General features: G+C 39.0%; 4 protein-coding genes across 5 annotated transcripts in view; 1 reads left to right on the forward strand and 3 right to left on the reverse strand.

Moving 5' to 3' along the window:
* Positions 1–5,487, reverse strand: part of LOC112407413 (amine sulfotransferase-like) — a 15,966-nt gene extending 10,479 nt beyond the window's left edge. Inside the window, exons 1-3 of one of the 2 annotated variants that reach the window (XM_024756693.1) lie at positions 5,425–5,487; positions 3,243–3,360; positions 278–429 (exon numbers count right to left, since the gene is read on the reverse strand). In XM_024756693.1, the coding sequence (XP_024612461.1) occupies positions 278–419 (142 nt within the window). In that variant the 5' untranslated portion in view covers positions 420–429; positions 3,243–3,360; positions 5,425–5,487. Of the gene's footprint in view, positions 1–277; positions 430–2,469; positions 2,498–3,242; positions 3,361–5,424 lie in introns of those variants that run through there. The other variant, XM_024756694.1, reaches the window with a different exon arrangement.
* A 12,437-nt stretch (positions 5,488–17,924) lies between these two features.
* On the reverse strand, positions 17,925–42,221 carry RWDD1 (RWD domain containing 1). Its single transcript, XM_024756700.1, has 7 exons — positions 41,785–42,221; positions 34,177–34,242; positions 32,241–32,371; positions 30,333–30,476; positions 29,491–29,623; positions 28,912–28,974; positions 17,925–19,724 (listed from the first exon to the last, which is right to left on the reverse strand). Exons 1-7 carry the CDS (start codon positions 42,143–42,145, stop codon positions 19,603–19,605), a joined length of 1,020 nt encoding a protein of 339 aa, XP_024612468.1. The 5' UTR covers positions 42,146–42,221; the 3' UTR covers positions 17,925–19,602.
* Positions 42,222–64,740: 22,519 nt separating this feature from the next.
* CALHM5 (calcium homeostasis modulator family member 5) lies at positions 64,741–69,518 on the reverse strand. The gene is made up of 2 exons (XM_024756684.1): positions 68,979–69,518; positions 64,741–65,714 (listed from the first exon to the last, which is right to left on the reverse strand). Exons 1-2 carry the CDS (start codon positions 69,516–69,518, stop codon positions 65,307–65,309), a joined length of 948 nt encoding a protein of 315 aa, XP_024612452.1. The 3' UTR covers positions 64,741–65,306.
* A 2,216-nt stretch (positions 69,519–71,734) lies between these two features.
* TRAPPC3L (trafficking protein particle complex subunit 3L) overlaps positions 71,735–72,089 on the forward strand; it is a 3,528-nt gene continuing 3,173 nt past the window's right edge. Inside the window, exon 1 of the mRNA XM_024756664.1 lies at positions 71,735–71,914. Within this exon, the coding sequence (XP_024612432.1) occupies positions 71,741–71,914 (174 nt within the window). The 5' untranslated portion in view covers positions 71,735–71,740. The remainder of the gene's footprint in view (positions 71,915–72,089) is intronic.

Below are 72,089 nucleotides of genomic sequence, written 5' to 3' on the forward strand. Positions count from 1 at the left end.
TATATTTTCTTCCATTCTCAGACCAAGCCAACAGGTCAGTATTTACCAAGTACCTCCTCTTGGTTCAATATTTGGTTTCTTCATATATTCCATCAGAAATGACAATATATGCATTACAAATGCATAGAGATTTGAGATTTATTTAACTTTTTGTGATCCTAAACAGTTCTGTAAATGTAGATGGGTTACTGTCAATGTCTGGAAAAGGGCACATTTGTCCACATGAATTACCAAACCACGGTGAAGGCTAAAACAGGTGGCCACTCCTCAAACTTACCAGATTTTGGATATGTAATTATAAACACATCATCATCTCTAATTTCAAAATCAGCTAAATGTTCTATAAGGTCAACATCAAGTAAAGAACGTTGAAAATAACAGCCTTTAAAGTTCAATAAATATGTGTCTGTGTTGTCCATAATTATTCACCTACAAGTAAAAACAGATACAATTATTTCAAAGTTCTGAGTATTTTATAATAACGACTAACACTTCCTGAGTGTTCAGTATGTGCAAAATGTCCCATGTGTATCAACTCATTTAGCATACAAACCACCTTCTCTATATTAAATCATTTACTCTTCACAGCAACCCAAAGTTGCTAAAGGTATTGTTACTACAACTACTTCAAGGATTAAGAAACTAAGATACTAAGAGGTTAAACATCTTTTCCTAAAACCCCATGAATGAGTTATAATCATGATTCCAAACATACAGATGAGAAAATTAAGGCACAAGTGGTTCGGCAAACTATTCAAGGTGGTCCAGCTGCAAGAGTGATGCCAATTTAGCCAGAGTCCATGCTTTTAATCACTTTATCATATTTTCTTAATACTTTAATTCTTTTTTTTGTTGTTGTTGTTTGTGGTACACAGGCCTCTCACTGTCGTGGCCTCTCCCATTGCGGAGCACAGGCTCTGGATGCGCAGGCCCAGCGGCCATGGCTCACGGGCCCAGCCGCTCCGTGGCATGTGGGATCTTCCCAGACCGGGGCACGAACCCGTGTCCCCTGCATCGGCAGGTGGACTCTCAACCACTGCGCCACCAGGGAAGCCCTATATTTTTATTCTTACATTTTTTTCATTGTTCCAGAAATAGAAAATTCTTTAATTAATACAATTTTTATTTCTTTTTTTTTTTCTGGAACATAAATAATCTGCTATCTGTGAAAGAAGCTTCTGAGGCTTTGAGATCTGATACACTGTTTGAAATGAATTGTGGGAAATGTTTTGCATGAGAAATACTAATTGCATTTCCTTTGGAAATGTTCCCTCATATAGTTGCAAGATGTTTTATGGTAATCGTCATGTTTTCCAAAAGGAGTTTTTTATCAGAATTCTGAAATAAATCTAAAAATGAAAGCCAAAAATCAGAAGCAAACTGTCTAAAGATACACCTGTTCAAAAATTGGACCAGGGACTTCCCTGGTGGCTCAGTGGTTAAGAATCCACCTGCCAATGCTGGGGACACGGGTTCAATCCCTGGTTGGGGAAGATCCTGCATGTTGCAGAGTAGCTAAGCCTGTGCGCCACAACTACTGAGCCCACATGCCACAACTACTGAAGCCCACACACCTAGAACCCATGCTCCACAATAAGAGAAGCCACCGTAATGAGAAGCCCGTGCACCACAACGAAGAGTAGCCCCCACTCACCACAACTAGAGAAAGCCTCCATGCAATAATGAAGACCCAACACAGCCTAAATAAATAAGTAAATAAATAAATAATTTTTAAAAAGTTTAAAATTGGACCAGGCAAGCATTTCTTTATTAGCCATGCCTGAGAAATGTTGAATGTGAAATAGGTGAGGGATCCCAGAAGTTCCAATAACGTTAGATTTATAATAAGCATATATTTTCATTATGCACTTTTAAAAATTTCTGTGAACACCAAGAAAATGAATTTGTTAAAAAGCTGCACATATGGTTTTGTCTAAATTGCATGTCAAGAAACAATTAATCCCTTTACAAACAGTCAAACTTGAAGTGAAAGCCAAGGATGACAGTGTGAGTCACTGTCACATACCTCCTGATGCCCCACAAAGCCACCCCAAACATGCCCTAAAAAACACCAATTTCAGAAACTCAGAATGCTGAGAAGAGAGGAAAGAGTGCCAGGCATTCCACAGAAACATTCTGAGCAACACTCTTTTTTGCTATTTGTAAGCTTAGTCTCTCTTGCACTGTCTCAGAAGAGAGAAAATTAGAGAGCTTTTTGTTACAGAAACAAGAGAAAAAGAGTGTAGATTCATATAGGATCTCAGTATTGGCAAATCATATATGGTTTGTATCTCCTTGATGAATATAGAAGAAAGTGCTTGGATAAAGAGATAGGACATCTAATGTCTCCCTCTTATTCATTCACTGAAGTCTGAAAGAAGAGAAGGAAAAACAGAAAATTGAGGAGAAAAAAATAAATACATTTGTATGCTGAAGAGAGGGTGAGACTTGAAAAGGCTCTAAATCTACCTTTTTCTACTCACTGTTACAGATAAACTGAGGAAGCAAAATTCACTTCTGATATAACTTTAAGGATGATAGTGATCCACTTGTGGTTGAGAAAGAAATATTCCCTGCAGAGTTTGTCTTGGCCAATGAGTAGTGTTCCAGGGTGTAAACAGCTAGCTCAATTTGGAAAAATAAATTGGGTAAGATTTAGTTGGCATTAAGATTATCTGTTTACTCCAGAAAAAGCAAAGGAGTCAAATACTAGAGAACTTCAGGTACACAGTAGTCCTGCTTACTTAATTTTGGCATCCGTACAAAACACAAATCAATCTGTGTGATACACCACATCAACAGATTGAAGGATAAAAACCATATGATCATCTCAATAGATGCAGAAAAAGTTTCTGACAAAATTCAAAAACACCCATTTATGATAAAAAAAAAAAAATCTCCAGAAACTAGTTTACCTAGTTCTCCACATTAGGGGGGAATCAGATATCATGAACTGGCTCAGAGGTATGCTAATGGGGAAATGCTGTGTGGGCTATACATTTTATCACTTGTACTTAATTGCCACACAAGCATTGTACATGTGCTTTTAACAATACACTTAAAACAAGCAGTGATACATGTCATGGATAGTTATACTCTGTGACAACTTCACTAGAGGATTTTCTTTTCATCCTGAACATTGGGGTCAAAAGTATGGTTAGAAGTAAAACAATAAATTTCCATTTTGATAGGAAGACAAACACTTGGTAACAGTACAATTGAATTAGTTGGATGGTTCTTACAGGTCTGGTCCAGATTTTTATGTCAGCTGTCTTCCACTGCTATTGTCTTCTCATCCTGGTGTGAGTGTCATTTGGGGTCAGCAGTCTTTTCCATAGACAGTCCAATGCAGAGGCCCTTCTTAAATGGAAATACAAACTCAAGAGTCAATTCCCTTCAGTTCTGTTGTACATGTGCTAGTTAAGAGTACCTGATAAGAGTCCTTTTATTTAGTTTGGAGACAGTCCTTTAAATGATGTCTTTTCCAGTATGCATATCCTCTTAGATAGATGTAGGTCACAGGGCATCTGATCTTCAACCAAAGATAGATTACTGTGATCTGCTTTAGAAACAAGCTTAGAATATTCTTTTACTAATTCAATTAAACTTTATAATAATGTGACATAGCAACAAGGAGACATCTTGGACTTAGATAATAAATGCAAAGCCTCAGTAAATACAAAACTTCAATATCCACAAACGTATATTACTGAAACATAATTTTTCTCTCTGGATTATCCTCATTTTTACTAAATCCAGCTAAATTAAGGCTGATCTGTTCAAAATGAGTCTGGTTTCAATAAACATGGCCTCATTATTCATATAAATGTAATTGCTCATATAGGCTCTTTTAAATTGGCTGCACTGGAACTTTTCATTAGGAATCTCAGACTGAACTTTTAAAAGGCCTTTCAAGGCCAGGAAAGCCATGCCAATGGCCTGCCTTCAGATTCTGCCTGTGATATATATACATCGGTCAAATTTGTTTCTTTTCCAGGTCACCAGAATATCTAGATTTCTGCACATGCCAAGAGACAGTTTTTTCCATTCACCTGATAAGGTTGCTCTGAACCCAAGAGTCTCCAATTTCTGGAGGAACCAGGCAGCAAGAAAAGAAAAATATTTTAATTTTAACCACAAGTGTAAATTACCAAATTGTTGTAAATCATGAGTAGCTTGAGGAAAAGTGCTTTTTTATATCTGAAAACAAAGATTAGAAGCCAGTAGTGTGTCAGACAAGTCATAAAAATTAGTCATATTTAGTAGTTCATTTAATCCCATATAATTAATCTTTGTTCTGTTTGAGCCCAGTTTTTCCATTAGTTTCATTGACCTTGGCTGATGATGGAGGATGATAGTGACAGTGATAATTTCAAGAAGTTCATGAAGTTTTTGTTAAGGCTTGTATGATTTGTCCAGTGAAGTGGATGTCTTGATCACTGGAGATTGTAGAAAGTACGCTCCAAGTGGGAAACACATTTTCTAACCTTTTCCTTTTCATTGTGAGGGTATCAGCCCTGCAGCCAGGGAAAACTTTAACCCACCGAATAGAAAATGAGGTTTGTCAGGGAGCCAGGAAAAGTCAAGTGGCCATCTTGGACTTCCCATAGCCCTGATTTTAAAAAATATACAGCTATTGTTCTTCATTTTAAATTTCCTGATTTAGGAGTAGACCGTTTCCATGCTATAAGGTCACCAGAATGGCAGAAGTCTGACAATGAGGAGCTCAGTCTTAATGATGTACAAAATTCTTTTCTCAAAGTGCCTTTTTCACAACCCTTTTATCACTTTCTGGATTCATATTAATTTGTCCCTTATTTTTTCCATCCAGAAACAGCCAACTGTAGGACAAAATTATTGGCATCATTATTTTCCTCAACAAAAATATTTCCAGTCTTTATATCTTCTCTCGCTGGCAATGTATCTCCTACTTGCATTACACATTGAAATGTTTCCTATATCATTTTAGTAGTTTTAATTACATATTATAATTTTTAACCCTTAAAAAAAAAAAAAACCTTGTTCTCTAGTGAGAACTAAGAAGAAAGCAATTGTGAATTGTTTGTCATATTGGCATTCTCTGATTTGCAAATTTAAGAACATATTCTATAATCTCTAAAAACATGCATTTTCCCAGAGCACAATTTCTTTTCTCAAAGTGGCACAAGACATGTGTCTAATAAACACAAACATCTTTAGTTTCCCTCTTGCAAGAAGATAAAAGTAGGTAAATTTAGATTTGTTTCATTTGTAAGCACTTACCTTTCTTTAAGCCAATTAAATAAAGCTCATTTTCAAATTAACCTCAGCAATATTATCCAAAGACAAAGACACATACTGAGACATACATACATCCAAACAAACAGAGATATCTTTGTTTCATCTTTTTATAGTTCATGAATCAGCCATTGCAATTAAACTTACCAGTTTACAAATAACAGTCAGAATAGTCAAATTTACACATTTGATTTTAAAAGGCTTCTTTTTCTTCCCTTTTTTCCTCCCTTGGCTTGAAGTTCTACTAATTAACCCAAGGCTGAAGTCCCAGGCAAAGTGGGCTGTGTTTTTACTTCAAGGACATGATAAGAGTTAACTTCAAGTTTTCTCCTAAGAATATTTTTGTTCTCTCAGGGTTAGTGTTCTGAAAAAAGTATTTTATCAAGCCAACTTTCTATAACTGCACATGGGAAAAGGGCCAGTTTTGGAATTTCCAAAGAGTTTCATCTCAACAAATTTTCTCCAGAGTCTAAAGAATATTGTGACCACAGTGTTAAATGATTTTTTCCTTACTTATAGGTTTATAATTATAGGTTGACCAGTCTGCCAAAATATTCCCTAGAGGGTTGTCAGTTGGAAATGAAGAAGCACTTCCCATGTTGAGTCAAATTAAACACTGCCATACTCCCTCTGAAGACTGTAGGTGAGAATCCTTCCTTGTAGTTTCTAGATTATGGTGTTTGCTGAAAATCTTTGCCATTCCTTGGCTTACATCACTCAAAGTCAGCCTCTGTCATCACATGGCCATTTCACTCCGTATCTTTCTTCTTCTTATAAGGACACCAGTTTTATTAGATTAAGGACACACACCACTCCAGTGTCTGAATATAATTAATTATATGTACAATGACCCTATTTCCAAAAAAATGTTACATTTTGAAGTAATGGGGGTTAAGACATTAACATGCCCTTTAGGGATAATTCAAGCTATAGCAAGTTTAATAAATTTTTTTTTCATGTCTATCTCCTCCTTTCAAGGATGCTACAAGGTTCTATGTGCCGTGCTTATACTCCATGACCATTTTCCCTTGACTGTAAGTTGACTGCTCACAGAAGCTAGATGACCTAACCTATACCGTTCAGTTTCTCTCCCTGGAGTTTTCATGTGAATTCAACAACACCAGCCTATCTCTCTTTGTTATTTGAACTAATTTCATTTGGACTTTGTGTCTGACTACAATCATGCTGAAGCACAGCTAGTCTTCAGAGACACAAAAAAGAATGTCTTCTTCACATAAAGAACACAGAAATGAGAGACCACGAAAATCCAAGACAAGAGAGAGAGAGAGAAAAATTGAAAAAATATATGAATCCCTAATGGCTTCATACCCTTTGGTTCTAGTTCTTCAGGAAGGTAAGACAATTTCTTCTGATTTCTTGAATCGTATCAATCATAATCATATTATGCATAAACTGGTCAGAAGTAGATTATTCTTATTTGCAACAACGTGCTTGACCAAATGCCAGGGAAATCATTTTTAAAATGAGAGAAAATCTCAGATTCATATTCCCACAGATATGTAAATAGATGTTTTAACTGTGTAAAAAAATAATCCAATTATATGGACATGGGAAAAAAATGTTTAAAAAAACTGGAGTGAATGTAAAATTTAAATTACAGAAAACTGAGTTAATTGAAAGGAGTTGAGAAGCTTCCTAGAAATGAAATTACAGGATAATAGGACGTAACGATTTTTAAGACTATTGATCCTGTATCAATATTGCTATAAAGAAGATTGGAAATGATTTCCATTTCCACAAAAATATATGAGAATGTTTTTTTCATCCTAGTCTTTCTAACATTGAGCATTCTGCATTTTTAAACTTTTGCTAATTATGACTAAATGTTTTGCATTTTCTATAAATGGCAAGATTTTGGTTGTCTGGTCTCACAAAATGTTTGCATGTTCAGGAATTATTTCACAATTTTTATTAATTATGACATAAATACAGAAAAATTCACAAATTCTACATGCACGTCCCAATGAAAAATTTCAGTAACAACACCTAGGGAACCAGCACTAAGACTCAAGAAAAGAATATTACCAACACCCCAGGAATTCCTTCATTTACCTGTCCAGAGATAACAACTCTGCTTCTAACCCATAGAGTAACTTTGCTGTTTTTTAAATCTTACATAGCAAATCATTCAACAAGTGCCCGGTTTTTCTCACTGAATATTACGTTTCTGAGGTTCATGTATATTTTCCATGTAGTCATAATGCATGCATCCTAATTGTGTTTCCTTATTTGAAATGCCATAATTGTTTTTTTAACTATACGTGGACATTGAGCTGTTTCCATTTGTTGACTATTAAGGACAGTGGCACTTGAACTGTTTATGATTGTAAATTTCCTAAATTTTTTCTTTTAAGTTTCTTCCACTGCTTTTATGCTTCACGAGTTTTTCTCTATTTGGGAATTATAAACAGATTCACCTATATTTTTCTAGTTACCAAAATAACTTATCTTAAATATTCAAATATGAAATGTGAAAATTAAATTCCACGTGGTGGAATTAGTTTAGTGAGTAATATGCTTTGGGTACAGTTATAGGTACAGCTGAAATGGAGCAGTACCCTAAGGTCCTTGCTCGTGTCCTCCATCTGCCTTTTGTCTGTGGAAAAACTTTAAGTTTCTTACTTCTCTGATAAGTTTAATCGGAGAAGTGAGAAAATGCAGAAACAAAGGAAAACAGTCAAATGAGACCACATAATAATGTAGTCATTAAGCAAAGTCAAGGCCCCTTAGTTCCCCCTCAAGGGCTGTAGATAACATTCTGAGCCATGTCCTCTGAGCTGTCTTATAGATACTGAAACCCCTACCAGGTGGAAGAAGTTAACTACATGATGACCAGGCTGTAGCCATGACACAGGCTGCCACAGTGCCGAGAACTGGCCTCAAAGAAATGGAAACAAACCGACCTTGGAACTGAAGATTAACTGTACTTAAAACAATCAAGATGACGCTGGTCAGACCACGGATGACCGATTTCAAGATGACGTCAGAGCTGACTGTGCTGTTTCTGCGTGTAGCCACCTCGCGCCGTCTATAAAAGAAAGGTCTTGCCCCCTGATTGTCAGTGGGGGGCAGTTGGCCTGGCACAGACATTCCCCCCACCCCGGTTGCAGGCCTCGGAAATTTCCTTTCCACCAACCTTGCCTCTTTATTGGCTTTTGAGCGGCGAGCAGCCAGACCCCACTTTCGGTTACACAACTACTATTTTCAAACAAATAGTTAAATAATTGAACCATTAAATAATTACTCCATTTTTGAACCTTTGATTGCCCTTCAGACTTTGTGATCTGGTAAATTATTGATAGATGCATTGTGTTTACATGAGATTTCTCTATTTTGACATTCACAATGATTTTAAACCAAAGACTTAAGGTTTAAATAAAAGAATAAAAGGATTTTTAATGTTTGATTGATCCTAAATTTAATTGCATATAAAGAAAATATACACGCTACAGAAAACTCTCTCCATACATTTACAATTCATGTTGCATGCTTTTTGTCTATCCCTTTATCATATAGGTTACAAATGCAAACTATTCTCAAATCATTTTAATTTTCAAAATATCAATGTGTTCATCAAACTCATGACAACTAATCTAAGCACAGTTTAGTCACTTTGTTTTTTTTGTTTGTTTTTTTTTTTAGTCACTTTGTTTTGTAATAAAATTGTATAATTAACATTTGTATGAACAGCACAAATTAATATGTGTATTAAAATATGCTCCCTGGTTAGCCGATTTTTTTATATGATTCTTTCACATTGATTCTACTCCTCGTTTATATCCTAGATGAACTTCAAGGGAAAATCTTTCATCTTCCTTTGGAAAATTCTGTCAAATCTTTCATTTTGCTCCATGGTCAAGTGATGTTTCCAGTGTCCAATGATACCTCGGTGGGACAAGCACATGGACAGCACCTGGGTGAGGAGGTAGCACTAACAGGACAAAACTTCCTACAACCCACTTTAATCTCTTCTCCAACCCAAGCCAAATATTCATTAGTTCTCTGTGGGGTTTGGCACCTCACTTTTTCTTACAGGGTGATGAGCTAAGAAACAAACATAGGACGCAGTAACACAGACAATAGGGTTATAGACCAGTTTCTTATCTGTTAGACTCCACCAACCACTACACACTATCTGGTTTGGAACATAACTCAAGCTCTTCCTAACACACTTCCTTCCCCTCACTCCTGTCCCGTAGCCACTGCACCAGGCAAGGCCACATTGTATTTCTCACTTAGAACAACTCTTAGTAGCTTTGGAGTTCATAGTTTCATCTTTCCTATTGTCACCTTTCATTAAATAAAAACTTAATCCAAGGAAGGCTTCAATCCCTTTTTACCGAAGAAATCATTACTGCTAAGAAAATAAGAGTTTAATGTGACAGACACTTGACCTTATAATTATTCAGACTGCCTTTTTCCACGATTTCTAAATGTTAAAAAATAAGCCATTTCTAGAAGACAAAGTATGTTAATAGAAGAGAATAATTATGAGATTCCAACTAAAGTGAATAAATTAAGGCAAGTAAACTGAATCTTATGGTTGGTGAACTTTCTAATTCATTTCCAGTCTTATAAGGGTGAAAAGGTGGAAAACTTACTAGCTTAAATTATTTAAGCACAGATCCTGACCTATTATTGACTGACCACTAAGCTATGCTGCTATGCAGGCCCATATGTAAATATAAAACTGCAACTTTTAATTTCTTTTAATGAGTGGAGACATCGAAGTTTGCATCCTGCTGGGGAAACAGCTTCCATAGAGTTAATTTTATTCTTGAGTTCATTAAATTGCCTTTCTGAGTTATCTTGTACCTCGTTGAATTTTTTCAAAACAGCCATCTGAATTCTTTATCAGTTAGATTGCAGCATTCTGTGTCTTTCGATTGCTTTGCTGAAGAATTGTTTTCTTCTTGTGATGCCGTATTACTGGGCAATTTCATAGTGTGTGATAATGTTAAAATGCACCTTTACCATCTCATTTGAAATGGCAAACACCTTTCTTATTTAGGGAAGGCTTTGTTTACCTTGATTCAACAGTTCAACAGATTGACAATTAGAAATCTTTCTTTTGTTTTCCAGAAGCTGGCTCTTAGCACAAATTTTTGGTTTCTTTTAGTGGAGCTGACTTGCAACTAAAGTTGGGAGTGACCCTAAAAAATATGGCACGAAAAGAAGGTGGTGGCAGCGTGGGAGAGATATATGCATAGCACTGGGGCTTTGGCTGTGTCTAGAGCCCATAGGGAGTCCCAGGGGACTGTGGGTTGTCCTCTTGCTGAAATCATGGGGTGGACAGCAGGAAATGTGACCCGTTATTCTCTTTGTCTGCCTTCTGCCCTTTCCTTTCCCTCCTCCGGGTCACTGAGGTCTCTTCACAGATACAGGTGCTGCTGGAGAGCAACAGGTCAGGGCTCCCAGGGGAGCCAGACAGATTTTCACTAAACACCTTTCCACCTCCTTGGCTAGAGAGGCCACCACTGCCACCTTTGCCTCTATAGCAGCCGTGACACCCTCGGCTCCACAGTCTCCTTCGAGGTCCAACCCACCCACTTTCAGATGCACAAAATGGATGTTTCGCAGGTGTCCTGGTGTGCTGTGCAGAGTCACTTTTGTTTGGTTATGGATGTCCAATTAGTTATAAATCAAAGGAGAAGAGTAAAGGAATATCTTATGCCACCAAGGTGCTGATGTCATTCTCTATTTCTCTTATGTCAATGGGGGTGATTGAGACTTGGAAAAAAGAAATCTCTTCTCTCTGAATTTTTTCTAAGTGGGCGTTGATTTAAGGTTTAAATGCAGTTCAATTGTTTCCTGGGAAAAACAGGGATGCAGGAAATTTTAGGCAGGGAACCTAAGACAGGCCACATTCTAAGGAACAACTACAGGTGCCTATTTTTCTGTATAAAAATCTTACTCATACTAGAAGAGAGAGAATCTTATCTGGGAGTCAGAATTTTCTCTGAGAGCAATCCAATCTAGAGGATAAAGCCCAACATGGTCACCCAAAGCTCCATAAGATTCTAGAATCAAAACCCTATCACTCGGGGCTTCCCTGGTGGCGCAGTGGTTGGGAGTCCGCCTGCCGATGCAGGGGACACGGGCTCGTGTCCCGGTCCGGGAAGATCCCACATGCCGTGGAGTGGCTGGGCCCGTGAGCCATGGCCACTGAGCCTGCGCGTCCGGAGCCTGTGTTCCGCAACGGGAGAGGCCACAACAGTGAGAGGCCCGCGTACCGCAAAACAAAACAAAACAAAAAACCCTATCACTCAAGTTCTTGTTCCGGGATGGTGGCATAACTCCTTTCAGCCCATCTTTCAAATATCTGTAAACTCTCTGGACAAGTGACTTAAAAACCCACGACTAGGGCTATCCCTGGTGGCGCAGTGGTTGAGAGTCCACCTGCCGATGCAGGGGACGCGGGTTCGTGCCCCCGTCCGGGAAGATCCCACATGCCGTGGAGCGGCTGGGCCCGTGAGCCATGGCCGCTGAGCCTGCGCGTCCGGAGCCTGTGCTCCACAACAGTGAGAGGCCCGCGTACCGAAAAAAAAAAAAACCCACGACTAGTTGAAGATACCGAAAAGTAAACGAAGGCAGACATTGCGTGGAGGGGATGCAAAACTTGAATAATTGGTCATGACGGGGATGGTCTCCTATTTTTTGTTTGATAAGTTTTGGTTTTTGCCCTCTTTGTCCCTGGAGCCAGCCACCGTTGTCCAAAAATACTGGTGGTTAAAAACGCAATAGATTCCTTAACCACTAGATGACACTTGCGAACCCAGCATTTTCAAGATAATTTACTCATTTTGGTTGATAGATGGCGATACAGTCCTCTTCAAGATCAAAAGAGGTATTTAACATCATTTACAGAGTGAACAGGCAGTCTCAGGAATACACTCTGTGCTTAACAAAAAGGACTCTATTATGAACAAAGAGTTTTTTCTGAAATGGTAATAATGTATTGTATCAGGTGGTAATACAGAATAAAACTGACTTCCCCATTCACAACCATGCTTGGGCATGTGCTTATCTTTGCTTATTTTTTCATCATAAAAATTATGAATAATTAAAGAAACTCATCTCACTTGCTACAATACAAGCAGTACTGTCTTTCTGATATAGCTAGAACCTAACATTCTTGAAGCATAACTGCAAAACCTGCATGATTTTCATACCCACAGGGATTTTCAATAGATTATACTCTGTGCTTATTTATTAACTAAGCTATTTGCTACCTTGAAGCTGCCTCCTGGCACTGAGTCAAATTCAAGACAAGGCTCTAATTATATTGTCTCAATTTAATTCTCCTATAACAAAATTAATGATTTATACTCCATGACTAAGCCCTGTGTGAAAAAGTATACATTTTCTATTTTCTATACCAATTCATCTTATTCACAAATCCTCCTTCCCATTAACAAAATAAATAAATAATAAAACGATAGATTAAGATTATATGTCTCCTCCAGCGTTGAACATGGACTTGAGGTAAATTTAATTAAGACACTTTAAACTCCCTGTCAAGCTGTTTCACTCCTCCTAACTTATCTTTCCTCCTACTTCTCCTTCTCAAAAGGGTCTGCATACTGGTGGGGGGAGTCTCGTCTAGACTGGCCTATGTTCTGTCTTCTCAAGCTTTGCAGACCTCCAGGGAAACGTCTTTCCTTCCACCGCGGCCTCTGGCACAGGTGTGTGTTGCATGAAACTGGCAGCTACTGCTGGTGACCGTGGACCTGCTTTGCCTGAGGTCTCAAGTTCCTCCTACTCAGGAGCCTCTTATCCCCCCTCCCAGGTTTCTTCTTGTCCGATTCTATTATTACTTCTTCATCCTTTATAGAGCTTGGTGGAACTTAACGTCCTAGAAAAATAGTTCTCAGCCCTATCACATCCTCACATTTTTGGGGGTTTTCCCTCTTTCTTTCATAACACTTTTGTTTAAATTGAGGTGTGATTTACATCCTATAAAATTCATGAATGTTAAGTGCGTAGTTGATGAATTTTGTAAAATATATACATTTCCCTCAACCCAGGAAGTTCTCATGTGATCTTTTCCAGTTAATCTCCCATAACTCAGAGGAAACCATTGTTTTGATTTTCTTAATCAACATTGATTAGATTTCCCTGTCCTAAAGCTTTACATAAAGCGCATCAATTATCTTTTGCTAAACAGGAAATTGATAGTCATCCATGTTTGAATGTGTACCAGTAGTTTGTTCCTTTTTATTGCTGAGTAGAATTATATTGCATAAATATAACACAATTTGTTCATTTACCTATCAAGAGATATTTAGCTTGTTTCCATTTTAGGACAATTATGAATAAAGCTGCTACGTATATTCCTGTACAACACTTTTTGGACATACCTTTTACATCTCTTGCAGAAATACCTAACGATAAAATTACTGGGTTGTAGAATAGATGTACTGCTTACTTTGTAAGAAACATCCAGTTTTCTAAAGCGCTCGTGCCATTTTTCACCCCAGCATCAGTGTGAACAAATTGCAGCTGCTGCACATCTGCACCAACATTCAGATTGTTCGGGTTTTTTTGTGGTTTTTTTTGTTGTTGCTGTTTTTTGCGGTACGTGGGCCTCTCACTGTTGTGGCCTCTCCCGTTGCGGAGCACAGGCTCCGGACGCGCAGGCTCAGCGGCCATGGCTCACGGGCCCAGCCGCTCCGCGGCATGTGGGATCTTCCCGGACCGGGGCACGAACCCGTGTCCCCTGAATTGGCAGGCGGACTCTCAACCACTGCGCCACCAGGGAAGCCCCAGACTGTTCGTTTTTTTTTTAATTTTAGACATTCTAGTGAGTATAAAGTATATTATTGTGATTTTTTCATTGTAATTCCTTTACTTTCCTAACATAAAATCCATAAATAACATGACCTAACTACATATGAAATTTGAAAAATAAATCAATATAATACCGATTATAAAGAAATACAAAGAAAGTTACAAATAAAAAATAACGTGTATTTACATATGAGATACTCAAGTATTCCTGCAGTATAAGATGTCATAGAGTAGGCCAGTCATTTCAGGTACAAGCAGAATCACCATAGAGGCAACAGCTCTAATGAATGCAATATATACATCGCCTTGGTAATTCAATTCATGTTGAATATGAGCAGTTGTTACCTGCAATGTTATTTTTTTGATGTTGAAATTTTTTTTTATAAATTTCTGGAAACAAAATACAATCTTTTCTTAATTTGCATGGTAACAATATTCTGAAGTTCTTAAAATTATGCAAAATAAACTTTGAGTTCACACACAACTGGAATTAGTTCAACTCTAAGGTAGACAGGTTTTTCACAGCCATGAATGTCCAGAGGAAGGTGAGAAATTTGTGCAAGATTCAGAATAGTTTTTCTTGTTGTGAGAACGTCCTCTCACCAGAAAATGTCTAGTATCTCTGGCTTCTAGCCACCCTGATATATTGTGACAGCCAAAAACGCTCCCACACTTTAACCCTGACCCAGAATCACTCCCGAGCACCACTTAGGGTCTGTGGGCAGCCAAGGGCACTGACTCAAGGTCCATCCCACCAAACTCTGCCCTCATATGTTCTGATCTATCATTGCTCTGCCATTGGGTCACCGTGCTGCTTTAATTTAAATTATTACTGTAAGACATTTATTGTAAAAATTATTGTAAGACATTTTAGGTTGGGTTCCCCCAGGAAACAGAGACGTGCCTGCAGACTGGGAAGAGCTCTCAGGAACACCACCTGTGAGGGAGTGAAGGAAGCAAGACTGGGCACAGGGAGAAGTTGAACTGCAATGCGGTTTAACAGTATCCACAGCGGGTCACAAACACGGGGCTAAGGAGCTGGGACACCCGTCAGAGCTGTTCTCTCTTGAGGCACTTTTGCTGCTACAGATGAAAATGCAGGGCAACAACTGGAGCTAAAGGAGGTGCTATCTCCGCTGCAAATATATCTTTTGTTCTTTTCCAGAATTCGATTTTTTGATGAAATACTGGCAGAAGGAAGATGGAGGAGTATTTGTCTGAGTCTACTCAGACTGCTCTAACAAAATACTGTAGACTGGGTGGCTTATAAACAATAGAAATTTATTTCTCACAGTTCTGGAGGCTGGGAAGTCCAAGGTTATGACAGCAGCATATTCTTGTCTGGTGAGAATTGGCTCCCTTGGCTGTCTTCTCACTGTAACTTCACATGGCAGAAGGGGCAGGGAGCTTTCAAGGGCCTCTTTTTACAAGAGCAATTATCCCATTCGTCAACTCCCAAAGGCACTACCTCCTAACATCATCACCATGGGGGTTATAATTTCAACATCTGAATTTCAGGGAACTCAAATCTTCAGTCCATAGCAGTAGACATCTTCATTATAATTTGATTGTGTAGGGCAGGTGGAATGGGAAAGGTGGGAGAGATTTGTAGACAAAGGCCTGTGAAGAAGTTCCCTGTTAACAGCCCAGTTTGGATGTTTAAGTTTCCTTTTTTTAACACCTTTTTCATGTTAAGGAACTATTATAATCCCCCACCTTACAGATGAGAAAGTTGAGGATCAGAGGTTATGTGAATCTTCTTCAAGCTCCCACAGTTAGTAGACAAGCCCATTATTCCAATTCACACCTCTTTCCAGCAGAACCATCTCAGATATTTTCATATTAAGCAGCACATTAAATTTCAGTGGTGAACTGAAATATCAAGTATTAAATCCTTACTTTTTTCCTTTTGTGCTCAAGCTCCCAGGGGCTGGCTCAAAGTGTGCTTGGTTTATTATCAATTGAGCACCAATGTCGGTGAGAAATCTCAGCCTCACTATGTAAAAACAAACCGTATGCACAGAGACACTTCCTATTTCTATTCTATTCTCAAATAGAATCCCATAATATCAGCTGATAATAGTATGGAAAACATTAAATGCATACCTTTATTAGCATCAATATTTACCTTTTAAAACAAATACCTTTAGTAACAGATCCTAATGTCTTAAGGGCCTTTAGATCAATAGAGATGGATCACTCCGATACTTTAAAAGCAAAATTTACATCAGAAGATACATCCAAATTAAAATCAATTAAGTTTTTTTAACTTTGTCTCAAATGTACAGGTGGAGAGTGCTCTAGATCCATATTTTCAAAATAGAGTTCCACAACAATAAATCTATTAATGATACCACCAAATTTGGAGTATAATTCATTTTCATTTAATGATTATATCACATTTAAATAAGCTTGGACTGGTATGAGTAAAGCCAGTGACCTATTTTTTAATGTCTTGGGCATGTGGCAGCAGCCCACACTCCAGTAATTTCATGTCCTTAATTACTTTACCTTAACTATTTGGCCGGTAGTAATATGGCTTCATTTTGTTTGTCCACTGAGCACTTTCATTTAAGCAGAGAAGCCCACTTTACCTGAAAAAGTAGTCTCTTTTCCTGGTCTTTCTACCTAATGTTCTTTAGAATGGAGGCCATAGGACCCTGAGAACCTCTTTGAAACAGCAAGGACGATGGTCAGGTGAGTGAGGCACTTACCTTGGGTGCAAAATTTAAGGAGATGCATAAAATTCAACAAAGATAAATAATATTTTAATGCTGCATTTAAAAAATAAAAATCAATGTAAAAATCCATGATAAATGAATTATCCAAATTTTAAATAATTATTGGTTTTTCCTTTTAGCGCAGGTGCCGTTATGGCTTTGCACAGCACTGTGAAATTTTTGATTTGATAACCCTTTACAATATTCTTGAAACTTCCCCAGCATTTTCCCATCTTTTATTAATGGAGGGGATTTAGTACATTCGGAATCCAACTCACCCCCCTTCTTTCAAGTCCTTTGATGAGTTTGCCCAAGAAAGGTGACATGAAAAAGAAACCTATAAACTTCACAGTACATCTTTTGGCAACCTTCTGTCATCTCTGTTACTCAGACACAGGTCCTAAGGCAGCAAACAAACTAGTGTCATTCACATTTACCTATCTACATAAATTCACACTCCATGTGTCATTTGTGGAAAACTTTCCCTGTCACTTTAGACCTCAATAGTCTCTCTAAAATTACTCCCTACAGTTCTTGAACTGTGTGACTCATTTTGACCCATAATCATACAATCCCTACGATTGCTGCCTGTCATGTATGTTCTCTGAAAGACAAACACTAGGAGCTACTTGCAGTCTTTTACTTACTGTTTGCACCTTCATAACACCTAACAACCAGCTAGCACATAAATATTGAAAACCCACAACTTCCTTTCTTCTGGAATCCAAGAATGCATCTCTTTACTTCTTGGCACATATATCTTGGGAGTTTGGGACAGTACAATAATCAATGATCTCATCCTTTTCACTGATAAGAGATGTTACTGATATCTCTCTTGGTTTTACCTCAACTAGGAAATGTTCCTGTAACCTTTTAGATGTGTTATCTTAGGTTAGTATTTATCCACTTTTTTTTTTCCCTAAGGCATGCTTGCTGCCAGGAGAATGTGATGTAAAGCAGAACCTAGAAGCATTACTCAAAGTTGCAGACGGCAAATAGAACATTTCTTTGAACTCTTATATTTTATCTTTAAAATGCATAAGCATCTTGCATACTATTCCAACAATTAGGCGCCATTGTTCCAGGGATACAGCAATGAATACAAATATCTGTGTATGTTTTTAACTTAATAATACTGTATACAAGTTAACACGAGTAGAAAAACCAAAACAAAAATTTTCCCAAATCCAAGAGCAAAACTGATAATTCAAGACGGGCCAATTATTGCTTCAAATACTACCAGTCATGCTGTTACACATCCAGGAATTAAGTGTGCTCCAGTTTGAGAAGCAGAGTCTTTGGTTAATTCCCAGAATACAAAGCCAACAGTAAAGTTAATTTTTACTCCGGGTGAAAATATTTGGGATTATCATTAGAACTAACCAGGTTGTCTTTATTTCCATTTCATTAGGGTCTGCCTACATTCTGAAATGACAAAGGTGGTTATTCAATATCTGTAGAAAATGTGTAAAACTTAGACTTTAAAAAATTATGTGAGGGGCAAGTGTAATCATTCTTGATACTTCAAGGTCAAGTCTTCATTGACCTCATACTACACTGCTCATGACTGTTTTTCTTAACTGAACCACTCCTTCAGGTTCTTATGCAACTGCTGATCAGCTGCAGAAAGGATCTCTCCTTAGGAAAAGCAAAATCTCACGTAACAAACTTTTGGACTTCTCTCTGCATAGAAATACTGAACATTACTGCTATTCCTCTTTATTGGTCAGGATCAAGGTGGGTGAAAAGCATTAAATTCCGCAATGATAGTTCTGTCTTAACTTTATTTTAATCATAAGGTCTGACTTCAAAAATAAACATGGATTGATATTGCTGTGTTTGTGGGTTTATAGTATTTCTGAGTGAGGAAGCCATTTGCAATAGCACAAGTGATTTCCTATTGCGGTTAAGATTCAATCCTCCAGAACTGCAATGACTGGATAACTTGCACGAAGCCTGGCTCTCCTACCTGGAGCCCCCAAGTCGATCATTCCAAATTATCACAAAGGTCTAATGTGTGCATGAATGTGGATGTGTGGTACTCTTGCAGACAGTGTACAATCCCAAGAATTCAAACCACTTCAGACTGGTTAATTAGAAAAGTGGGGAAAATCACAATTTCAGTTCTTCATCAGGAGTGTGCATCACATCACCTGTGTCACAGGTATGAGATTTCACTGTTTTAAAGCTCAGAATGGGGCTCAGTGTCTATTAACCTCCACTGAGAAAGGACCAGGAGTGCACACTTTTTAACAGCTCCAAAGTGATTCTGATGCAGATACTACTATATGAGTAAAGTCCATTTTACTCCTGACTATTATATGGGCTTCTGGTTTTGTTAAGACTTAAATTTACTATGCCCGAAGGCTAGAATTCAGAAGGTTTAATGCTCTGTTCGCCTCAGTCTTCTAATATTTTATATGAATGACAAACCTTAGAATTCAAAAGCCACCAGTCTCTAGCACAGAAATTCCAAGTTATTCCAATTCCTTGCATGTAAACCCACACCTGGGTACAGCAACAGCTGACCTTCCAGTCTTGGTGTTTTAGGCAGAATTTCTCTCCAACGCTAAATGATTTTAAACATGTGGCCTTCTTCCCACCAATAAGAGGAATTGAACATTTTATATCTGAAATTTTAAGATCAGTTTATTAAGTTCAATGATGAAAGCCATCAGAAGAATACTCTCCTGAAAATTATTTTTTCTTAGAAAAAAGCAAGGAAAATCAACACCCTCTTAGCACAGCCACAGATGCTATGGCAGTCAAGCCTCTCTGAAGACGGGCTAGTCTATTAGTCGGTCAAGTCACTCTCCCGGTCAGCAGGATTGTAGTCTGGATCATCCTCATCATCCTCCAGCTCCAAGTCATCCATTTCCTGGAACAAAGACTCATCTACCTCCACGTTGTTTCCAGCTGCAAAAGACAGAAGATTTCCCCTGCAGTCTTACACTCAGAAATAAAAGATACAACCGAATGGCAGTACCAAACAGAGACTTCGTAAATGTGCATCCGAGGTGCAAGTGACAAAATCCTGAACTACTACTCATACCAGCAGTGATCTGCACTGGTCAGCAGAGACTCACACATTTTAAGAGCAACTTCATGCGTCCAGTTCATAGTCTAAAAAATCCAGCTACAAAAAAAGCCAGTCTAGAATGAATTATTTATGATCTGGCATGTTATAAGTTGAAGACAATGATGATACAAAGTTGATTATCACTGACCATGAGACCTGTACCAAGAGTTTATCTCTTCCAATACTGGAGATATATACATCATTAAAGCTCAACTATACTTATAATTGACAAATTTGGTCTTCACTCTCACCCACTTCCCCTGTAACCAGTGGTATGCCTTTCTAAGATTCCAAATGTCTAAGCCCTATAGGAAGTAACACCCAGGCTTTGTATGAAACATCTTCACTCTTCAGTCTATCTGTAGTAAATAAAGTAGGATATTACAGTACTCTTAAATCACCAAACATTGTTTACCTTCTTTCCCTCTCAGACTCTAGTCCACTGACATTCAACTTAATGAGAAGGAGTCTTGCTTCATGCCTAAGAGCAGTTCAGTGATAAAATACAATTTGTCAAGTCCAAGCCGAAGAATAACTGACTCAGCCTGGGAGGAGCAGTGAAGCCCTCACAGAGCAGACGACATCTGAAATATCTTCATGATAAATTTGAACCCAACCAGAAGAAAAGGGGCCAGGATGAAGCAATTCTCCGTAGGTTAAGCAAAGGCAGAGAGAAGAGCTAAGACCTTGAATACTTCTAAGTGGAACACAAGATTCTTGAGGAAAAACATCTGGAGATAACACAGATGAAGGCCAAACTGAACGACTGTGCAGGTCAACCTCTCCCTCTAAGCAGCAGAGGACCGTACGGAGAGAAATGGCATCATTACACATGGCTTTTAGAAATACCACCTCAGAGGTGGTGACTACAAGGTAGGAAAGGGCACCAGGAGGAAGAGACTGAGGCAGGGAAATAATTTATGAAGCTATTACTAAAGTCCAGTTGAAAAATAACAAAACTTTCAAATTAGGAGGAAAGAGCTGAAAAGACATTTCAGAGGCAGAATCAACAGAGAGCTTTGGGTAAGTTACTGGATATAAGGAGGCACTTGATCCATTAGACAAGGAAAAGAGTCAAAAATGAGTAAAGACAGTAAAACTCTTAAAGTTCAAGAGAAAATGAGACTAAACTTTCTGGATCTAAAACTTCTCAACAAAATAGAAAGGAAAATAAGCTCCTAAAATGAGAGGGAGGATAGATGAAGATATCCTTGTTTTCTGTTTCACGGTTTTTGGTTTTGGAATTTTTTTTTTTGAGACTAAAAATCTCAGAACAAGAATGTAACAAGATATTAAAATTTAAAAAAATTGCTCAGTGTCAGTAGGAGCCCAGCTCAGGTTAAGAAGCATGATTTAGCAGTGGGCCACCTCAACAGATAGTTGATTCTTAACCTTCTTAACCTTTTCCAGAAGGTAGTCCAGGAGCAAGGTCGAAAGGCCAGATGCTAGAGGATCCCCAGCTGGCATAATGGGCATGACAGAAGGACGATGAAGTACAGAACCCAGGGAGCTACTGGAGGGGTGACTGAGTAAGAAGCTCAGTTTAAGAGATACACATAGGGCTCAAGCTCCTTGAGGGCAGGGAAATCTGTCTAAATTTCTCTGCTGTATCCTCGGCGGGCAGGACAATGCCTGCCTTACAGGGATGCAATAAATATTTGTGGATGGATGGACAATGGATGGGCAAAGGCAGCAAGAGCATAAGGGTCAGGATAAAAAAGAAAAGGAAAGCACAAGGGACTAGAGGTGCCAAAGACAGTGAGAGTGATATAAAATCTAAGACTTTTGGTTAGTTCTATGTTTGAGGTTTTTATAAAGCTCCATGACAGACCATAGATTTGTGATACTAGAAATTTGAAGAAAACAGGTCACTTGAGTCATAGTGACCTGGTTTACTAGTTGTTAGAGGCAAATGTGACCATATTGTTTATCTATTGCTATCTTTGATATTGCTTAAGTTATCATAAAACTTTAAAAAAATACATTGCTGGGGGGAGACCTTCAAGATGGCGGAAGAGTAAGACACAGAGATCACCCTCCAAAGTGGAAAGATTCCCACACAGAAGTTCGGTGCCGACCAGCACTCACCAGCCCAAGAGGCTTGTCTGCTCACCCGCCGGGGCGGGCGAGGGCTGGGAGCTGAGGCTCGGGCTTCGGAGGAAGGATCCCAAGGAGAGGACTGGGGTTGGCTGCATGAACACAGCCTGAAGGGGGCTAGTGTGCCACAGCTAGCCTGGAGGGAGTCCGGGGGAAAGGTCTGGAACTGCCTAAGAGGCAAGAGACCATTATTTCGGGGTGCAAGGAGAGGGGATTAAGAGCCCTGCCTAAACGAGCTCCAGAGACTGGCGTGAGCCGCGGCTACCAGCGCGGACCCCAGAGACGGGCATGAGATGCTAAGGCTGCTGCTGCCGCCACCAAGAAGCCTGTGTGGGAGCACAGGTCACGTCCACACCTCTGCTCCCGGGAGCCTGTGCAGCCCGCCAGCCACTGCCAGGGTCCGGGATCCACGGACAACTTCCCCGGGAGAACACACGGCGCGCCTCAGGCTGGTGCAATGTCATGCTGGCCTCTGCCGCCGCAGGCTCGCCCAGCGTTCCATACCCCTCCCTCCCCGTGGCTTGACTGAGCCAGAGCCCCCTAATCAGCGGATACTTTAACCTCGTCCTGTCTGAGCAAAGAACAGACTCCCTCAGGTGACCTACACGCAGAGGAGGGTCCAAATCCAGAGCTGAACCCCAGGAGCTGTGCGAACAAAGAGAAAGGGAAATCTCTCCAGCAGCCTCAGGAGCAGCGGATTAAATCTCCACAATCAACTTGATGTACCCTGCATCTGTGGAATACCTGAATAGACAACGAATCATCCCAAATAGAGGCGGTGGACTTTCGGAGCAATGATACATATATTTTTTTCCTTTTTCTCTTTTTGTGAGTGTATGCTTCTGTGTGTGATTTTGTCTGTATAGCTTTGCTTTTACCATTTGTCCTAGGGTTCTGTCTGTTATTTTTTTGCTTTATTTTGTTTTTAGTATAATTTTTAGCACTTGTTATCATTGCTGGATTTGTTTTTTTGGTTTGGTTGCTCTTTCTTTCTTTCTCTCTCTCCTTCTCTCTCTCTCTCTCTTTCTTTCTGGCTGACAGGATCTCAGTGCTCTGGCCGGCTGTCAGGCCTGTGACTCTGAGGTGGGAGAGCGGAGTTCAGGACATTGGTCTACCAGAGACCTCCCAGCTCCATGTAATATCAAACGGTGAAAGCTATCCCAGAGATCACCATCTCAACGCGAAGACCCACCTCCACTCAATGACCAGCAAGCTACAGTGCTGGACACGCTATGCCAAACAACTAGCAAGACAGGAACACAACCCCATCCATTAGCAGAGAGGCTGCCTAAAATCATAATAAGGTCACAGACACCCCAAAACACACCACCAGAGGAGGTCCTGCCTACCAGAAAGACAAGATCCAGCCTCATCCACCAGAACACAACCTCTAGTCCCCTCCCCCAGGAGGCCTACACAACCTTAGCCACTGGGGGCAGACACCAAAAACAAAAGGAACTACGAACCTGAAGCGTACAAAAAGGAGATCACAAACACAGTAAGTTAAGCAAACTGAGAAGACAGAGAAGCACACAGCAGATGAAGGAGCAAGGTAAAAACCCACCAGACCAAACAAAGGAAGAGGAAATAGGCAGTCTACCTGAAAAAGAATTCAGAGAAATGATAGTAAAGATGATCCAAAATCTTGAAAATTGAATCGAGAAAATACAAGAAACATTCAACAAGGATGCAGAAGAACTGAAGAGTAAATAAACAATGATGAACAACACAATAAATGAAATTAAAAATTCTCTAGAAGGAATCAACAGCAGAATAACTGAGGCAGAAGAATGGATAAGTGACCTGGAAAATAAAATAGTGGAAATAACTACCACAGAGCAGAATAAAGAAAAAAGAATGAAAAGAACTGATGACACTCTTAGAGACCTCTGGGACAACATTAAACACACCAACATTCAAATTATAAGGGTCCGAGAAGAAGAAGAGAAAAAGAAAGGGACGGAGAAAATATTTGAAGAGATTATAGTTGAAAACTTCCCTAATATGGGAAAGGAAATAGTTAATCAAGTCCAGGAAACACAGAGAGTCCCATACAGAATAAAACCAAGAAGAAACACACCAAGACACATATTAATCAAACTATCAAAAATTACATACAAAGAAAAAATATTAAAAGCAGCAAGGGAAAAGCAAGAAATAACATACAAGGGAATCCCCATAAGGTTAACAGCTGATATTTCAGCAGAAACTCTACAAGCCAGAAGGGAGTGGCAGGACATATTTAAAGTGATGAAGGGAAAAGCCTACAACCAAGACTAATCTACCCAGTAAGGAACTCATTCAGATTCAACGGAGAAATTAAAACCTTTACAGACAAGCAAAAGCTAATAAGAAAATTCGGCACCACCAAACCAGCTTTACAACAAATGCTAAAGGAACTTCTGTAGGCAGGAAACACAAGAGAAGGAAAAGACCTACAATAACAAACCCAAAACAACTAAGAAAATGGTAATAGGAACATGCATATCAAAAATTACCCTAAATGTAAAGGGATTAAATGCTCCAGCCAAAAGACATAGACTGGCTGAATGGATACAAAAACAAGACCCGTATATATGCTGTCTACGACAGACCCACTTCAGACCTAGGGACACGTAAAGACTGAAAGTGAGGGGACGGAAAAAGATATTCCATGCAAATAGAAATCAAAAGAAAGCTGGAGTAGCAATTCTCATATCAGACATAATAGACCTTAAAATAAAGACTATTAGAAGAGAAAAAGAAGGACACTACATAATGCTCAAGGGATCAAGCCAAGAAGAAGATATAACAATTGTAAATATTTATGCACCCAACATAGGAGCACCTCAATACATAAGGCAAATGCTAACAGCTATAATAAAAGGGGATATTGACAGTAATATGATAATAGTAGGGGACTTTAACACCCCACTATCACCAATGGACAGATCATCCAAAATGAAAATAAATAAGGAAACACAAGCTTTAAATGATACATTAAACAAGATGGACTTAATTGATATTTATAGGACATTCCATCCAAAAACAACAGAATACACTTTCTTCTCAAGTGCTCATAGAACATTCTCCAGGATAGATCATTTATTAAGTCACAAATCAAGCCTTGGTAAATTTAAGAAAATTGAAATCATATCAAGTATCTTTTCCAACCACAACGCTATGAGACTAGATATCTTACAGAAAAAATCTGTAAGAAATACAAACACATGGAGGCTAAACAACACACTACTTAATAACCAAGAGATCACTGAAGAAATCAAAGAGGAAATCAAAAAATACCTAGAAACTAATGACAATGAAAACATGATGACGCAAAAGCAGTTCTAAGAAGGAATTTCATAGCAATACAATCCTACCTCAAGAAACAAGAAAAATCTCAAATAAGCAACCTAACCTTACACCTAAAGCAATTAGAAAAAGAACAAAAAAATCCCAAAGTTAGCAGAAGGAAAGAAATCATAAAGATCAGATCAGAAATAAAGAAAGAAATGATGGAAATGATAACAAAGATCAATAAAACTAAAAGCTGGTTCTTTGAGAAGATAAACAAAATTGATAAACCATTAGCCAGACGTATCGAGAAAAAAAGGGAGAAGACTCAAATCAATAGAATTAGAAATGAAAAAGGAGAATAACTGACACTGCAGAAATACAAAGGATCATGAGAGATTATTACAAGCAACTATATGCCAATAAAATGGACCACCTGGGGCTTCCCTGGTGGTGCAGTGGTTGGGAGTCCGCCTGCTGATCCAGGGGACATGGGTTCATGCCCCGGTCCAGGAAGATCCCACGTGCCACGGAGCGGCTGGGCCCGTGAGCCATGGCCACTGAGCCTGCACGTCTGGAGCCTGTGCTCCACAACAGTGAGAGGTCCACGTACCAAAAAAAAAAAAAGGACCACCTGGAAGAAACAGACAAATTCTTAGAAAAGCACAACCTTCCAAGACCGAACCAGGAAGAAATAGAAAATATAAACAGACCAATCACAAGCACTGAAATTGAAACTGTGTTTAAAAATCTTCCAACAAACAAAAGCCCAGGACCAGATGGCTTCACAGGTGAATTCTATCAAACATTTAGAGAAAAGCTAACACCTATCCTTCTCAAACTCTACCAAAATACAGCAGAGAGAGGAACGCTCCAAACGTCATTCTACGAGGCCACCATCACCTTGATACCAAAACCAGACAAGGATGTCACAAAGAAAGAAAACTATAGGTCAGTATCACTGATGAACATAGATGCAAAAATCCTCAGCAAAATACCAGCAAACAGAATCCAACAGCACAATAAAAGGATCATACACCATGATCAAGTGGGGTGTATCCCAGGAATGCAAGGATTCTTCAATATACGCAAATCAATCATGTGATACACCATATTAACAAATTGAAGAATAAAAACCATATGATCATTTCAATAGATGCAGAAAAAGCTTTTGACAAAATTCAACACCCATTTATGATAAAGACCGTCCAGAAAGCAGGAAAAGACGGAACTTACCTCAACATAATAAAGGCCATATATGACAAACCCACAGCCAACATCGTTCCCAGTGATGAAAAACTGAAACCATTTCCCCTAAGATCAGGAACAAGAGAGGGTTGCCTATTCTCACCTCTATTAACCTAGTTTTCGAATTTTTAGCCACAGCAATCAGAGAAGCAATAAAAGGAATCCAAATCGGAAAAGAAGAAATAAAACTGTTACTGTTTGCAGAAGACATGATACTATACGTAGTGAATCCTAAAGATGCTACCAGAAAACTAGTAGAGCTAATCAATGAATTTGGTAAAGTAGCAGGATACAAAATTAATGCACAGAAAACTCTTGCATTCCTATACACTAATGATGAAAAGTCTGAAAGAGAAATTAAGGAAACACTCCCATTTACCATTGCAACAAAAAGAATAAAATACCTAGGGATACACCTACCTAAGAAGACAAAAGAACTGTATGTGGAAAACTATAAGACACTGATATAAGAAATTAAAGATGACACAAACAGATGGAGAGATATACCATGTTCTTGAATTGGAAAAATCAACACTGTGAAAATAACTATACTACCCAAAGAAATCTACAGATTCAATGCAATCCCTATCAAACTACCAATGGCATTTTTCACAGAACTAGAACAAAAAATTTCACAATTTGCATGGAAACACAAAAGACCCCGAATAGCCAAAGCAATTTTGAGAAAGAAAATCGGAGCTGGAGGAATCAGGCTCCCAGACTTCAGACTATACTACAAAGCTACAGTAATCTAGACAGTATGGTACTGGCACAAAAACAGAAGTATAGCTCAATGGAACAGGACAGAAAGCCCAGAGATAAACCCACACACATATGGTCACCTTACCTTTGACAAAGGAGGCAAGAACATAAAATGGAGAAAAGACAGCCTCTTCAATAAGTGGTATTGGGAAAACTGGACAGCTACATGTAAAAGAATGAAGTTAGAACACTCCCTAACACCATAAACAAAAATAAACTCAAAATGAATTAAAGACCTAAATGTAAGGCCAGACACTATCAAACTCTTAGAGGAAAACATAGGCAGAACACTCTATGACATAAATCACAGCAAGATCCTTTTTGACCCACCTCCTAGAGAAATGGAAATAAAAACAAAAATAAACAAATGGGACCTAATGAAACTTCAAAGCTTTTGCACAGCAAAGGAAACCATAAATGAGACCAAAAGACAACCCTCAGAATAGGAGAAATATTTGCAAATGAAGCAACTGACAAAGGATTAATCTCCAAAGTTTACAAGCAGCACATGCAGCTCAATATCAAAAAAACAAACAACCCAATCCAAAACTGGACAGAAGACCTAAATAGACATTTTTCCAAAGAAGATATACAGATTGCCAACAAACACATGAAAGTATGCTCAACACTGCTAATCATTAGAGAAATGCACAATCAAAACTACAATGAGGTATCATCTCACACCAGTCAGAATGGCCATCATCAAAAAATCTACAAACAATAAATGCTGGAGAGGGTGTGGAGAAAAGGGAACCCTCTTGCATTGTTGGTGGGAATGTAAATTGATACAGCCACTATGGGGAAGAGTATGGAGGTTCCTTAAAAAACTACAAATAGAACTACCATATGACCCAGCAATCCCACTACTGGGCATATACCCTGAGAAAACCATAATTCAAAAAGAGCCATATAGCACAATGTTCATTGCAGCTGTATTTACAATAGCCAGGATATGGAAGCAACCTAAGTGTCCATCGACAGATGAATGGATAAAGAAGATGTGGCACATATATACTCAGCCATAAAAAGAATATATGTGGAATATAACTCAGCCATAAAAAGAAATGAAACGGAGTTATTTGTAGTGAGGTGGATGGACCTAGAGTCTGTCATACAGAATGAAGTAAGTCAGAAAGAGAGAAACAAATACCATATGCTAACACATATATAATGGACTTGAGGACACGGGGAGGGGGAAGGGTAAGCTGGGATGAAGTCAGAGAGTGTCATGGAGTTATATATACTACCAAATGTAAAATAGATAGCTAATGGGAAGCAGCTGCATAGCACTGGGAGATCAGCTCAGGGCTTTGTGACCACCTAGAGGGGTGGGATAGGGAGGGTGGGAGGGAGACCTAAGAGGGAGGAGATATGGGGATATATGTATATGTATAGCTAATTCACTTTGTTATAAAGCAGAAATTTACACACCATTGTAAAGCAATTATATTCCAATAAAGATGTTACAAAAAAATACTTTGCTGTAGTTTAATGTATAAATTGATCAAACATTCGAATTTATTCTTCAAAATGTGTTTCTTTATAGCCTTGGGAGGAAAAATTTACATTAAGTTCCCACTATGATTTTCATGGTTTAATAAAAACAGCACATTATGTACATGTGGAATTCTAACATTATCTTACCATCTTCCAAGAACTGAATATCAGATGTGTCGAGATTATGATCTGTTTCAAATAGCTGTCTCCCTAAAAGAAATAAACATATTTAACTCGAATGGCATACTTTTCCTCCATCTCCCCTACAATGCTTTAAACAGTAGAATAATATAAACAAGTTATAAAAAAACAAGTCTTAAAACCTGTTTTTTCTGTGAATTTCAATCAATTTATGAACTCAGTGAGTAGCTAAGAGGCATATAAAATGTATTTGCATTAAAATGGAAGAAGTGAAAACCTAATCTGCCTCAGAGTCCTAGAAAAACAAACGGGTTTGAATCTATCAGTCCTAAGGCTTGTGATCCTAAAAGTCATGGTAGTTATATCTCAACATCTATCCACTCCAATATTTAGATGAAAGATAAGCCATAAAAATTAATTATAATTATGTGTGAAGAAACATCACCATATGGAGAGAATGCTTTCTCTTTTTGTCCTAGATGCCTAAGTATATTATTTTCTTATAGAAATCTGTCCAAGTGATCCCCTTGCTATGTAAGAAATAATATAGGAGGGCTTAAAGGAACAGGATATGAGGGGTCATACCACTTAATTTATTTTTTCCTGCTTGTTCTTCTTCTTTCATTCGTTTCTTTTTAATTTCCAAGAGTTCTGCATCAAACTTGGCCTTCCAACTTAAGAAATTCTCAATTGTAACAGGAGTGCCATGGAATAATTGCTTAGAAAAGAAAAAAGACACACCACGAGATAAATGATACAACAGTTAGAAAATAAAGCCTAATGATCTTCTGGACAAATGAATACAGCCACTCACAGGAAAAACAGAGAAAAATGGTTTCAAGTTTAAAATATTTAGTCTGATTTCTGCCTGCATTGGCTACTCTCATTGGTTTTGGCAATTTACTCTGGAAAAGTCCTTTTTTAATTTTTATTACAAAAAAGCAAAGATAATATGTAATGTGTCCCCACTGCTATTCACTGTTAAGAAGAAAGTTGCTACTGTCAATATTAATATGTTTAAATACACATCAATTCATAACACTAACATCATTGCTTATCTTTTTTACTTCATTTTAGAATCTAAGGTTTTCTTTACATTTAGTAAATATTTAAATCACTCTAGTGGAGGCTTTATAATTCTAAACTCTATACCGTAAGTGAAATAGTTTATATTTCTTGATTTTACCTGCATAAGCTTTATTAACCTTTAACTAACTGATTATTAATCATTATTGTGCCATGTACATCAACTAAATGAGGGACCTTCTAAAATTTTACTTAGTAAAGCTTTATTAAAATTTACCTGTGCTTCTTTTTGTGTTTCCCCCCAAATTACTGAAATTTCCAAAAGCAAAAACAAACCGCCCCCCCCCCCCGCAAAAACAGATTTAAAGAATAATGAAAGAAAACCTGACTTTTAAATATACCTTTTCAGCTTCTTCTGCTTCTTTTTCTTTTTGTTTTTTTTCTTCTTCTTGTCTAGTTTTTATTTGATCTACTATTTCATTTAATTTTTCTTGCACGGCTGTCACTAAAGTAAAGATCATCACCATACCAAGGTTTTCTTCTGTCTATGTAACCAAAAAAGAAAAAACGGTTGTAGTGAGAAACACAATTCTCAGAAAAATAAAAACAACTAACTAAGCAGTGGGGGGAAAAAAGGTGTTTCAGCATAATCACTACACTTCATACATTTATAACATGATTACTAATTCAGTTACACCATAAGTTTGGACTCTTGGATCACTTAAGAATTAAGCATATATATAAAAATAACATTTTAAAAGTCTTGTAATTTGCCATATTCAACCTAAAACAGAGAAAAAAAGAAATTTCAATAAATTCTATGTAATAATCATAAATGTACGTAGAATTCAGAAAACGTTTTTCTGCAGTAGCTAGCAACATCAGTTTTCCAGCATGTTTTCATGATTTTAGCTTTAAACCATTACAAATAGAAAGAAAAAAGGATACATAAAGATAAATCATAAAAGTACCTACATTCTTTATTGTTGTATTATATTAGAAAATCACTTTGCCCTCAAACTTCAGTCCATTGTCAGAGCTCTTAAAATACCCTCAAAGAACTAAAATAATGATAACATACTGGAGAACTGATAGTGCTAGCTACTGTAGGAAAAAGTTTTCTGAATTCGTACCAAAATGTTATTAGGCATTTATACCTGACTGGTGAGATTAAGGGTAATCTTTATTTTCTTCTTTATTATTTTCTGAGTTTTCTATAATATAAATTTATTATTTTGATAACTAAAAATTAATATAACTACTTTTAGGGGAAAAAATACAAATATGCGCTCTATCTCTGATCTCAGGTAAGTATCAGAAAGAAATCAAAACTTTCTTTTTGAAAGAAAGGAGTTTGAGTATAAATGAAATATAAAATGCATATTAACAAAATCATTCAGATCAAATAACTTACATTAATATATGACTGACTGAATACAGTATATTGTTCCAGGCTCTCTGCAATGTTTTTACAAGAAGCACGTTAAACCAAATATAGAGAATTAATATAACTTCACACTGGGTAACAGAGTGAACAGGGCCCAGATCAGCATCAATTAATGTTTGATATATCCTTTCCCTCTTCATTCTCTAATAGCTCCAGATATTTTTAAAATGTCAGCATTTAGAGCATCTGTAGTCTTTGAAATATACAAGTCACATTTATGATGGAGACATGTTTTATGTCAGTTCTTCTTAGAAAACAAAATCAGGACTTCTGCTTTTAAGCTGGTGGAGTAAGGTTTTACTTGCCCTCCCTACTCCCTACTCTGAAGATCCCATGAAAACTCTCTACCCAAGCAAGAGAGAGCTTTAAATATCCCCCATGCCCAGACTGTGAGTAGCCCATCCCATCACAGAACTAGCCAGGTAAGAACTTTCTGATACCCATTTTCCACCACTCCTCTTACCAAATTATAGGCAACTAGCCTGCAACAGGTCAGGGGGTTTAGGAGTTTTAAGTTGGAATTTTTAAGTGCACACGGGACTAGGCATTCTGAGAACCAAATTTTAACTGTGTTTATAACTTAGAGTACCTAATCACACTTTTTATCACCTACAAGTCACAGGGTTAACTGAGTTTTAAACAAGGGTATAGGAAGAACTTCTCTTACTCAAATTTTAAAGGTACAGTGGGAAACAAAAATAAAGATGCTTTGTGAATATATATACACACACACACATCATGAATTTTGCTTGTTCAAAACACTGGTTATACATATTTAATAGCATTTTCTGACTCTTAACATTACTGTAAAATATTTAAGGCCAATAAAATAATGTCATTACAAAACTTGTTATTTCCTTACCTGTAATGCTAATAATTTTAAAATGTCTGAGACATCATTATCATCTAGATTTAACTGAGAGAATATTTCATAAAGGGGAGCTTCATCTGGGTATTTTTCACTGTATGTAAACTTGAGGGTAGTCTGGACAGCTAAAGACACAAGATAAGAGATTGATATGAACACCTTAAAATGTAAAGTACAGAGAGGTCAACATCTTTGTTGGATCATTAATTAATTTACAATGTGTCAATGAAAAGTAGCACAACAGATTTTCCTACAAAGAAAAACAAGGTTACCATGAGACCAGATAGATAATTACTAACATAAACAACATGTACCACAAATATAAGTGAAAACAAATCACAGGAATACCAAAGATCACTTCTAACGCATCTACTACTTATGAGTACTTTATCATACTGCACATCAGAGAAAGAGGATAAAAAACACATTCTTTTTAAAACTCTCCTTAAGATGAACAAAATGCACTGAATATGACATATAGAAAAAGTACTACCTTAGGCTCATTTTCAGGCCTCTACCAGAGCCAGCTCCAGTGCAGGAGTCCATACTGCTATCTGCACAATGCCAGCAGGGCATTGCTAAGGGGTTGCTGGAGTACACAGCTGTGAACTGGACAGTTTGAGAGGCTATCAGAGAAACTTTTAACCTGACTCATCCATACATGCTCCCCCAGTCTTTTGGCCTGTGCCAATTCACAGATCTGACACTGGTATAGGTGTGAGATTCTTACAGGCGCATTAGTGCAAAGTATCTCTCTGCTACCTAGCATGATGAATTCTCAATTTCGCCAACTAAGCAGTAGGGCTAAACATTTTCTGTTAAAACTTACTCGTCAAAATGACCCTTTGTCTAGATTTTGCCCTTCCTGTAACTCACATTTTAATTATTAAAACCTCCTGATATTGATGATTTTAATTGAAATCTAGATTTCTCTCCATGGGAATGGAAAAAAAAACACCTCCAAATGTGCTGGCTTGATATTGTTTTAATTTTTATGTATGACGTTAACAAAGAAGTTTATATAATTATATATAAATATATATAAATATCTATCTATATAAATATATGTAAATAACTGTATTCAACAGCTTTTTAATTCAGATTTCAGTAATATCAATACTAACCTCATTTTCAATTCTACAAGACAGATTTAGAGTTATCAAATGATACCACTAAAATGGTATTACTGAATACCCATGACAGAATTTTAGTTGACAGGAAAAAAACAAAATCCTTGGGGTTAACACCAACTTATACAACATTCTTATCAAATTACAATATTAACTGAACTGGACTAAAAGCAGAAAAGAACTTAAGACACTCTTCCCCCAACATGTATCAAATTTAAATTAATTTTAATTTATTAGTTTTATAGCTCTTTTATTTCAATTTGTACATTTGTCTTAGTTCTACACTTGTATAATATTGGTTTTTATTTGGTTTTATGTATACACATACTTAAATAACAGTACAATATCCATTCTAAAGAGAGAGGGGAAAAATGCAGATAGGTATTTATCCAGCCCAATTTATAACAGCAAATGTCCAGTAAACAATCTAAATATCCAAAGAGGAAAAAGTCCATGCTATGCCAAGGAATACCACACGACCACTAAATTACGTGTGCATGCCAAGTGTTCTTGACAAATATGTCCTACCCTTTTCTTACCTGCTGTATTGTTAATGTTCCTGTTTCACTTTTAAGAATTAAGCTTACTGTCAGAATACATCTCCTTGACTTCCTCTCTGTTTCTCTAGAAGTCATTATTCCATAGTAAATACTGACTAGAAATATGTTACATTCATACTAAATTCTTAACAGCACCTTAGCACCTCCGCACATGCAATGCCCAACACAATGGCTGCAGAATGAATAAAATTCCCGAGAGAGGGGCTTAGAGGAACCTAAAGTATTTTTGATTAGACTTACTTTCATCATTTTCTCCAGCCTCAGATGTCACAGTAATGGTGAAGCTGGGTGGATTTTCTGATAATACTGCAAGAAATTATACACAGAGGTTAAGTTATTAAGATGCTTCCTACGGCACATGCTTTTTCTTATTAGCAAAATATCAATATCCAGTCCTGGAAACTGATTCCTAGCCTGTATTTCCATTTCCATAAATACAGACTGAATAGAACAATTCAAACGATAAAACGTCCATCAATTTCTATTTAAATCTAGGGTTTTCTTTAATCTGGGGAAAAAATACCTATAATAGATACCCTCTTTGAGTTTTATCAAATCAATTAAAATAAGTTATTTACTTTTTAATTCAAAATTTCCACCTATACATGGAAAATTACATTCTAAAAAATTTCCAAATGAAATGGCAAAAAAAATATTGATGTTTCTCATCAGAACCTACCCCCTCATAAATACTCAGTATTATCACTACTTTTTATACTTATATATTCTGAAATATAATTCAGAATCTCCATGACAAACAGTAAATATTAATTTGTTAGAGTTTGTGTCTTCTAGCTCTCTCGTTCTTCTATATCATCTCTAGAACCAAGCTTTATTCTTTCACAAATTATTGAAAATCTATCATCTTTCACGGAATTACAAAATTATCCATGAATCCAAGTATCAAATTACTTATAATTTGTTAAGCAAGACATGTCAATCAACATTTACATAAATAAGAAAGCTTTATATGCTATTTTGAAGCCTGATGTCTATCTGATACTATTTACCTGTTTATGATCTATTCCCCCCATAAGAATACTGTAAAAACTCTGAGAACTCCTAGATCAGTGCCTGGCAGTATCTAGAAACTCAATAACGTTTGGCTCAGTGAAAGAGCTGAACTAATATTCAGAACCATTAGATGATTAAACAAGGAAAATTCAAGTCACCCTTGATTGCTGCTGAGCCCAAAAGAAAAGTCTGTGCTTCACTTCAGGCCTGGGAAGCCCTGACCCCTATGCAGCTCAGCAGCCTCTTTCGGACATGAAGGAGTAAGGGGCTCTCTGAAGAAGTCACCACAAAAACTACTCAGCTTTTCCTATTCGAGAACTTCTGAAGTCTTCATAAATAAATGAATTATCAATAAAATGAATTATCAATAAAAGTTTCAGGGGACTTCCCTGGCAGCCCAGTGGTTAAGACTCCGGCGCTTCCACCACAGGGGGCACGGGTTCGATCCCTGGTCGGGGAATTAAGATCCCACATGCCCAGCAGCACGGCCAAAATGTTAAAAAAAAAAAAAAATCAAGACATATTCCCTCATTTTAATTGAAGTTTAAAAGTACTTGAAGCAATGATGAACATCTATGATTAGTACAAAGGTGTTTGTCAGGAAGATAAGAGACTCACTGGACTCATATTTTAATAGGCCTCAGGCAGTCCAGCCTATGCTGAAAAAGTCCCTAAAAGGTAATTATAATAAAGCTTTTATAATATGATTGGCCCTACCTTTTTTCTAACAAGTGTGTGTAAAATATATTTGATGTACTTCATTCCTATTTCTTTTCATGACCAACCTTAGCATTTACATGTCATGAAATATAAACATTGCAACTGTAGAAATAAGGGTTCAACTCAATGACATTCCAACTTATTATCATTTTCTAGGGCTCCATGAGGCTGTAATTTAGGGGTTACCTATAACCAGTAACAACAGCTAACATTTATTGAGCATTACTTTGCACCTGTGCTGTTCTATGCATTTACACAAAGATCCTTTACTTCTCACACCAAAATCCTGCTTTTATACTGTTACCATATTTCACCAAGTTTAAGATGCCATCAATTATGTGATGCACCCTACTTTATGTACCACTAAGAAAGAAACTACCAATTAAACTATGATATGTAATCAATTATAAGACAAATTCATATTTCAGAAATGTTTACATGTAAAACTGTGTCTTCAAATCAGTTAAATATAGTATCATCCCAATTTTATAGATGTGGAAACTGAGATAAAAGAGCTATATAGCCAGTAACTGGCAGGACTGAATATAAACTGTATAGAGTTTCATTTAAAAAGAAAAGAAATTTTTCCAGCTGAGAAATTCCAGGGAAGTCATTTGAGCTAGGCTGTGAATTAAGGCATACTGGTAAATAGAGATGAAGAAAAGGAATGCAGGATAGAGTAACACGGCAAAGGGTATAATGGTGCGAAAGCTTAAGACTATGCAAGGAATTAGAAATTATTCCACTAGTGAATGTCTATGCAGTGAATAAAACAAGTTGAAAATATACAGCTGAAAGTTTAGTGTGGACAGTGATAGCTTTCTTTAGCAGAAGTAATAAGGTCAGAATTCTATTTCTAAACATAGAAGATAAATCTAGCAACAGTGCATAAAGTGGAAGGGGAAAAACAAGACTAGATGCAGGATGAAACTTGATAGTTACTGAAATCGTTTCAGCAAAGTTAATGAGGTTCTGAACTAGGCTGGGAGCAATGGGAACAGCAGAGAACAGGGACAAATCTAAGATGGTGATGTGTGACAACTTGAATTTGCAGGCAGTGCCAATAACAAAAACCAGAAATAGAAAAGAAAAACCAGATGTATTTGAAGAACACAGGGAATTTCAGTTGGAGGTATCAAGTATGCAATCAGAAATGAGCAAATGGGGCTAAAGAGAGTTGGGCTTGAATTTAATTTGGGATCATCCACAGAGGTAACAGCTAAAGCCATTCGACTAAATGAAATCGCCAGAGAATACAGAGCGAAAAATAAGGGCCAATGTCAGCTATGTAAGGGATCCTAAATTTGCGGAACAAAAGAGGAGGAAAAAGTGCCAAAGGTTAAGAGAAAAGCAGCAGCCATGACAGGTAAAAACAAACTCAAGAGAAGCCTATTTTATTTGTGAAGCCAGCTAAGTACCGAAAGATCCAGCTGTGACATGGCAGTGCCTACGTGCTATATGTGTCTGAGTAGCTGTTGGTAGGGGTAATGGGGAATGAACCATTGGCCTGTAAGATCATATCTAAATCCCTAACAAGGCCCTTTGTGATCAGGCCCCTGCGTACTTGTCAGGTCTCATTTTCCGTGACTCTCACTTTACTTTCTAGCCATACCCAGCTACTTGTCCACTTTCTAGCCATACCCAGCTACTTGTCCTTTGAACACATTTGGCTCTCACAGAGTCATGCTTTGGCACATATGCCCCATCCCCCAGTCTCATTCACATAACTCATCACCCCTCAGCTCTCCAAAACAACTCAGACCGTCCCCTCTTCCTTTGCTGTGGCTGCATTCTATATGAACCTCCATGAAAGAATCATCACATTGTGTTGTAAATTATTTATCTGATGTCTTTTCCCAAGAGACTGCGCTTCTAACAATAAGTATACTAAATATCTGGTAAATGAGGAACCCATGTGGTAAATGAGGACATGGGAATGCTAGCAAGAACATCACTCAACTGCCTGACCTTGGGAGCTAGGCAGAACAGGGAGGCAAGATGAACAAGAAAGAAGCTGATAAACTATCAAACCATGAGAATTCATGATGAGAGGCATGGTCACTAAAAGCATGGGAATGAAAAACCGTAGGGCTACAAAACTTATAGACAGAAAGAGGAATTTCAGAGGCCAAAATTTTAAAGATGGCCCATCCAAGCTGTGGCTATGGCCCCATGCAGTTGGAGGAAATAGAAATCAAAACTGTTCGTTGATAAAGACAGGAGTTATGAAGCCATGTTATTAGAAGAATCCACAACTAAGATGGTAAATTTCTAGTAAAGAGTATCTTATATTTGTTTAACAGTTAAAAAGTTTTTACACTTACATTATTCCTTATTAAATAGATATGTAAACTGAGGCTTGGAGAGGTTATATGATTTGTCCAAGGACAAAGAGCTGATACGCATTCCACCAAACTGCCATTACAGAGAGAAAACTGTGAACCAGGAACAAACAAAAAAAAATATTGGAGAACACTGCTAATATCCACTCTCCCCTTCTTCCAGTTATACCATTTTTAACTGAGCGTATTGCCCACCCAGGACGAAGACTATCTTTCCCAGCATCCCTTCCAGTTAGGTCTCACCAAATGACTGAGTTCCAGCTAATGGGATAGAAAGAAATAAGTCCTTTGATAGTTTTGAGGAAATTTCCTTAAGAAACTGCTGTGTTTTACTTCTTCTTCTTCTTCTTTTTTTTCCTCCATTCCTTTGTCTATCCTACTGCCTGGAAAAGGAATGCTGCCATCTTCACCATGAGCATGAGACTACATCTTAGCAATGACAAAGAACTAAGAAGCAGCCTGGGTCCCTGAAGAATTCTTGCACCAGAGCTACACATCTATCATTTATGTGCAAGAGCAATAAACTTTTACCTTTTTAAAACCAGTTATTTGGGGTTTTCTATCATAGCTTAACCTAATTAAAAAACAAATGGAAAAGGGATAATATTCCAAAGCTTGGAGGTTACTAAAATAGGGAAACTTACTGAATTGAACTTGCAAAGATGAATTATTCCTGAGTTCTCATGAAGCAATAATCCTATCCCAATGCATTACACACTGTGAGTTGGGGCGAGTTAAGGAAAGATTAGCTTTCACTAGAGACCAGACTTCCACCACTGTGAGTGGATCAAAATACTTTTGAGAAAAAGAATAAGGTTGGTGGGCACTGCGGAAAGAACCATGCAGAGGAGCATAAGTGTTAGGTGATACAGGGGCAGATGATGGTATACTAGACAGAATTTAGGATTTTGTAAAGAGCAGAGAAAACGGAGGTAGTAGCTGAAAGGTACACTAACAGGACACACAAATGACACTAAGGTTTTCACAAAGAACCAGATCAGTTCATGTTAAAATAAGTCTCTTTGGGTCTTAGAAATTGACTGTCCTAGAAAAACTGCTTTCACAAGATGACTTCTGCCCCATCTCTAAGATGCAATTTTAACTGTTAAGCTCATGGGTGTTACTTAGAGGTACTAATATAAGCAAATACAGGATTACGTACGTACCCCTCTCTGTAAGATCAAAGAGAATTAAGGGAACCTGACTTTTGTTTAGCCTAAAGCTAACCAATTTGTTCCAACAAAACACCCGATAGCCAGGATTTTGACACAGAAATGGAAATAACTAAATTCAACTACCTTAGCAGGACCTTGTCAAGTGAAGCACTGAAGGAGAATGTGGTATCAGGAAAGTCCATTTACATTTTGGGAGGCTAGTTGTTAGAAGGATTGGATCAATGTGCAGTCAAGCTACAGAACAGGCACAGAGAAGAAACTGTATTATGATCTGTTATATTTCACAACAAATGCAACATCAGGCCCAAAGTTCTCTGCAAATAGTCAAGCAACAATTCTAAAGTCAGGTTAGGTCTATGTGCCTAGGACTATGGCTGGCTGAATTGTGCCTCTTCAGCATCTACAAGGGGGTCATGATGTACTTAACAAAGGCTTCTCTGTCAGCACCCTACCATGTACTTAAAAAAAAAAGTATTTACCAAATCTAATATTCAATGTGATTCAAAGTGACGTTTGAAAACTACCAATTAGTGTTCCTTGGCAAACTGACACAAACAAGTTCTCTTTCTGAAACCTGGTATGAAAATATTAAAGTATGAAATCATCAACACAAAAGAAAGCTGTAAAACAGTAAACCTTGCAAATCCTCAAAATTTCAAAAGACCAAACATGGAAATATATGATTCCAAAGCCCTCTGCCTTTTCCTTGAGGTATCATACAGAACTTGATCAAAGTTCCTAAAGAACTATAAATCAAGACATCTCATTTTAATTTATTCAAGGCCATTGTAGGAATGCTGATAGGAATTAGAGACAGGTGGGCTCAGCTGACATTGCAGAATACTTGATGCGTCAAAGATTCACATATTGTCTTTCATTACCCTGGCTCAGAATCCTCAAGCACTTTCGCATCTGACAAGAATTTCACATACTGAACTACATCAGAGCTTAGTACAATTTGAAAGAACCATCCAATTATTCTAGGGTTAAAAATGTATCACTGTCATAAATGCTTATGTGCACAGTAGTTAATGAGCGATACCTTATGCCCAAAGAAATGAAAACAACAGCACATCTTATGCTTTCTTATCTCTGCCTACACTGTGTTCATGCCTGTTACATTTCCAATGTACTGGAAATGACCAAACGTCATGATTAAGAATATATCCAACAACTGACCCTATATTCTATTTTATTTAGACATTGACATATAAGCAAGGATAGATAAGGGAGCCAGACTCCATACACACTCACCCAGTTAATGACACTCTCAAACCCCTCTTCACTCATCCCCTTAACATCCTCACAGCACAGCTGTACTGCTGTTGAGAGAGAACATGAACAGGACTGGAGCTATACAGGGATAGCTGAGAGACATCTGCCTGTTGGCAAAGCAGAACAAAATTTGCTACCATTGCAAGCAGTGATCAAAGGGTAGAGCTAAGAAAACTAAGCTAAACAATGAAAAGGGAGTTTATGAGTTAAAATAACATTACCTTACACTCTGAATTCTGACAATCAGTGATGGACAACACTCAAAGGAAGGGATAGGGAAGGTAAGTCCCACAAACCTAGGCTATACTCGCTCATGTTGGCTTTATTAGATCACCTCTCAAAAACTGAGTGTAAAGTGAGAGAAGCCATATTGATATGGTTATCTTGCAGCATTTCCAGAATCATCTGAAGGCTTCATACTGAAGAATTCTCTTCCTTTAAAATATACCAAATGAACTTCTCATTAATATTTCACATTAGCCCAACTTCCCAAGTAATCTTCTGCTCCCCCTCATCGCAGCTGGAGCTGAATCCCAAGCCCCAGACCTTACTCTTATTACCAGTCCTGCCACTAACTTTCTGGCCAACCCAGAGCAAGCACTTACCTCTCCTGAGCCTCCACTACCTTGCTTCTAGCAAGAGGAAGCCAGGCCTGATGATATCCTACTATTGGTCTAATTACCTGTGATCTTATAGTGGACCTGAAATTTGGGCCACCTCATTCATGGGGCATTCTGCAGAATATCAGAATGTAAAAAAAAAAAAAAAGAAGAAGAAGAACGAAAGAAAGAAAGAAGAGAAAAGAAAAACGACAAACTTCAGGGACAACGCTACTCTCAAAACGGATTCTGGGTAACTTTGAGAATTCTGAATCCCACAAACTTTAAAACGCCATCGTCTGAAAAACAGCTTCTACCTGAATAGAGGTGAAAATGTGAAAACTGACACTTCTGCTGCACTGGAAAGACTACTCCCACTTGGAGTATCTATATTCGTGTATTTCACTAAACCTCGGGCTGCTGTTAAGTGACAATGAAACTCTCTGGTTTTGCCCCCGACTGAATTCCAGGCCCGAGACTCCAGGGACCTCGCCAGCCTCGCCCGGACTTTCAGATTTCAGGAAACAAGCGAAGAAGAGAAAACAGCCGTAGAGTTACTCGTAGATGCCTGAACCCTTGAGGAGAAGTAGAGAAGAGGGCGCGGTGGCCACACGGCCTCTCCGTTCCCTTCTCCATCCTGGCCCGGGATGCCGAGGGCCGTGGCGGTGGCGGCCGGTCCCACTCCACCCCGAGTAGCTGCGGGCCCGCCGCCGCGTAAGTCACCTGTGAAGGAGTCAGGGTAGATGGACTCCAGAGCCTCCAGCTCGTTGCGCTGCTCCTCGCCGTAATCTGTCATCGCGGCCCTCGCTGCAGCCCATGGATCGCCCAGACACCCAGGCGGCGCGCGGCAGCCGGGACCGCGGCGCGCTGGGAGAGCAGGCAGCTGCCGGGCGGGCGCAGGCGCAGAGTCCCCGGCTGAGAGGCCGGAGGCCCAAAGCCAGGCTAGGCCTGCTGAGCCACAGCCCAGCGCCTGCCTCCGCCGGCTCCCTAGTTCCGCGTTCGACTCGTTGGGCCTGGCCGGTGGGCCGCCTGTCCCACGCCCGCTCGGGATTTGCAGGGATAGGGAAGACACCCGGTCTGGCATTTGCCATGGACACCTAAGGATTGGTTCCTGGGCTTTGCAGGGCCTGAGCCTGAGAAGCCCCTCAGCGGCGCGACCTTGCCCGACTTGTCTGGGCTTAAGGCCGGCCTGGCGTGCGGGGGCGTGACTATGTAGCTGGAGGCGGGACTCTGGGGGAGTTGGGACCGGAGGCGGGACCAGGTTTCCGGGTTACGACGTTGTGGCAGCGGCAGACTGGGCAAAGGCATGTCCTGGTGATGGCTAGTGGCGGGTCACAGGTGATTTCTACGTTCCTGGAACCTCCAAGTTCTTGGCATCCCACGAGAGTGTAAGATCCACTGGGCAGGGCTTCCGTGGTGGCGCAGTGGTTGGGAGTCTGCCTGCCGATGCAGGGGACGCGGGTTCGTGCCCCGGTCCGGGAGGATCCCACATGCCGCGGGGAGGCTGGGCCCGTGGGCCATGGCCGCTGAGCCTGCGCGTCCGGAGCCTGTGCTCCGCAACGGGAGAGGCCACAGCAGTGGGAGGCCCGCGTACCGCTAAAAAAAAAAAAAAAAAAACAAAAGATCCAGTGGGCAGAGATGCAGAAGGTCTGTTAGTGCATCGGGCGAGTCCAGAAGGATCGGCCCAACTGCAGAATAGCCAGAGTGAATCCGGGGGAGAAGTCAACTGGAAGGCCTGAGATCTGGGTTCTAGATTCGGATTCCAGGCTTCACTTTTGAATTTGTAAAATGAACGCGGCAGGATGCAGATCTAAATATTTCTGTGATAGCAATTTATGAACTGATGAGGGAGGTGTAAATTTGGGTAACAGTTTTGATAAGTAATGTGAAAGTAATTATAAATACTCTGAAAAGTATTCAGAATTTTTGATTTGGAAGAGTGAAACTGAGGAAATAATAGTACTTAATGTATATATATACATCTGTTATCTTCAAGTTCATCGCAGCAGTTACAAAGAGATATAATGGCAACAAGTATATAACCTTGTTGCCATATATGGCAACAAGCTAAGAAAATGGATAAACATGGTACTTTTATGAAATGAATGCTGAAGTACCATTTATGTTTATAATAAAGGAAGATGCTTATGTTGTTTTTTTAACGCAGAAAAAATGTAAGAAAATATTCAAACATTAAAAGATTTTTCACATTCATTTGTGTTTTCCTTTGTTTTGTTTTTTGTATTAAAGCTGGTTTCACTTGTGTAGTGGGGGAAACAGTTTTTAAATAGGAAGTTCCCTAATGATAAAGGCTCTAAAGTTTTCTCTTGTTAAAATGATGGTCCCATGGACCAGAAGGCGTCTTGATCTTTTGTTGGGAATTGTTGCCTACTTATAGCAGAAGGATACGTTAAAACAAACATATTCAGGTACACTTCGGTACTGATTTCATGTCTTCAGTATTAAGGGTTGATTTGGGACATTCTTTTAAACTTTCAGGAAAAACGTGGAAACTCTTCTGATGATGGTAAGAATCAAATAAAATACAGGAAGTAACTTTGCAAATACAAGGTGCTTCTTATTCTGGATATCCTCAGCTTAGAGAAATCAATGATTTGTTATTGGAGAAGGAGCTTCTGTGCAGAGGGAACAGCCAGTACTAAGGTCCTGAGGTGAGAGCCCACTTGATATTTTGGAAGCCAGTGTGGCTGGTGCACAGTGAACTGGTGTGGGAATCCAGATAATGTAGGATCATTGGAGGGTTTAGGTGGAAGAGTGACAATTTTAGAGGGACAAAGTCTGAAAGCGTGGAGACCAATTAGTCCATGGCAGTAACCTAGGCAAAAAATAGCGATGACTTGCACCAAAGCTATAGGACTGAACGAATTCTGGATATACTTTGAAGCTGTCAGGATTCGATATGTGTTGTACGAAAGGGAGAAGTAAGGGGTGATTTTTGGCTGGAACAACTGGAAAGGTGAAGTTCTTTTGACCACAGTGACAGGTGAGGAAGACAGAATGAGTATGGCAAGGAAGTTGATAGCACCTTTAATCCATGGATCAAAGAAAAACAAGTAAAAATTTTTTTAATTTCCTAACTGATAATAAAAACACAACTTATCAAAATAGGTGCAGCAAAGCAACCAATTCAAGGTTTATATTAGAAAGAGAAGGTTAATACTGGTTACAAGTTTAGGTAAATGGAGTGCCCCTTTATTTGCTTTACTCTTTTATTAACAGAGTTTTTGGTAAAACGTCCTTTTCAAACCTGTTGTATATCCACTGTAAAAAGCCTTCATATTTCAGAATGCTCAAGAGTTGTTCTTTAGTTTTTTACTTCTAGAGATAACTTTCTAAGAGACTTCTAATGCTAATGTAGGGGAGAGAACATACCTCCAAATCTTTGTCACACCTACATGGGCATCATTAAGCATTTTTGGTTGATCTCTAATTTCATTTTGACACAGAGACACTTCAGCAAACACAGGGAGGTCCTTAACTTCCTGAAAGTGGAGAATTTTTATGAGGCAGATTGGCTTGCTTTCAGTGTCTCATTTTTAATTTGTAGTTACAGATGTTATAGGACAAGTGTGTTTCGGGCTCTGCAGGGATGTAAATGATTTAGTGAGGATAACCATCATGGGATCTGGAGCCAAAAGTGAGAAGCCCAGCCTTAGCCATTTACAGGTTATGTAAACTTACAAGATCATTTGAATAACATGAAATAATGTATGTGAAAGCACACTGCAAATTCTCAAATAGGATATCAGTGTAATTAGTAATATATATACATACACATATATATATTCCTCTGAAGCAGTTCTGTTCTCCCTCTTCTCTGTTCATACTCATTGCTAAAGAAAAATGTCCCTGAGAGATTTATCTTACTCATTTGTATTTAAGTTTTTTTTCTGCAGAGAATGCAAAGTCACAGTTGTTGCTTCCTAATATTAGCAGTCTTTAAAGTGTGTTCTGACGTTTATTTTTGCTTTTCTGTCCTTATGAGTTTTCTAGGCAATCTCGCCTCTCTCAGAGGTGCAGAATTGAGAATTCGCTATTTAAAGGTTAATCTTCTCAAGCACAGTTCATGTGGCTAATTTTTATTTAGTGAGGTGTCTCAAGAACTCATCACCAGTCACAAATACAGCCCTATGAAATTCTAATTCTGTGAGTTCCTTTGAAGGGTAGTGAATTTCAGTATCACTTCTTCTAGCCTAACTGATCTCCCTGACTGACTCAACACAGCAGCCAGATTGATCCTGCTACAATGTAAATTAGGTCATGTTACTCCTTTGCTCATAACTGCCCCCTCCCCATCTCAGATTAGAGGCCCATGTATTTACAGCCTAAACTCTATAGAATCTGGCTCCCTGGCCATCACCTGCAGCTCTTGTGACCTCTCTAACCTTATCTCCTATTACTGTGCCACTTATTCTGTGCTTCAGCCACACTAGACTCCTTGCTGTTCCTCAAACCCACAAGGCAGGTTCTCCTGAGGAGGGACTTGCTGTTCCCTCCTTCTGGAATGCTCTTTCTCCCATGCCCAAATGGCCTACTCCCTCATCTCCACTTTTTTTTATTAGATTAGTATTTCTTTATTTGTGGAATTTCTCCCAAAGTGAGGCCAATTATATTGTCATTCCTAAAAACAAGCTACAGGTTTTATAATATGTATGCAATATAAATAAAATTCCCTTCTCTGAGCAGACTCATCAGCTTCTCAGTGGGTATTGAACTTGTTTCTGAAGAGTACATGCACTAATTTCATCTGGAAATTGTTATTCCATGATTTCTATTGATTATTTGTCTTCTAACATTGAAGTCCACCATCTCCTCTATATATAACAAAATCTAGGCCCTCTGATTTCCTCCTATTGAAAACCTTCTGTCCCAACTTTTTTTTTTTTTTGCCCTTTTTTTTTTTAACATCTTTACTGGAGTATAATTGCTTTACAATGGTGTGTTAGTTTCTGCTGTATAACAAAGTGAATCAGCTATACATATACATATATCCCCATATCCCTTCCCTGTTGCGTCTCCCTCCCACCCTCCCTATCCCACCCCTCTAGGTGGTCACAAAGCACCGAGCTGATCACCCTGTGCTATGCAGCTGCTTCCCACCAGCTATCTATTTTACATTTGGTAGTGTATATATGTCCATGTGACTCTCTCACTTCGTCCCAGCTTTCCCTTCCCCCTCCCCGTGTCCTCAAGTCCATTCTGTAGTCTGCGTCTTTACTACTGTCCTGCCCCTAGTTTTTTCATAACCAATTTTTTTTGATTCCATATATATGTGTTAGCATACGGTATTTGTTTTTCTCTTTCTGACTTACTTCACTCTGTATGACAGACTCTAGGTCCATCCACCTCACTACAAATAACTCCGTTTCGTTTCTTGAGTAATATTCCATTGTATATATGTGCCACATCTTCTTTATCCATTCATCTGTCGATGGACACTTAGGTTGCTTCCATGACCTGTTGTAAGTATAGCTGCAATGAACATTGCGGTACATGTCTCTTTTTGAATTATGGTTTTCTCAGGGTATATGCCCAGTAGTGGGATTGCTGGGTCATATGGTAGTTCTATTTTTAGTTTTTTAAGGAACGTCCATACTGCTCTCCATAGTGGCTGTATCAAATTACATTCCCACCAACAGTGTAGGAGGGTTCCCTTTTCTCCACACCCTCTCCAGCATTTATTGTTTGTAGATTTTTTGATGATGGCCATTCTGACTGGTGTGAGGTGATACCTCATTGTAGTTTTGATTTGCATTTCTCTAATGATTAGTGATGTTGAGCATCCTTTCATGTGTTTGTTGGCAGTCTGTATATCTTTGGAGAAATGTCTATTTAGGTCTTCTGCCCATTTTTGGATTGGGTTGTTTGTTTTTTTGATATTGAGCTGCATGAGCTGCTTGCATACTTTGAAGATATTTATCCAAAAGAATTGAAAGATACTAGCACGCCTGTATTCATTGCAGCACTATTCAAGATGTGGAAACAACCTGAAATTCGATCAACAGATGAATGGATAAAGAAAATGTGGTCAATACATAACAATAACATACTATCCAGTCTTTAAAAAGAAGGAAATTCTGCAATATGCAACAACATGGTTGAAGCCAGTTACAGAATGACAAATATGGCATGATTTCACTTATATGAAGTATCTAAAATAGGCAAATTTGTTGAATCAAAGAGTGGAATGATGGTTGCCAGCAGCTGGGGGAGGGAGAAATGGGGGGTTACTAATCAAAGGGCACAAAGTTCCAGTCAAGCAAGATGAATGAGCTCTAGGGGATTTCCCTGGCGGTCCAATGCTTAAGACTCTGCCCTTCCAATGTAAGGGGGCGGGTTCAATCCCTAGTTGGGGAACTAAGATCACACATGCCTCATGGCCAAGAAAAAAAAAAAGAATGAGCTCCAGAGGTCTGCTGTACAACATTGTACCTATGTACATTAACAAAAATGTACACTTAAAAAATGTGTTAAAGGGTAGGTTTCACGCTAAAGTGTTCTTATCACAATAAAAAAAAAAGCTTAAAAGAAACAGGTCTGTTTGTTATAAAATTAAGAATGTATACAACATCCACTTTCCAAATTTCTCTAAACTTTATGTCTTTCTGACCTTTCTGATGTCATGTAAATTCTTGTCTGCTCCTCCTGTCCTCAATGAACTGGGAAAAGATCCACCCACTCCTATACAAAATTCCTTCTTACTAATGAAGAGAATATTCTGTCACCCTCACCCTTCTCTTGTGCAAAGGGGCTGTCTCTTGGCCTTTGCACTTTCCTTCAAAGACCTGATTTCCTCCCTCTTGATCAATTTCACTTCGCCAGCAAAGTGTTCTTTTACATGTGGGAATGATGTCACCCAATTCAAGAGCATTTTAACACAAATGTGGGGTCAGATATACTCACCCACTGATTCTTTGCTTATAATTAGTAGCTTTTGTTAAAAGGTTTGGCCTTCAGCAGCGTTATCTCATTAGGCAAGTGTAAAATGTTCCATAGCTGGTGCTATTGAGAAGTGGGAGGTTAGAGGAAGTCCACATAGTCACATGCTGCCCGTGGAGCACAGCAGAATCAGGAACAGAACCTAATGGTGTGCCTTTTGTTTGGCTGCCCTCTCAGACCGTGCACTTGTACAGAAAACCATCATCATCCTTCCCACGTACCTACTGTATACCTACATACCGTGGCTTCCACAGAACTGATGATTGTTTCCTGGCTCCAGAGAAGGAAAGAGAGAAAGAGGATGCATTTGAAGGGAATTGACTAGATGAAGAAATCTATACCCATATGAGTGAAGTGATTCTTACAGAGCTGATTAGTGAAAGGCTGCACATAGGAACAGGTCTCCTGATTTTATGCCCTACTCTCCACTCCTTTGTCTCTGAGAGAAGACAACTATGTGACTTAGGGTACTAATAATATTCTCCTCTCTCTTGTTTTCCTCATTTTGCCGTTTCTACAGGGCAGATTGTCACTCTATCACTAGGCTTCTGACAAATTCTTATGACAGGCTTTAACCTTAAATTGCGCCATCTAGCGATGTGAAAAGAAATCTCATGCCAGACACCAAATCATTTTTGACATGTACAGAATATTTTATTCAATAACAGAATATACATTTTTCTCAAAATTACATGCAACATTCACCAAAATATACCACATTCCAGGCCATTAAAACACGTCCTTTTTTTAGATTCTGCATATAAGCCATATCATACGATACTTCTCTTTCTCTGTCTGACTTATTTCATTCAGTATGCTAATCTCTAGGTTCATCCATGTTGCTGCAAATGGCATTATTTCATTCTTTTTAATGGCTGAGTAATATTCCATTGTATATATATACCACATCTTCTTTATCCATTCGTCTGTCTATAGACATTTAGGTTGCTTCCATGTCTTGGCTATTGGCTTGCTGCAGTAAACGGTGGGGTGCATGTATCCTTTCGGACCATGTTTTTCTCCAGATATAGACCCAGGAGTGGGATTGCAGGATCATATGGTAGCTCAATTTTTAGTTTGTTAAGGAACCTCCATACTATTCTCCATAGTGGCTGCACCAGTTTACATTCCCACCAACAGTGCAGGAGGGTAGTCAGCCTTACATTTTAAATAAAAAGGAGATAGGTTACTTCTAATGTCAACTTCCTGCAACATTAAAATGTATCCATTTTATATGTGATTTTATCATATACAAGTGTACTTTTTGCAGTTATTGACTCAAAATACAACTACAAAATTTAAATAAGACATTATTTATGAAAATTGTCAGCAGCATTGTAACATATGATACACAGCAGCACATGATATTTTATTTTTTTATAAATATTTATTTATTTTTAATTTTTGGCTGCGTTGGGTCTTCATTGCTGTGCATGGGCTTTCTCTAGTTGTGGCGAGCGGGGGCTACTCTTCGTTGCGGTGCGCGGGCTTCTTATTGCGGTGGCTTCTCTTGTTGCGGAGCACAGGCTCTAGGCGAGCGGGCTTCAGTAGCTGTGGTACACGGGCTCAGTAGTTATGGCTCACGGGCTTAGTTGCTCCGCGGCATGTGGGATCTTCCTGGACCAGGGCTCGAACCTGTGTCCCCTGCACTGGCAGGCAGATTCTTAACCACTGTGCCACCAGGTAAGTCCTGATATTTTAAAACATGAATAATACAGAGCGTTTCTTCAGAAAAGCTCAAAGTAATTCCCACCTATTATCTGTTTTTCCATTACAAGAGCCTTGTGAAGTAACAAGGGCATCTGCCATTAGCCTCATTTTACATCTGTCATTAGCCTCATTTTACTGATGCTGTAATTAAGACTTAGGTGATGTCACCATGAACACATAGTAAGAAAAGCCAGTTTAACTTTTCGTGGGAATGTAAATTGGTACTATAGAAAACAGTATGGAGATTCCTTAAAAAAAAAAGTAAAAGTAGAACTATCATAGGATCCAGCAATTCGACTCCTGGGTATTTACTTGAAGAAAACAAAAACACTAATTAAAGAAAAGATATATGCACCCCTATGTTCATTGCAGTATTGTTTACAATAGTCAAGATATGGAAGCAATCTAAGTGCCCCTTAATAGATGAATGGATAAAGAAGATGTGGAATACATATACATATATAATGGAATATATATATATATATTCCATTATATATATATAATGGAATACTACTCAGCCATTTAAAAAAGAACAAAATCTTGCCATTTGCAATAACATGGATGGACCTAGAGGGTATTATGCTAAGTGAGATAAGTCAGACAGAGAAAGACAAATACTGTATGACTTTACTTATACGTGGAATCTAAAAAGCAAAACAAATGAACAGACATAACAAAACAGAAACAGACTCACAGATACAGAGAACAAACTAGTGGTTGCCAGAGCAGGGATGGGAGGAGGGGTGAAATAGTTGAAGGGGATTAAGAGGTACAAACTACCAGTTATAAAATAAACAAGTAACAGGGATGTAATGTACAGCACAAGTAATATAGACAATATTTTTAATAACTTTCTATGGTGTGTAATCTATAAAAATATCAAATCACTGTGTTATACACCTAAAACAAATACAGTATTGTTAAGTCAACTATACTTCAATTTTAAAAATTTATAGTTTTCAGAGAAAAAAAAGCCAGCTTAGAATTTAATTCTTCTGACTTTATTCTAGTGCTTTTTCCAAAAATTAATTGTTTCTGTAAAATATACCTTTGAATAGAATATATATATATATATATAACTGAATCACTTTGCTGTACACTTTAAACTAACACAACATTGGAAATCAACTATATTTCAATAAAAAAATAAAATATAGCTTTGAAGATTTTCTATTATGATCATCATTCTGAGAAAAATGAAAATGTGATATTTGCAGTAGAGTTACCATAGTTAATTTTAGTTGTAGTAATGAAATATTAGAGGTTTTAACTTAACAGGCATAAATCCCTGTGTTTATTGTAAGAGCAAGCCGAAAATAAAGTTGTACTTCTCTCCTGTCTAAGGTCTAAAAGAAAGCTCCTTAGTTACACAAAAATATATTTCATGGTTTCCAAACACATTTATGATAAAAGGTTTATTATTAGGAGAAGGTAATCAGAGATAAACTTGATCATTTAAATCAAGATAATCGTAAAGGATAGGTTTGACAAGAAATATTATGATGTTGCCGTTACGAGTTAAACATGAAGAGCTCTGATCCTCCTCAGATTCAGAGCGGTAGTCTAACCAAGTCCAATGTAATGGAGATTAAATATGAGTACAGGGCTTCCCTGGTGGCGCAGTGGTTGAGAGTCCGTCTGCCGATGCCAGGGGATACGGGCTCGTGCCCCGGTCTGGGAAGATCCCACATGCCGCGGAACGGCTGGGCCCGTGAGCCATGGCCGCTGAGCCTGCGCGTCCGGAGCCTGTGCTCCGCAACGGGAGAGGCCACAACAGTGAGAGGCCAGCGTACGATTAAAAAAAAAAAAACAAAAAAAACAAAAAAAAAACGAGTACATATCCTGCTCAGCCACATTCCCACTGTGTGACCCTGAGCAAGTCATTCAGCCTGTCCAAACGTCGTTTTCCGTATCTGTCAGGTGAGACCTCTTCCAGCCTTAGTTCTCCTGATTTTCAGGTATTGCTTTCCCTAGCTAAACTCTGGACACAGAACTAGATCATAAATAGATGAGTGTGTTGATTGTAGCTTCCAAAGCCTCCCTTAGGGCATCCGGGCCTTCTAGTTACTGATAGCGTTTACAAATACTTGGCCTGGTGCAAACTCTGTTCATCAAAGCTGGGAAAGCTTTTTACTGTCAGGTCAATGTCATTATGATGGTTGTTCTGAGGGGTATAGGGGGAATTTATGATTTTTCAGTAAAAACATCACATCATTGGTGTTGTCACAGTAAGATGAAATTTTTAAATAGAGAAAAATATGATATAAAATATATAAAAAATAGAAACAAACTTATAAAACTTGAAATTCGGATCCTTAGGTTGAAAAATTGGAACTCCATATATTGTGCTTGTTAGAAATTCTGGAAAGCAAAAATGAGATCTTTTACTTTGAATAGTATAAGTCGAAACCTTGGAAAGGTAAGGGAACTCATGATCAACTTTACTGAGAGCATTTTCATTATGAAAATAGAGCAGTATAAATCTGCCCTTTAGTTTAATGTTTTAATCAGTATGTGACACACAGTTTTACTGTATTTTGTGCCTGTTGATCTTCTAAGAACTTGCTGCTGGCCAGCTTCTTTTGTATGTATTCCTATTCTCCATCCAACTAGAGCAAAAATGTTTTACAAAGAATGAAAATAATATGAAGTTTTCTCGAGTTATGTTAATAGACATACAATTTGACTTGATACTTTCTTAGATTGTCCAGTGAAGTTATAGTTCATTTCTGGGAAATTTCATTTCCCCATCACATCTGTAAGCTTTTCCAAAGGAAGGGAAATTTCAGACATTCTTGGGGTTTGGACCACCATGCCATGGCAAACCAGCACATTGTAGACATTCATTAAATATAGAAGTGAATTTACAAAATATTTGAAGATTTTTTTTTTTCACACCTTACACACTGTTGCTTCTCCTATTCTGTCCAGAAGAGGGCAGTGGGCAACATTCATCTCCAAATTAAAGACTTTCCTATCCCTTCCCCCTTACCCTAACTCTCACTACTGGCCAAAGCCCCCTTATTTCAAGCAATATTTACTATGGTGAAAATTCAATGCTCCAAAAATGTCTGGTTGCTCACAATAACAAAACAGCAATAACAAGATTTGAATTACAATAGGATCCTGGACAGGAAAATAACTGACTGTTATTAAATAATAGACAGTAAACTCATCTTGATAATTTTATAGAAACGTTTATTTTTTCCATGATTTATATGAGTGTAGAAAGTTTCGGGGCAAGATTCATTCTTGCTACATTGATGTCAATTGTAATTACAAAATGCAAACATTAAAGGGGTAATCAAATCACTAGATATTATATTTCACTTAACTTACTTAATGGGCTCATATCTCTTCCAGTTTATTTTAAGGGCAAATAGAAAATACAATTGTACCTTTCTCTGGTCTAAGATCTAAAAAACATCTCTTTAGTTACACAAAAATATATCTCATGCTTTCCAAACATGGTCAGTTTTATTATCAGGAGATGCTAGAGACAAAAATGATCATTTAAATAAATCATTCCCATTTATTGTGGAAAATATTTGAAATGTATCCTAAAACTCATCATGGAGCCAAATTGTGTTAGGTGGGCTTCTTTATGTTGCTGGCATTTGGGTTGTCAGGTCATAGGGGTTTATTGTGAGGATATTCTGGGACACGACAGCTAAGCCTCATAGAAGAACAGAAATTCAGTCTGTCTTGTCGTCTCAGTAGCGGGCATTTATGGTTCCCTACTTCAGTCTTCTGCCATTTTGGTGACTCAACTACTCTCTGGTTATTATGCTCTTGCAGCTACATATTAATATCATTCTATTCTTCTATATCTTCTCTCCATCTCAGTGATTCTGCTGCCTCTTGGTTTCTGCTTACTCTCTTTTCCCCAGGCATTTTTTGTCTTCTGCCCAATCATCCAAACTGTGACTCCCTCTGTGTGTCTCACATTCAAAGTCCCAAAAAGAGTCACTAGCCTGTGCAGCCAATCACTAGCCCTCTGCTGGGTAGAGTTTTCACGCTAAGCCACTTTCAGGCCTATAGCCAAACTATGGACTGACAGTCCGGGTTCTCAAATGCCCATCCTTGTCCATTATCTGTGGCCAAAACAATAGGGTAATGAGACACAAAGCATGGCCATCATAGGGAACCCCTCAGGAAGGGCATTTGGTTATGAAAAACATCCTGAGTTTTCCCCAAATGGGGAAAAGTAACTGGCAAAGACCTTGTTCTTCCTGTCTAGGAAATTAGTAGCAGTAATTTATGAGTCTTACTTCACCTATGAATGCTCTGCTCACTTTATTCATCTTACTGTTCATCTTGATGCTGTTGTTTGTTTTCCTTTGTTCCAGAAGCTAGAAGTCCTGTATAGAATAGTGTAGCAGGCTCCATTTAGCATGCTAACTATAAGGTACTGAAGTAGGGAATTGTCATTGTTATGCATTTTGGAGATAATAATCAAGTAAGCAAACCTTTCGCCAAAAAAAAAAAAAAATACTTCCCCCATGAGGCAGTCCAAGTGAAACTACATTTTTAGTTGAAAGTAAATATTTTAGACCATTAGCAAGAGTGGGGCAGACATTTCTTAGAACAGTAAACTCAGAGGGATGCTTTGGTGGAAGGGAGACAACCAAGTTCTCCTAAGAAAAATGATTTTGTACTACAGTGGATAGTATTAGGTTTTTCTTTTGAATTTCTTATAAAGGAACCAATCATAAAAGTTCTGGTCCTCTAATCCTATGGGGCTTTTGCTTTTGTTTCTCTTTTTCTAAATCTCTTGCAGTCCTTTCTCTTGGCAGTCTGTGTTTTTTCAGAGAATGTTACCAGAGATGACCTGATTTTTTTATGTGAATAGAAAAACTGCCCAGGTGAAGTGAACTTGAACCAGGCCATTCAAGTCAGAGACATCGGCATATCTTAGGATATTGTTTTTCTCTTAAAAACAAGACAAACAGTTTTGTTCCTTATGTTTCTGTATTTTACTTTCTCTCCTTTTTTCCCCCGCTATTTGGCTCCTTTCATTTTCTAAACAATGTACATTTTTAAAAGAAGTACTTTCCCTGAAAATTACCATATTTCACAATTCTGAGTATAAGCCTAAATGGAATGCACCCAGTACGAGGCACAACACGCAGGATTATGTTGACATCATAACTGTGCACAAAATGGAGAGGCTGTTTTCAGTGCTTTGAACGTTTTTTTTTTTTCTTTACCAGGATGAAAATTTAAATCTTAATTTTAAAGTTGCCTCCATTCCCACACCACCCTCCCACCCAACATGCAGACACACATAGACAGACACATACCCCTTCCTTTTACACACAACTTACTTAAAGGGATAGATGAAGAAATGCAGCCCAGATGGCACGAAATAGAGGGAGACTTGGAACATTTTTATTGCTAGGCAATGCTTGCCCTTTGTTGAAATCTCTCACTGATGTGGGGACTGTATTTTGCCATGATGTGTCTTCCTTTTACCGCATCAGGGCTGGGAGCGTGTCATTGCCTCTGCCTAGTGGTCAGCACCACCAGATGATAACATGCCCTGGCCCAGCCTTCCTTCTTCTGGAACATGTGCTCCCCACACACATACTACTGGAGGCCAACTTCCACTCAGCTCAAATCTATCCACGTCAGGCAACTCAAAGATAACCTGCCAGGAATCCCAACAGTGCAGGGTGGGAAGGGGGAGAAGGGGCAGCGTGGCTACCACTAATTTCACCTCCATCACACAGCCAAGCATTGTGACTCTGTCACGAAGATTCCCCAATCCTAAAATATTTAGGTATCTTGCCACTGTTTTATACTAGAATCATTTGTAAATAGAAGATTGAGTATTTAGCCATGATGGTATGGGCCTCTAACCCCACCCAAAAGATTGAAGTGGGAAACTGAGGTCCTCAGAGTCTACGTTGCATTCGGGAGCCAGGCATTCCTTACCTGTGACTCATGCAGGGAGCTGAAGGGTGGGAAGAAGCCAAGTGACAGACTCGGTCATTCATCAGAAGGGTCTGGGCAACCCTGGAGGGTCAGATTCACAACGAACAGGGTGGACTGGAGACCAGGTCAGAGGGCAGTTCTTAGCACAGCGCAGGCAGAGGTGGGTCCCAGGGTTAAGGCACAGTGTGTGCCTAATTCCCAACCCCCTTCCTAGGATTACTGCTTCCTTTCATCCCTCCATCAAGCAATGGAAGCTAATCAGATTAAGTCTAAATAGAACATCTTTCTTTGCTATTACTTACTATTTTTCAAAGGCTAACTCACAATTTAGTGGTAGAGGTCTATTGAATTACTTTACTTTTTCCAACGTATGATATTAAAATAAGTGGGAGCCCTTGGTAAACAGGGATTGAATTCCATAGAACTCACAGCACGGCACCAGACAGCATTCCAGAGAAAGATGGCCTCACAGTTAGCTGAATGTCAGGCCCTTTTCCTTCTTAGTAACATTTTTGAGCAAGGAAGACGGGAGTGAAAAAAATTAAAAGGATAGAAAAACCCTTAATAGTCATAAAATTCTCAGTATTTAAAAATGGTGAATATTAACAGCAAAAGGAACGCACAAAATATTTTGAAAATTCTTACCATTTGGTCCAGAAATATGGCGGAAGAATTATTAAAAATAAGAAAATTGAAAAAAAAAAAAAAAAAAAGAAAATTGTTTAAACAAACATAACCATTTAGGCTTAATTTTCCCCTCTGAGTAAGCAAGAACTGCCTTATGTAAACACCCACGCACTTGCTCCGTTCCCCTTTGTACTTCTGGGAGGGGAGAAAGAAGAAAAACGTAGAAAGTTTTCATTTGTGGACAAGCTTGTGCGCATAACCACAAGATCTGTGGGTTCTGCAGACTGATTAGGTCTAACCCAGAAGACTGCATCAATTACTTAAGGCAGATTCCCGATATGAAAGCAAGGCATCTGCAGGAAAATTACGCTTAAACTTTTATTGTTACTATGTTTGTGTAACATTATTTTTCTTTTAGTCACAGAAAAGTATCTCTTAAGGCTCAATTCTCAGTAAATTCTGCAAGTTATCTCCCCTTACTCATGAACGTCCATCTTCCACTCCTGTTCATGATCCAGTCTTACAAGCAAACTGGCTTTCTCTAGGCATCTTGTCTCCTTAGCACTATTACCAAAGATGTTCCAGAAGGAAGTTTTCAATCTTCCAGATATCTCAGTCCATGAAAATCTACGCTGTCCTAAGTTTCCATTGGAGATTCTTGTTTTTATTCCTATTGCTTAACTTATTTGGAAGAAACTCATGAGAGACTGACTTATGAAACAAATCTAAGTGTGTGGATTGAAAATAGCAATCGCATGGGGAACGTTTCATTAATGTAACTATTTACAATGAAACTCCTTACCGAGAGATGAAAACAGTTGAGGAAATACTCTGGGAAACAAAATCCCCAAGGCTCAAGCAACCTTTATCTGAGCCTAAAGGTTCAGGAACACATGGGGAAGGCCAGCCACACTCAGAGACACATGGAAGGCCAGCCACACCCTTGGTCAGCCCTGCTTGGTGTGACTCTTAGTTTGTGTCAGAAGTAAGATTTTGTCCAGACTTGCCCTGACCTCTCAGTGAGGCTCCAGGGTAATGGTTATGAATCCTGACTGCCCCATAGACTCTCCTGGAACTTTCCCCCCAAAATCCTGATGCCCAGGCCCTAATTTTGACCAATTAAATCACACTCTCTGGGAATAAGACTCAGGCATCAGAACTTTTTTAATGCTCCCCAGGTGATCTTAATGGGCATCCAGTGCCCTAGAGCAGGGGTTTTCAAACTGCGTTCCTTGGTGCTCTAGGGTGATCACTGCAGAGGCAAGGCGGAGTGTGATGACTGCTACCCTCCCGTCCCTCAGTCCAAATTCTTCCAGAGTTACCACTCATTTTGTCTCCTTTAAGTGTTTCAAATAAAATAAAATGTCATTGGAAAAAAAGTGGAAAACATTAGAGAGATGTAATCAAGGATAGTCTCGATTAAAACAAAGCCCACCAGTGGTTGGGATAACTAGCTTATCTCTCGCAGAGGAGGTAGGGAGAGAAGTTTTGTCTCCCAGGTCCTTCACTCCAAAGAAGATGGATATTGATCAAACACTAGTCTGTAACTCTATATTTGTCTGCATATTTCTTTAACCACTTTACTTCCTATAGAGGGTCAGTGAAACTCACTCATAGCCAATTGTTTAAGGGAGCAAGCGTTTTAAAAGCACTAGCCCTCATGTTTCCTCTCATGGCACAAATACCAACAAAACTCCTGGGAGAATCATCTTGATCTGTTGATATCATCAGCAATTATTATTATTGCAGAAGCACATCCTTTTATGTTAAAATGTAGGAATAAAACGTTGTTACAATGCAACCAGTAATCATTTTATAGGTTATGTATCCTGCCAAAGGATGCATATATTGTGAGGTATTTTCTAAAGCAAAATTATTCAATATTCACCTGAGCTGATAACTTTTCTTACTTTATCCTATTCCTTGAAATGATCTAGAGAATGTGATTAGGTGAATTGATTAATTCATTTTTCCCAATTTAATCTCAGTTTTCATTACAATTTAAAACGTTCAAAGATTTTTCTCTGGCATTGGTGCAGCTCTAGGGTCAGGAAATTTGAAACTGTGAAGAGAGAGCTGTTCACACAGACAGACAGAAAGTTGTGCTCTAAAAGGTATAAAACTTAAAGTTTGGGGACTATTCTAAATCTTTTATGAACTTTCCCTTGCTGAAAATTCCTTCTTTATCAATTGTCTTTTTTTTTTTTTTTTTTTCGGTATGTGGGCCTCTCACTGTTGTGGCCTCTCCCGTTGCGGAGCACAGGCTCCGGACGCGCAGGCTCAGCGGCCATGGCTCACGGGCCCAGCCACTCCGTGGCATGTGGGATCTTCCCGGACCGGGGCAAGAACCCGTGTCCCCTGCATCGGCAGGCGGACTCTCAACTACTGCGCCACCAGGGAAGCCCTCAATTGTCATTTTTACCTAAGGAAATAAAATGGGAAGTTGACCTCATCAATATAGAGAACTAGAAGCATAGTTAGAGCATAACTGTCTCAAATATCTAGAAACCCAAGGTGGAAAAGCTGTGCTGAAAGGGAAAGAGGCCAGGGACCCAGACAGAGGCCAAGAAACTTGGAGATAGGCATCAATTCCCAGGAGTATATCAAGAAACCAGCTGACTGGGAATTCATGTGCTACTGGCCTTAAGATTTAGGATGACAGAATAGAAAGAAATTCTGATGTATTAATCCAACACTCTAATATTACAAGTGAAAAAACTTGCTTCAAAAGATTAAATAAGCACTTGAGAATAAACCAACATGAGGCAGCATTTGTGTGATGGAGGTTAGGAATCAGACTAATTCAGGTCCAAATTTAAGCTCTATCTCTTACCTGAGGCTTAAACTTAACTTTTTTGAAATTTAGCATTATTCATAAAAAATGGAAACAATAATCATTCCCAGTATGCTTGTGAAATTTTAAATATAAATCTTATGTAAAGTATCTAGCACATAATAGTTTGTTAATAAATTTTAATTCTGCCTTTCCTCTTCGGTGGAATAGCAAAATTTAGAATATGATCTCTCTTACAGCTGGGCAAGTATTCTTTCTGCATAACTCAATTTTAACAAACTACTGAACTTTGAAAATATTATTTGAAGCAACCTAAAAGCAGATTCAAATATGACATTTTATGTTTGTAATAAGAATCTTCTGAGCTCCCTGGTGGTGCAGTGGTTAAGAATCCACCTGCCATTGCAGGGCACATGGGTTTGAGCCCTGGTCCAGGAAGATCCCCCATGTCATGGAGCAACTAAGCCCATGAGCCACAACTACTGAGTCTGCGCTCTAGACCCTACGAGCCACAACTACTGAGCCCGTGAGCCACAACTACTGAAGCCCACGTGCCTAGACCCACAACAAGAGAAGCCACCACAATGAGAAGCCCACGCACTGCAATGAAGGGTAGCCCCCTGCTCACTGCAGCTAGAGACAGCCCGCACGCAGCAACGAAGACCCAATGCAGCCAAAAATAAATAAATAAATATAATTTTTTTAAGTTAAAAAAAAAAAGAATCTTCCAATCTCCAAAAGCGATTAAACTAACCTAATGTTCTTGACCAAAACCCTACTCCAATAGGTATAAGTACAAAGCCACTGACACTTGCCTTGCCTACAAGTAACCCCAGGCCTCCTTCTGGTGTTACGCTCCATGCTCAAGTCCAGCCTCAGTAGCTCAGCTTGCCCTTCTACCTCTCCTAAAGTCTCATTATGTCCCAGTACACATTTGGGGCTTCATTTAGGTTTAGTCAGAAGCCACTGCTATAAATGATTAGAACTGGAGCCAGATCCTTCCTTGTGTCAGCTCCTCAGGGCAATCTAGGTTCCCCTGGGAACTTTGGGCAATGATGGGATTGGTTGAATACAGGACAACAATCAAGGCAGCAACCACACAAACGAGAAAAGTCTTCATCCTTGCAGCTGCCATATAAAAGGTACATGTACAGATCCACTGCTCCTTGCTATTCATCTCATAGGTGAGGGGCTGCAAGTATTGACTTTATGCTGGTTGCATGAATGGGCAAAGGAGAAGGAGAGGGTAGGAATGGGTTAAACAAGAATCAAGACCACAAGATAACTTAGCTTTTTAAAATTATTATTAAATTAATGACATTCCAATAGGAACATAGCAGTGGCTTAGTTCTGAATCTAAAACCATAAGGTTTCTTAAAAATCATATAGAGCAACAAGGAGAATAATGGGAAACTCACCAACTCCATTTTCTTGAAACAAGAGAAAATATTTCTCCATAATGAAAGAGTATAACTTGTAGCAGGGAAAATTGATCCAAAAGACCTATCTGAAAGCATATTTGGTACTGTTTTTGGACTTTAAAGATGAAGAAAGAATTTTGTGAGAATATAGGTTAAAAACATCGTTAGTAATAAATTAAGACGGCATCAGATGTTTCCTTAACAGAATTCAATGACAAAAGACAGTAGAGTAATACTTAAAATATAGTCAAGTAGAGAAAGTGTGAACCAGCTAAACTGTCCTTCAAGTATAGAATAGGTCAATAACTTGAATATGTAAAAATTCAAGGAATAGGATTCCTGAGAACTTTTTCTGAGAATAATACTGGAGGGTAAACTCCAGGCAAGCAGGAGTTGATTGACAGAACTTCAGCAAAAAGAACTGAGGTGAGCACATAGTTTATTTCATCATATAACTATTATGAAAAATTTCAAACCTACACAAATATAAAGAGAATATGTAATAAGTCCCAAGTACCTACTATCCAGTTTCAATAAGTATCAGTATTTTGCCCTTCTTGTTTCAACTATCAGCTCCCCCTTTTTTTGTGCTGAAATATTTTAAAGAAAACTCTAGACATTCTGGTAATTCACGTATAAATATTTCAATGTGCATCTCAAACTGGTAAAGCATAAACCAATGTGCTATTATCATACACAACAAAATGAACAATTCCTTGAAATTATCTAATACCCATTTAATACCCATTCATATTTCCCTAAATATCTCAAAGATATCCTGTGTCAGTGGTTGTTTGAAACAGGATACAAATGAGGCCCACATGTTGTTTCTGGTCATTACATCTCTTAAGTCTTTTATTCTCCTTTTTTTAATGCCATTCGTCTACGGAAAGCTGGGTCATACGTCCGATAGCATGTCCTATATTCTATATTTACTTGGTTGCTTCCTCATGGTGTTAATTAACTTGTTTTCTCTTGCCTACATTTCCTATAAACTAAGAGTAAGATCTTGATTAGAGTCAGATTTAGTTATTTTAGGAAACAATATTTCACAAGTTGGACTGTGTACTTACTCTTGCACTGCATAACATAAGGAGTCACATAATGTGTGGTTGTCCCATTTTTAGGGATGCTAAGAGGAGTGGCTTCATGTTCCTCACCCATCCCACCTTCACCTGGTAGTTCAGAATTCATTATTTGTTGTCCAGATCCATTATGTCATTAGAGGTTGCAAAATATTTATTTTCTAATTCTGAAAGGCTCTACGAAGAATAAGATAATCTTAAAATCAGTAAGGTATAGTGGTATAAAACTAATATGCATAAAGTAATAGCTTTTTCATGTACTCAAATAGCCATCACTTAGAAAATATCACAGGAAAAAGAAACCATTAGACTAGCAGCAAAGAAGTTACCTACAAATGCACAGTGCTTGCAAAACTTATGTAAGGAAAACTTTAAAATATCGTTAAGGGATAAAAGGTCACCTTGAATAAATAGAAAATACATGGAAAGTTACCCCATGTTCTCAGGTTGATAACAGCATAAAGTCTAATTCAGTAGGTTTGGGGTGGGGCCCAAGATTCTGAAGTTCTTCTAGGCTTCCTTCCTTGGTGTGGCCTGCTTTGTGCTTTAGAGCAGTGGTCCCCAACCTTCTCGGCACCAGGGACCGGTTTTGTGGAGGACAATTTTTCCACAGACTGGGGTATGGGGGGGATGTTTCAGGCGGTGATGTGAGTCATGGGGAGCGATGGGGAGCGGCAGGTGAAGCTTTGCTCGCTTGCCCGCTGCTCACCTCCTGCTATGCGGCCTGGTTCCTAACAAGCCACGGACCGACAGTTGGGGACCCCTGCTTTAGAGCAGTTGTTCTCAAGATGTGATCCCTAGACCAGCAGCAGCAGCACCTGATAACTTGTTAGAAATGCAAATTCTCCCCACAAACCTACCAAATCAGCCACTTGGGCTCAGCAATCTACATGTTAACAAGCCCTCCAGATGATTTGGGCATGCGTTGAAGTTTGAGAACCACCACGCCAGCACTTCTAAAACTTAAGTTGCATAGGAATCACCTAAGATCTCATTCAACAGCAGGCTTGATTCAACGGGTCTAGGATGGGGTCTGGTTCTGCATTTCTAACAGCTCCCTCGTTTACTGATGCTGTGGTTTGAAGGCAACACTTTGAGGAGCAAACCTAGAAGACCAATCTGTTTCTAGCTTTTACTCAAGGCCAACCTATCCTGTGCCTTCTACTGCCATTTTCTTCTAGGTATTAATGATAACAGTATGTTTCTCCTCTCAGTTATTTATTTTAAACTGAATTAACTCACATCAGTGTGTTCCTTCAAACCAAAATCATTAAAAATGAATTTCAGGCTTTGGTGGAGCTAGTTTGGAGAGGTACCTATTCAGCATCTATCAAATCATTCCATAGAGGATATACTGCTTCCAGAAATCAAGAGGAAAAAATTATTAAGGAAACACCTATGCATAGGGAGAATTTTTGTATAAATCTATGTATAAATTCAATTTGCCTCTAATTTTTCTCTTTTAATAAATTCTGATTTTCACATATTAGTGAAAATATTAGGGCACTTACTTCATAGTGCCCCCAAATCTGATGGCTTAAAACAACAAATATTTTTTTAAGCTCATGATTTTCTGGATCAGGGATTTGGACAGGACATAGTGGGGACCCCTTTGTAATGTCTGCAGCCTCAGATGGTATGGCTCGAAAGTCTGATGGCTGGAATGACTTCACTCAGACCACAGACCTGGGACTTTTTTTCTGGCTGTCGGTTGGTTCTTCTCCATGTCTTGTCTGCTGAGGCTGGAAAGTCCAAAATGACTTCTTCACTCAGATGCCTGGTATTTTACCTAACCTATCAATAGAATGACTCAAAGAATTGGAGTTAGCCAACTAACTCTTTTTAATCTCTCTCTCTCTCTCTCTCTCTCTCTCTCTCTCTCTCTCTCTCTCTCTCTCTCCATTTGGCTAGCTTGGCTTTCTTCAGAGCTTGGCGCTCTCAGGGTAATTGGACTTCTTACATGGTGGCTGGCTTTTACCAGGCTGAGCATAGCCAGAGACCAAGGCATAAGCTGCAACAATTCTGCAATCTGGATTCACTTCTGCTACATTCTATTGGTTCATTAAGGTCAGAATCAAGAAGAGAAAGAGACTCCATCTCTCAATTGGAGCCACTGAGCCAAGTTTAATTTCCCATGGTTAGGTTTTATTACAGTGAAACTCAGATGCACCAAAGTTGCACGGGAGATGGTCTGGCTAGAATCAAAGTAAATGCAAAAAAAAAAAAATACTAGCTATAAAAAACTTCTTAGAAAGTTCTAGCTCATAGAGCCCATAGTTAGCATCTCTTCCTAACTCTGCTTTCAGTGACATCACCGTGGTAACTTGAAATTACATCATAGAAATTGGCAAACACTTCAAATCAGGGTTGGTTTTTTTTTTTTTTTGAGAGCCAGTTGTTAAACATTTATCACATACCATGTTTAAAACCCAAACAGTATTTCAAATATTGCAATATCACAGCCCCCACCCCCCACTCTCCCACCTACACACACACACACACACACACACACACACACACACACACACACACACTCTCTCTCTCTCCTCACACACCCCCCCCCCCCCCCCCTCCCCCCCACACACACACACACACACACACACACACACACACACACACACACACAACCTGATTCTGCACCTCCAAGTTCCCAAGGATATGTTGTTTCAGGTCTTATACCTATAGGATCTTTTCCCCAATTTGGGATAATGTTCCATGGTAATAAGGAGTTCATCCCCAGGATTCTCCAACTAGGAGGCAAGGATTCTCTGTGGTATAAGATGTGAGTCACAGCATAGAACATGGTGCCTCTCCCTTAAATATCAATCCCACTCAGAGATTTAGAGGGAATTAATATATCTGTATAGTTAAACTAATGTGGATATATTACATAATAGAATGCAAAATTTGCATTCTGTAAGTGCCCACAAAAGTGTTTTTAGTTTCTTATAAAGTCACAGGAAATAAATGAACTTCAAGGTTGAAAAAAAGTTTTAACATGTAATATTAATATATGTCTATATCAATAGTCATAAATATATATATGTATATTTGTGCTTGTGTGTATGTGTATTTTTTAATGTAGAAATGGTCTCATGAAGGCAAGAGTACCTAGAGCCCACAAAAGTCATAATACAGCCCTGACCATAGGGGTCTACTTTCAGTGCATAGTGGAAACATGTGAAAAGCTCTGAATTTTAGGCATCATATTCTTTTAATGTGTTATTCTGAGAACCGGTGTCTTCAGATTCCAAGGAAATGAATTTCAAATGATAGAATTTCACACATCCTTGAAAGGCAGCAGGATAGGTTTACTGAGTGAGGATTTCTACCAACTACACTGCAGATCCCACTGTACAGAAGTCTGTTAAGAGTACCACACTCACTCACAAGTCACCACCGCTACCCCCGGATGCCATGACCATATTTACACAGAGTGGCAGACCTTTTTGCATGAATCTCACTGTCAATCATAAAATCTTAGAACTTGAAGCCCCTGAGCCCAACCCCCGACAAATGCGACAGCACCTCTGTCACCATCCTTGGCCAGTCACTCAGCATCAGTTTGAGCACATGACACTGTCTGCAGCTGGGAGCTGCAAAGCTGCTTGCCTTTGCATTATTGTCTTATAAAGAAACACTAAATGTGAGAAAACGCAGAGATGCTCGGGTAGCTGTTGATGCAGTAGGAAGATGTCTAGACACCACGAGTCAGTGATGGTCGGTGAGCTGCACATTTTGAGAAGCATCCACAAGCACCATTGTTGTCTCATCATCCTCAGGGCGAAGTTCCAGACCATCTTCCACCACCCTGTGGAGGACGCTGTAATGTTGCTGGTTTGGGTGGAAAGAATGCAGCTCTGAAGCAGACTCCCAGGCCGCAAAGGTAGGCATGGAGAAGACCTCTGGCCTCTTGTTTTCGAAGAAGCATTTCAGGTTCCTCTCACTCAGCTTTTTGGCATAGTCCAGGAGCGTATTTTCCAAGTACTCCTTCTCTGTTTGTGCATACGTCTTCCAAAAACTCAGCTGAAGGTAGCTAACTTTTGATCGACAGCGAGCATAACAAGCGGTGAGCAGAGAGAAGAAAGCTGCTGAACAAATCAGGAACCAGCCTAGAATCTTAGAAAGAAAGAAATATTGAGGACCTCCAAAGTAAAGCCACTTCTCCGGGAGCCGGGGTAGTGTTATTGGGAAGTGTACGGCTAATTTAATACCAGACCTCGGTTGAAATCCTTCATCTTAATTACTAACGACAGGTTTTTTTTACAGTCAAATAAAGTTAGGGTTTACCTAACCTCTATTCTCCATCCTACCCACCATTGCTGGTATGCAAAGAAAGACCCAGAAAGTAGGCAAATGGAAATGAGCAAAAATATAGATTATCCAAGAACTGGGAAAACCAAGCCCTCAAATAGTACTAGCTAACACTCATTATCCAGGATAAAGTGAGACAAACGTAACACAATAAGGAAACTGAAGCTATAAGAATTGGAAGCCTGCATAAAAGCCAAGAAAAAAAAAATAGAGTCATTGCAAACCTTCAGGATTTGCTGGTTCTGAATTTGGGTAATTGGAAAACACAAATTCCTCTCTGAATACGAAATGGTTCCGCTGGGGGGTTTTTCTGAACTTTAAAAGCAGAAGTCTAAGCAGCTCAACTTATCTTCTAAACTTTTTGTTGTTCTAATTATATTTTTCACAATTGGAATTAAGTTCATATGTGGACAGCTAACAAAGCTCTTTCAAAGTTTCTCTTGACATTTTAGTTAAATGGCCCTTAGTATTTCTCAGCAGATGGGCCTATCTGAACACAGAAACAATCTGCAAATAAACCCATTCAGACCGTAACAGAACCACAAATATGCTCCAATGCTTTAAACAAGTGTTTCCCAAACTCCAACTCCAGACTATGGAGGTCATTGTACAGGGTCTCAGACCCCACATGAATGTTAATTCTGGGTTGCCACTAGTTGGGTTTAAATCTCAACTTTCTCCTTTCTGTGGCTATTCTCCATGCCTCAGGTTTCTCAGTTGTAAAGTGGGGCTTACCTACCTCAGAGGGTAATTTGGGGCATTAAAATGAGATGATGTAGACATACATGTGACTCAGTAAGTATCAGCCATTGTCATGTGCTGCTACTTTTCAAATGTATCCATGTCTATGTAAAAGCATTACTGAACACAGGATATCTTTCTGATGTGATTTAACAAATGAAGCACAGCTTCCATTGTGTGAAAAGTCCTCACATTTACTTTAGTCACTTGTGCTTAGCTCCCTCGGATCTTCCTCTTTTCTTTAACCTCTACCTTTCTTTTTCCACACAGGTTCTCCTGTAGGCCAGTAGGCCAGCTCACCTCAGTATCTGAACCAATGCTGCTGTGTCATCAACTGTTTGATCAGCTTCAGACTCCCCTTCCCCCCATTGCATGACCTTACCTTCGACTCGCTCTCACCTCACTGAGCGCTGAGCACTGAGAACTGAGCCTAATTCATGGTACCCAGGGTCTACCTAGACATGGTGGATGCTCCCACCCCAGCCCTCAAGAGTGTCCCGTTCTGCACGAGTCTTCTCCCTGAAACCCTGGCGTTTTTCTCGTCAGTTTAGAACACTTACTCCGTGCCAGCAGCTTTATATCCATTTACGTCCATCATCTACTATACCTTCCAGCACCCCTCCAAGGTAGGAGGAAACTATGAGGAAACTGGGACCCTGAGGGGTCAAACCAGTAGCTCTGGGCCACATAGCTGGTAAGTGGTAGAATCAGTATTCAAACCCAAGGAGAGCGAACTCCAACACGGAGTTCTTGTCACTGCTCTACCCTACCTTCCTGAGGAATAGCAAGCCACCCAGCTGGATTCATTTCTCTGCTCCACCCATGGACGCGGCACCTTTTACCCCCAGCCGCACACCCGGCTGTTGGTCTGGACTCTTTGTCGCTCCTGCCTGTGGGAAGCACTGTAGTCAGCACCTGCTGTGACACAGCTCCCTTTGTCCACATCTCTTATGCCTCTTCTAGGAATCAGCCCCAGGCCCTTCTCATTCCTCTGAAAAGTAAACAGGTCAGCGTGCCCAGGCTAAGCTATGGGAGGATGTGCATGATTTCCTTATGCCTCTGTTTAGAGAGGAAAAGTTCACACAGTGACAAGTGTTTGGATCTACCTGAATGGAGCCTGGTGCCCGAGGACACAAATCATACATCATTCATTGTATCATAACACTTGTAATTAATACCCTCCTTCAACCAAAAAAGGGAGCCTGGCATGTTTTTATCTAAGATGCGCTTTATGCATGAAACAAAAGATTTTGTTTGGGGAGCATTTTTAGGCTTAGCAGTTTATGAAGAGAGTATGACTATATCGCCAACCAGTTTTGGAAAGTATGATTTTAGAAAAAGATTTTTCCTTGATGTGTTGTTGAAAAGGCGAGTCTATGCTGAAAAAAAGTAAAATTACACTATTTTCAGCACATTTATTCTTAAACAAATAGCATTCCTGACAAACTGTGGATCTATTTATCTACTCTTATTGCTTATTTTGATTTGGGGAATGTCATTCCTGCTCCTCACAAGTAGGAATTCAGTCTTTTCCTGAGGCCAGGGCCAGGCTCACATCTGGATTTGTGCTCACGTACCTGGAAGGATGACAAGCCACTTCCTTGTGTCAATTAGGTAAAGCTACAATTTCCTGCTGTTAAATAAAACAGTGCCCCAAATCTTGAGCTTCTAAAATAATGTAAGAACTTTTTTAGCTGTAGAGCACAGAGCACAGGACAAAACCTCCCTGGAGAATATGGTCCCGTTTCACTGAAGGCTATTTAGAGACTGCCAACCCCCACTTTATACAGGAAGTTCTCCTCCATCTTGACAATATTTATACATAGAGATAGCAGTTGCCAGAAATCGTGCAAGGGAATCTCTACACTAATTATATTATGTGCGGCTTTGGAAAGTATTATCTCATTTCGTTCAGCTATATTTTAATAGATATGTGTGTTTTTCTGAGAAACCAGTTTGAAAATAATTAATAGGAGGCAGTAACTTCTAATTACTCTGCCATTAGCACTCTATTATGAGTTAGTGTCATGCATTATTTACAAAATCAACCCAGAGAGATTGTCTTAAAATACGTAAGTATTTACATATGTATAACTCAGAGGAGATTTCTTTTCAGAAATGGAAAAGACAATCCAATCAGCAATTTTACTAGCCAAGCAACCACTGAAAAGCTTTTCCTCAGATTGTCTTAATGCTGCTCCATGTTCCAATTTCCATTTCGTTTCAAGATGTTTTAGGAGGATTCAGACTCAGCCCTGGCTCAACGGAGTACTGAGAGAATACTTCAAGCTCACTCTGGAGAAAAAAGTCACGTTTGTCCTTTCTTACCTGAGACTGGGCTTGCAGGGACAGTTTCAGTTCTTCGTAGTCTGTATGGGTCATGCTGATTTTGCTGCAAGGTACTTTGTGAAGTTCGTCCCAGCACTCTTTGGGCTTGCCCTTGCAAATCAGCCCCAGGAGTCTTGAACTTCTGGTCCCACTCATGGCACATTCATAAAACGTCCCATTGAGCAAAGCCACAGAAAGCCACATTACTGGAGCCACCAATGAACTCAGAGTGATCTGACCGAGAACATAGAAGAAGCGGCAGCTGTGGCCCCTGGGGAAGATTTTCCTGGGATTCACACAGCAGCCTGTGAAGAGTCTCCATGACCTGTTGTTCAGAAAGAATCCCAGGATCAGTAACACCCAGGCAGGAGCAAAAAGGAAAACCAATCCGTACACCACATTCTCAGTGCTGCAGGGACACTTAAAAGCCACAAGTGAAAAGAGACGCTCACCTCCCACAGTCAGCAGAGCCAAAAAGCTGTAGCCGATAACAGTTTTCCGGTTGAGGATGAATCTTAAAATCCCCTGAAAAGCATCCATGTTGGAGATACACAAAGGGAAAACGCTTTGCTCTTATTTATTGGCAGAGCAGCTGTGGCACTGGCCGAGGGTGGAGCTCTTTCTTCGTTAGAAGCAACAGTCCTTCTCAGACTGAATTCAGCCAGATAAGGAAACAATGTCATTCCCTAGGAATGAATATTTCCCAACAGTGTTCAGATAATGCCTCCTACTGGTGGATATTAGGCCGTGAAACTAGAGCCAAAACACTGAGAATGAGAGTAAATTCAAAGTGAACAGCCTCCATTTTTGTGTTATTTCCATGTGGCTTGGATTGAGAATCAGAAAGAAATTGCGACTCTGCAGGTAGTAATAGTCTAGGAATTTTCCAACCAGAGGAATCAACATTAGCAGAAATAGGGTTTCAGCCAATTGGTTGAGAGCCATTGAATCAAGCCTCCTAGCCTAGAGTTTCATGATGGTATTTTTCTCTTGTTGCTTAAGACTTTTGCACTTTGACTTAAGATCTGGAAGATTCATTTTACATCCTCTTTAACTGACTAGTGACTTAAACCAAATTTTAGGAGTTGGGCTATTTGAAATTTACATGGAAAAGTTCAGGGAGAGTTTGAGTTTTGAATGAAAGACAAAGTGAGAAGGGTCTTAATCATTTCTTTCCTAGACTTTCATAGTAACCTCTTGATTGGTATCTCTGCCTTTGACCTCATGACCACCCCCATTCTCAACCCTAAATCCATCCTCTATGCTGACATAAAGGAGATCCCTCTAAAACAGAAAACCAGTTCCTCCCTAGCCTACTCACACCTTTGGGGCTCCCTGTTGCCCACAAGTGGATAGATGCCAACTTCCTCTGAACCTCCTCATGGTATTTCATGCCCTTGACATGTTCCTTCTATCTGGAATATTCCTCCCGCCACAACACACACACACCTGACCTTGTCCACCTGGCAAACTTTCACTCAATATTCATAAACAGGGTAGAAGCTTCTTATTCTGTGAATATTTCCAGGGTTGCTACCAAATATATAACATTGTACTTGCAGAGCTTATAGTATTGCAGTTATTTTTTTAATATCTATAGCTCCTCTTTAACTGTGAGCTCTTATAAAACAGGAACTACATCTTATTACATTTTGTATTCTGGGCATAAATACGATGTCAAACACAGAATGGATGCTTACTCAATAATTCGTTTTTCAAATAGTTATCGAACTCCACACTCCACTCCACAGAGTGCCAGGCACTGTGCTAGACAGGCAGTGCTCAATGAGTACTGTTGAATGAATGAATGAATGGTGAAACTTTTAGTACTTCTAATTATAAATAATTTAAGGAAATTGTCCCCATATCTGTCCTACACTGCTTTTAATTTTTAAATTAAATTAATTAAGGCACTTGAAAGACAACAGTCAAGCTGACAAATTTCCATTAATGAACTTCAGATTCCAGGCCTGTATATTTTGTGACAAGGAAGGCCCTTGGACTAGAAGCCAGGGAACTAAGTTACAATGTAAACTTAGCCATGTCATTTTACTTCTCTGAGCCCCAGTTTACTCATTTGAGAAACTGGAGGTATGCAAGAAATAGTCTCCAAGGCTTCCTCTATCTCGACATTGTAGAATTCTTTCAGCTCTTTAAAACAGCAGACTTTTTTGAGAAGCTGCGTTATGACTCACTTTTGTGCCTCCCACCACTAACCCTTGTTCCTTCTCAGAGGCTTGTCATCCTTGGTGTTACGGCTCCCTCCACTTCCCAAAACACACCCTTGGGTTTAATCTTCCCATGGCACCCTCTGCCCTCTGCTCTGTCGCCTTCCTGTTGTGGCAGGTGTGTCTTGGGTCCCTTCTAATTCAGGATCTTATCCTTTACTAGGCACACGTGACAAACATTATGCTAGTATGCTGATGATTGGAAATATTTTAATTTCTTACCCTCCTAAAGGATATTCACTTTTGAAAAAGATTTTTTCAAAAATGATGCCTTAACTCTAAGTTTCATAAACCATATTATTTCCATAGAAAATTGTCCTTTAGGATACTCCATGAAAATAAAAGGGTTGAAGGGTTGTCCAAGTCAGAGGGTCAGTAAATTTCAAAGCAGAGTGTGAACCCAGGCTTTCTGACTACACACGCCACGAGCTTAACCATTGTGCCTGGAAAAGGGTATTTGGGTGCCTTACTAACAGTTCTTTGTTCTAGACCAAGTTTTGTAAATTTTTTCCTGTTTACTAGGTTGCTTTCAAGATGTACTTGGGAATTACACCAAGTGTGACCTGTAACAATTCAAGCAGAAATGAATTTTCCCTGATTCCTGACAAGAATCCCCTGGTGGAGTTTGTGGAAGAGTTCCCTGCTGGGCGATCTTCTCTGTGCTACTGCAGTTTACTCTGTGGGATTATCAGAGGTGCCCTGGAAATGGTAAGGCACAGACTCTACTTTGCCAAGTATATTCATTATCTAGTGTAGTGTAACTACCCCCAAATGCAGCCTCTTAAAACAACAAATATTTATTATCTCACACAGTTTCTGAGGATCAGGAATCTGGTAGCAGCTCTGCTAGGTGGCTGTGATTCAAAGCCTTTCACAGCTTAAT

The sequence above is a fragment of the Neophocaena asiaeorientalis genome, unplaced genomic scaffold (genome assembly GCF_003031525.2).
Source record: "Neophocaena asiaeorientalis asiaeorientalis breed wild unplaced genomic scaffold, Neophocaena_asiaeorientalis_V1.1 scaffold125, whole genome shotgun sequence".
NCBI lineage: Eukaryota > Metazoa > Chordata > Mammalia > Artiodactyla > Phocoenidae > Neophocaena > Neophocaena asiaeorientalis.

Excerpts from the sequence above, each read along its gene's own strand:
- RWDD1 (XM_024756700.1), bottom strand. The coding sequence starts at position 42,145 with ATGCCAGACCGGGTGTCTTCCCTATCCCTGCAAATCCCGAGCGGGCGT. Across the intron at positions 29,624-30,332 it reads AAGCAGAAGAAGCTGAAAAG|CAATTATTCCATGGCACTCC; the intron begins GTATATTTAAAA and ends TTCTTTTCTAAG. Across the intron at positions 28,975-29,490 it reads AGGAAAAAATAAATTAAGTG|GGAGACAGCTATTTGAAACA; the intron begins GTATGACCCCTC and ends TATTTCTTTTAG.
- CALHM5 (XM_024756684.1), bottom strand. The coding sequence starts at position 69,518 with ATGGATGCTTTTCAGGGGATTTTAAGATTCATCCTCAACCGGAAAACT. Across the intron at positions 65,715-68,978 it reads CCCTGCAAGCCCAGTCTCAG|ATTCTAGGCTGGTTCCTGAT; the intron begins GTAAGAAAGGAC and ends TTTCTTTCTAAG.